General features: G+C 34.3%; 4 protein-coding genes and 1 pseudogene across 5 annotated transcripts; 4 read left to right on the top strand and 1 right to left on the bottom strand.

Annotated features, from left to right (window-relative positions):
* Window positions 1-16,754: 16,754 nt before the first annotated feature.
* On the bottom strand, window positions 16,755-18,488 carry LOC143628455 (2-methylpropanoate--CoA ligase CCL4 pseudogene; annotated as a pseudogene).
* Window positions 18,489-35,296: 16,808 nt separating this feature from the next.
* On the top strand, window positions 35,297-37,247 carry LOC143628417 (uncharacterized). The gene is made up of 6 exons (XM_077098024.1): window positions 35,297-35,700; window positions 36,239-36,329; window positions 36,398-36,609; window positions 36,707-36,734; window positions 36,812-36,920; window positions 37,002-37,247. The coding sequence occupies exons 1-6, from the start codon at window positions 35,410-35,412 to the stop codon at window positions 37,081-37,083; spliced, it is 813 nt and encodes a 270-aa protein (XP_076954139.1). The 5' UTR covers window positions 35,297-35,409; the 3' UTR covers window positions 37,084-37,247.
* A 1,593-nt stretch (window positions 37,248-38,840) lies between these two features.
* Window positions 38,841-41,941, top strand: LOC143628416 (uncharacterized). Of its 2 annotated transcripts, XR_013152738.1 has the most exons (4): window positions 38,841-39,073; window positions 39,176-39,700; window positions 40,364-41,545; window positions 41,692-41,941. XR_013152738.1 is itself a non-coding variant. In XM_077098023.1 (3 exons), exons 1-3 carry the CDS (start codon window positions 38,993-38,995, stop codon window positions 40,832-40,834), a joined length of 1,077 nt encoding a protein of 358 aa, XP_076954138.1. In that variant the 5' UTR covers window positions 38,841-38,992; the 3' UTR covers window positions 40,835-41,591. The 2 variants fall into 2 exon arrangements, 1 of the variants encoding a protein (XP_076954138.1); XM_077098023.1 differs by lacking the exon at window positions 41,692-41,941 and having other exon boundaries at window positions 40,364-41,591.
* On the top strand, window positions 40,850-42,226 carry LOC143628454 (uncharacterized). The gene is made up of 3 exons (XM_077098052.1): window positions 40,850-41,545; window positions 41,692-42,016; window positions 42,189-42,226. The coding sequence occupies exons 1-3, from the start codon at window positions 40,850-40,852 to the stop codon at window positions 42,224-42,226; spliced, it is 1,059 nt and encodes a 352-aa protein (XP_076954167.1).
* A 9,234-nt stretch (window positions 42,227-51,460) lies between these two features.
* LOC143628415 (uncharacterized) lies at window positions 51,461-53,524 on the top strand. Its single transcript, XM_077098022.1, has 4 exons — window positions 51,461-51,759; window positions 51,839-51,914; window positions 52,230-52,402; window positions 53,414-53,524. Exons 1-4 carry the CDS (start codon window positions 51,545-51,547, stop codon window positions 53,487-53,489), a joined length of 540 nt encoding a protein of 179 aa, XP_076954137.1. The 5' UTR covers window positions 51,461-51,544; the 3' UTR covers window positions 53,490-53,524.
* Window positions 53,525-72,089: the final 18,565 nt, after the last annotated feature.

Below are 72,089 nucleotides of genomic sequence, written 5' to 3'. Positions count from 1 at the left end.
TTACAGACTCCAACATGAACACGAAATCAATTATAAATATAATACGGATTAAATTCTAAGTTTTAAAATAATAGACAAAATTTCAAAATGTTACACGGGGCCGTGCTTATAAATCACGGGGCCGTGCTTCTACCTCCAGACAGTCTATAAATAGAGTCTCTTGTGGCATTTGAGAAGTGTGCTTGAAGAAGAATTCTAAATGATTTTCACTTATAAAAACACCCACGAACACTCATATTGAAGATCTTGTAAGGAGTTTGAAGGCTTGGAGGTTATCATCATCATCCATCATCATAAACACCATCATAATCCATCATCAAGAGAGGAGACTCATCCACATTTGGTTAGATTATTCTAAGTTTAATCATGTGTTTGTTATCATCTCTTCTTATGTTCATAACAATGCTCATTATGAGCTAAACTCCTATTACCATCTATAATTTATAAAGAAGCTTTGTTTTACTTGATGATTCTATGAAACATGTGGTTTAGTTTGGTATAGTACATGGCTATTTTGCAATTACCCATTGATGAAAAATGTTTTATCACTTAAATTCAATACCTCAAGGTTGATGATTTATAATCATTCATGGTAATTCATGTTCTTGGAAACTAGAAATGGTAAAAAGAATACTTTGATACTTTATTCAAGATAAAACATGGATCCTTATGTTGTACTTAGAAATGATGAGATATAAGCTATGATCTATTTCTCTAGTTTTGATAATTCTAAAATAACATTGTTAACACGATTGTTTAGGTTATCGTGCTAGTTAAAGAAATAATATGTCAATGGAATGTGTAATCATAATCTAATTAAATCAACCAAGTGGAGGTTGTGTGAGTTAACTACAATCACTCGAAGTTGTTAGGATTGGTATCTGAGAAATCGAAGTCAATCCTTGTCACACCCTGACCAAAGGCGGATATGCCGGGGTGCAACGGATTGCCCAAAACACAAGACACTATTAAAGTGGCAATATTTAATAAACTCATTTATTTCATAAATCAATAAACAATCACGTAACTTGTTCATACAAAACAAATTGAATACAAGTAAATAAATATATATATTGTTTGTTTTGCTAATATCCTATTAGTCTTGATAACTTTTTTCGTCAAGTTCTCGAGTCAACCAAAGTCAAACCTGTAACATTGCATAAAATAAAGTTTATCAACACAAAGATTGGTGGGCAATTCATAGTTTTGACAATATGTATATAATATGAAATTTTCACAACTTGTATACGAAACAATAAATAATAGCAATAATTTGGATAATATGAGATCATTAATAAGATTACATTAGTGACACCGTGCTATAACTGAATACCAGATAGTTCTTGGATTTATGAATGAGATCGTTAATAAGAATACATTAACGACACCGTGCTATAAGAGAATACCAGATAGTTCACGGATTTATAAATCAACCCTCCAAAAGCGGTAAACACATTAGCATATAAGAATGTAAGCATAGAACACCAAATCGAGCATTTATTTAAGTAAAGTATACAACAACATTTGTGGTGTAAGACTCAAGTATAAATTATTTAGTTTGAAATAAGTATGCAATATCACCCCCAAAACGAAAGATAGAAAACGGGGTATGAAAGTACTCACATTCAAGTAACAAACTTGATTCGGTAAAATGACGAGTAACCAGAAGGATGAGGTTTAACGAGAAAAGTCTAGGTGAAAGGAAGTCTTGTATTAGAAGGATTGTCTATGAAGTCTATAAATAAAATAATTGATAGGAAATGTAAACAATTCAAAGTTTAACGTTTAAAATGTAAATATTTAAGAAAAATATAATAATAGTCTTTTAAAAATATAAGTTTGCTTGAAACCGGGTTAAAGTATCTAGTTCTTAATATTTACTCAAACTATGTTAAGTAATAAGGTGGGTAAAAATGCAAGAATGCAAGCCCCTTTATAATATAGATACTAAAACGGGTTTTAACGAGTGTTTCGGGTCTTGATAATTGGTCAAACCCAAAGTCAACTTTCCAAAACAATTAATGTTATAAGATAACTCAATAAAATTTAATAAGACTTAACCAAGTATGTAGTTCTATTGTTTCAGAACTAACAACGTCCGTTAAGCGAGTGTTCGGTTTTGTCGGTCCAAACTTTGTTATGAGATCAAGTTTGATACAACATTTCCAATTACTTAAGAAAATAATTAAAATAAGTTTATAAAGTATTTTTAAAGATTTATACAAGTCTTGATAGCTGAAAACACACATGTGTGTCTTAAGCGAGTGAAAATCGGTTTAGTTCGGTTTTCATCTCACAATAAGTTCATATATTGTTTCCACATGCCCAAATATCAAAGAACTTGTATAATAATTTATAAATGAAGATACTTAAGTTTTACAACCAAAAAGCTAACAATAAAGTCTTTAAACGAAAGTTCGGTTTTCGGTCCGGCTCTTGTTTCGGGTTAAGACCGAGGTAAGATTCTACAAACCCATAACCATAGAACTTATAAAAATGATTTTAGAAACTTAAATCTAACAATAAGCATGTTTAAACAATTATTTAACAAAACTAGTAAACAAAGTTCGGTTTACGGTTTTGAGCTATTTACGGTTAAACCGAGGCTAGTCTCTTCAAACCCATAACCATGAAACTTAATAATTAAGCAAGATGAACATAAGTTAATCATGGTTAGTAAGCAATAATAAAGTTAGATGGTTAGATGCGGAAAATATATAACAAAGACCACGAAAGTCCTCCATGTAGCCTTGCCTTACGAGGCCCGAAACTTAACCAACCGAGACCAGAAAAGTGACCACCATAGGTAACAAGAAGTGTATATTATATATATGTTGTACCATAAGCTTAAGTAACAAAACAAAAATTAAAGAATGGTTCTTGTTATTAAGAAACCTTGAAGAGATGAAGATATAATCTTTGTTTGTGAGAGAAAAGAAGTGAATGAGCAAGAATAAAATGAGTGAAATACACTCATATTTATAGGCCAAAAGTGTAGAGAAAGGTTTAAGAGGGTGACAAAGTTCCACCAATAGAATTTCATGTAAAAATGTCCATTGGTTGCTTTTGAATTAAAGTAAAACCATTAATTAAAATTAAATAATTAAAATAAATCTGTAAATTATATTTGGTAAAAATATTTTTGGGATTAATTTTTGGCAACGTTGGTCCTTGAAGTTCGTTTTAGGTCGCTTTGAGCATGGAATAAGCGTTTTGAACACCGTTAAGGGCCTTAAAAGAAAACGACAAAGTTTGGAACATGATTATAACTTAAAATACACAATTTTATTATATCAAAGGATCCGGAAAGCAAAATGGGCCGGGTTTACAATACAATTACGAATACAAATCAAACCGAAAATGACAAATGTCACAATCCTAATCTTTCTACTATACCAAACTGCTTGTCTGCTTAAATTGACATTCTCGGGGTAGTATGCCATTAACCATAAGATGGACTTGAAAATATGCATACTATTTACCATTATGTCATAGAATATGTTCACTCAAAAATGAGGAACATAGTCTATCATATATTATTAGGACAAGTTTATCACATGTTTATTTAATAATCATTAAGGAACAATGGAGTGGATTCTTGATGATGGTAAACCTTCTTATAATTGAATTACTCAATTAGAATTTCTCTTCTTGTTACACACACACACACACACATATATATATTTCTATTTTATAAAAGTTTAAAAATCAACCTCAAAATGATTAAAACCTTTCGATTAAAGTAAGACGAAGATTTATTACTGGAAACATTTGTGTCCACGGATCGATACTTGGTTCTTACCAATACTATTCTACATATACGATAGATACACTTACCCATGTTGTGTATGTTTAGTCTTAGTAGAAATCACTTTTATAAATTTAAAACACGATCTTGTGCAAAAGCTGAATATTCAATCTCTATATATTTTTCCACCCACTAGTAGACGAACATCAGGCTACAACCCCCCCCCCCCCCCGGGCAAAATGTGGGGCGAGAACCTTTTGTCGCCTGGTTTGTTTAAGAAAATAATAATATTTAATTGTTTTGACTGTTGAACGGTCATAATTTAAAAATAAATAAATAAATAAAAACTTAATATACGATGTACACAAAAACAAACATTCTTTTCCCAGCATGATCGGGAGTATAGATTGTATGCATTGAGAATGGGGCAACTGTCCAACCGCATGGCGAGGTCAATACACTCGTGGTGACCATGGAGTGCCAACGGTTAGTCTTCAAGCCATTTGTTCACACGACCTCTGGATTTGGTCGGCCTACTTCGGCTCCGTCGGTTCCAAAAACGACATAAACATTCTCAACGCGTCCGCCGTTCTAGAGTATTACATCAACCGAAGCATACAGGTCTTACTGTTTTATGCCAACGACACCTTTTTCGTCACATTTACTATTTGGGAGATGAGATATATCCAGAGTACTCGATCATCGTCAAAACATTTCAAGACCCGATCGAAGAAAAACGAGAATACTTTAAGAAGAAGCAAGAGTCTACGCGAAAGGATATCGAGAGGTGTTTCGGGGTTCTAAAAAAACGTTGAATTTATGTGAAAAACCCATGTCTTGTATGGACGATGGCAAAAAGGAGCGGTGCCATGTATACGTGTGTCATATTGCATAATATGATATTAGAAGACACTGACAAAGCAATATGTCAACACTATATACCAGGAAGCGTTCCAGAACAGTTCCCTCAACCAACCGCAGAGCAACAAACGCAAAACCTTCACGAGCTCACATCAAGTGAGATACATAACCAACTTAAGACGGATTTGGTTCAACACGTATGGGATAATCGTCCCGTTGAAGTAGAGGACGAATACAAAGACGAGGGTGAGAACGAAGACGAAGATGAAGACGAGGACGAAGACGAAGATTAGTATTTTTATATGTATTTTTTATTTTATTTATGGTGTGTTTTTTTATTTTGATTATATTTTATATTTCTTTTATCTAGTTAATTTAATAAATTTTAATAACGTACATGGTTTTTGTTTATTTACTTTAATTACAAAAATAAAATAATAAAAAAGGTGACGTGGCACTGGAGGGGCTACAAAACCATTACACCACAAAAAAAATTCCTACCCTTTGTTAACTGAGCGACACGTGTCGCAATTCGCCCAATTTATAGCCTATACACTGCATATAGTATTACACAATATTAAAGCTGGGTGCTAAAGCAAAGAAATCTGATCAATTTAGGAAATGTTGGGGGAATTACTTTAGTAGCATTCAAGGGCTAATTCATTAAAAAAAATCTATGGTTTATAATATAAACCTTCACATATTTAAGCGACACCTGTGACGAACTTGATTTTGATTTATCTGAAGAACTGGTTCACCCGATTGGTAGAGATAAAGCAAAGGCTAAGCCTTGATCCTCATCATCAACCTTGACTACAATGATTCCCGAGATAATATCTCACGTGTAAATCTTGGATTCTAAATTCGACCTTTTACTCGAGTTTAGAGAGAAACAACAAATTGATATCGATCTTGCTTTTAAAAAAAAGACCTATCTCATTTACCACCCGAAGATCGTGCTATTTCGAGCAAAAGAAAAATGAAATTCGTGACAAATATCGTGTCAACGAGCAGTCTTTTATTTTTTTTTAAATGTTCTAGTATCGTTTTTATTTTATTTCAGGTATTCGTTGTCCTTTTTTTTCAGGTATCATTTTTTTTACTTCTAATTTCGAGTATCGCCTTTTTTATTTCGACGTGCTTATAACTTTTATTTTATTAAATGTTCTAGTAATTTTATCGTATGGTTTATTATTTAAGTTATTATGTTTATTGGATAACAAAATATTAAGTAAATAGAAAATGATTAAGTAATAAATGCAATTAGTTAAAACCACTGCATTTGATTTAAAACAAGTTTCAGTTAATTCATTTTTGCCTACATGGCATCTAAGTGTCATTTTAATTAAATAATTAATTAAAACCACTACAATCTATGACATGTGTAGTCATAAAGCTCCACTATCAGGCATTATACGTCACGTGGCGCCCAGTCAGAGTTATGGTTTTTTACAAAAACATGTTGTAGTCATAACTCTCCATCCCCATGCATTATGCGTCACGTGGCACCCAGTCATTATTAAGTTTATTTGTTTTTTTAAATACTAAATCATTTAAATAAATTAACATAAAATTAAAAAATACATTAAACTTCCAAATAAAAACTAAATTAAAAAAAATACATAAATAATACTAATAAAACTAAAACTTATTTATATTTTTCTAAAATTTTCGCTCGTCGAGTGGCTTTTAGAGATTGGACTATCGGGTCGTCTTCGGATAGCTCATTTGATAAAACCTCGATGTCTCGAACCGCCTACAGTCTCCGGGACGGGTTGTGTCTCCGGCACGAACTCGACCTCGGGTTGGGTCTCCGGGACGGGTTGGGAACCCGAAACGGCAAAAATGTTTGCCTTCGGGTTTTGGACACCGGGCACCGCATTTGGCATAGAGTTTTGTAAATATGCAATGTACGCGGCCATTTGCGGGTCATACATATGCGGGACTGGTACGGTTGACGTTGGGGCAGTAGATTGGTTCGGTTGTGGATTTTGGTTGCCTTGACCGGCATATTGACCGAAACCGAGAATATTTTGGTTGTTATTCGGAAACATGATGGTATAAATATTTGTGTAAAAGATATAATTGGTATAGAAGAGGAATGAATGTGTTAAAAAAATGAGTTTGGTTTGTTTATATAATATAAATATAATTAATATAAATTTTTTTAAAAAAAAAATCACAACGGCTACAAACGTAAACATGGCCCCAACGGTTCTTTTTTTTTGAATTGCGTGCCATTAATCCGCGTTTTACTTATAACGTAGCAAAAAAAAATTACAAAACGCAGTGGGGCGGTGTACCCCCCCCCCCCCCCCGCGTTATAGCTCACAATGCGGCACACAACGTACCAGTACGCTTGGTCTAACTACATCTATTTGAAAAAAAAATACTCATATTAACACTCTTTAAATATTATTTTTTTAAAGAAAAATTAGATAATTAATTTAGTTATATGTGTACTTAAATTATTCATTTAGTGATCAAATAGTCTTTTATGACGAGACATATTTAATTAGCTTTAATTGTAATTTAACAAAACACACTAGGTAATTAATCTTAGTTAAATAGTGTGTATCTAAAATCATTCATTTAATGATTCAATAGCATTTTTATGACATGACGTTTAACTAGTGGCCATTCAAAAAAATAAATACGTAACTAGGGAAAAAGATACAAATAATAAATCCATTTGTAGTCAAACGTAACAACGAATAAAAAACACTTGTTATATAAGAAAAATAACATTAAAAAAAACAAAGAGAAAACGAGGACTCTTCTTGATCTTTTCTTTCTGAAATAGTATACAGATAAAAAGTCATGTATAGCACATGTACGTTAAGATACTAATGGCTCCACGGTCCACAAAACCAATGTCGTGGATTTTGATTTCCACATCATGTCTACTTTTACAATTATATTTATCAACAATTATTTGTTACAATAAACTATCTCTAGAATTTGTACTATTAAAACAATAAAATATATTTAAAAGTTACATGTTTAACCATTATACAAATTAGACATTACATGAACTACATAGTGTTAACTTTAACTCAAATTAATATATATGTATATATACCTTTACAAATATTGAAAATATATATACCCATACAAAACTAAAAATATCAAATATACCACTCTAGTATATAATTAGATGCAATAAAAATTTTACAATGTAGACCATTTGATGCGATAAACCTTCTAATGATTTGCAATTTAAAGAAGTGACAAGAGACGATTTGGTTGTCGTGAAAGGTGAGAACTGTCGATTAAAATTAAAATAATAACATAGTGTATACACATATTATGTAATAGAAAGGGGTAGAATGGTCTATTCGTTAAAAATGGGTATATATGAATGTTAATTTTTTGGAAAATAACGGTAAATGATCATTTATTAAGTTATTATTAATGAATTGGGTGTAACTGTTCACGAGTCGAGCCCGAGTCAAGCAAATGGTGGTTTCGAGCTCAGGCTCGAAATTAAATGGGGCAACTCAACTAAAGCTCTAGCTCGATTTTACAGTTAAACGAGATTAAGATCGAGCCATGATCGTGCCGAGCCTGGGTCGATTTTGGCTCGGTTACAAAAATGAGTCAAGTCAGCTCAGGATGTGCCAAATCAAGTTTTTTTAGCTAGCTTTATTCGAGCTTTTATCGACTGAGCCACGAGCTTTTTGAACAACCCTCAATTGGGGTATATATGATATGTTACTTGTGTTTATAAGGACATATATGATATTTTAGTTACTTTGTAAGAATACATATTCTTTTTTAAGTTTTGTCTGAATATATATGATATTTATAAATATTTATAAGGGTATATATGATATTAATCAATATATAGATAAATTTGACCAAGTTTAATGTTTATTATAGCCTATAACTAAAGGGGCGCGTATGTAATAGCTAGGAGCCTAAGACAACCTTTTAATTATAAATACAACTTCATTTATGGGTTTTATTTAATTGTTTGTTAGAATGTATATGTCTTTCTCTGATTTTGCTTTGCATCTAACAAGCATCGTGAATCATTTGAAACGACGTTGCAGCATACTTTCTTGAAGAAGCTTATTATATTGAGTAAAATATGATATTATTATATTTGAAAATAATTAATTTTGTAATATAGGATGCTAAAACAAATTTCTTATTATATCTTTCTTTGAAGTCGTCCGCATATTTTAGAAAGATATTTTAAAATAATCAACTTTGATTTTCTTTAGTTTAAGAAAGATGGTTTTTAATTAAAAACTCAACTAAAATAATGGTTTTTAACTTTTTAAGATACAAAGAGGATGTTGATAACGAGGCATCTTGTGAATATTTTACATAATATATTGCCTCACAACATTGACTTCATGTAAGACCCCCTTCTTTAGGCTATGTGTAGTGGAGGGCTACAAATTAGGGCGTTTTACGTCATGTGACGTCCAGTCTGCAAAAGGTGAAAATTTGTTTTTGGGTGAATGGTGTAGGGGCTACAATATTAATATAATAATAATATATACATATATGAATATATAGCACACACACATATTAATATAATAATAATAATAATAATAATAATAATAATAATAATAATACTTTTTTCTTCTTCCTGGGCGACAACTTCTCCTCGTCCCGGCCCCATTTCGCCCAAATATCACCCAGGGGGCGGTGTGCTCCCCCTTTGTCGCCCTTTCTCGTCCAAACTCATGCCCCATTACGGATAGCCTTATGGGGCATCTAAAGGGGTGAAGGCGAGCGTCATTAGGCGCTGAACACCACCAAAGGGCGCCCTTGGTGGTGGGGCGTGGTGGTGCCCATGGTTAAAACGGCCGGCGCGGAAGAAGAAAATAAGTGGGGCCCCCTCTCCAACAACCCTCTCCATCTCTCACACACATACATTCATATGCATATATATATATATAGGCGCTATTGGGGCATTAAATCATAGAGAGACATTATTAGTTGGGGCTTCGATGCCCCAGTGCTTACGTGGTGCTGACGTGACACTGTGGAGGGCCGCCCCCCACCATAGATGATAACCTAACGGAAAAATTCTACCGAGCAGGTAAAACATAGATTTTACAAAACCACCATTTGGGTAGTTGGTAGATGCTTGCATTCCGATGAGAAGTCTCATGTTTAACCATTGACGTCTAGCTAAGTTAGAAAAAAAAAGGCGTAGTTTACTAGTTTAATAGTAGTGTAATTCGCTGATAAAAAAACTGACATTGCATAACCAAATATAGAGGTGGGTAAATCAGGTTTTTCATGAACCAGGAAGTAAGTAGGAATTGGTTTAGGGTTTGGTGAGCAAATACAACAACCGGGTCGGTAGGAACATGTTCCAGGTATTGTTGGGTTTTTGATTGGTAACCCGTCTTTTTATCTGGTTTTGGTTGGGTCAGATCCCTACTTTGACCGGGTAGAGGAGAAATCGGTTCCGGTTTGGTTTCTATAAGAAACTGAAACATGGTTTCCGGTTGGGTATACAGAGTAGAGGTGCATAAAAAACCCGACCAAAAAAAAACCCCGGAACAAGTTTATTTTATACTCGGCTTTTTCATACCTGCCCGTACCCGACCCTACCCGTATGGTACGGACAGGGTATGTATTTTAGTACCAAAACCCGTATCTGAATCAGACTCGATTTGTACCCGGTAATACCCGAAAACCGAAACCGGTTTCATACCCGGAATCGGGTTTTCAATACCCAAAACGAGGTTATACAAATACTCGATCTATACCCAAAATTACCTGAAAAATACCCGAAAATAGCCCCTAAAAAGAGCAACTCCTTAAAAAAATTCAATCTATACCCTAAAAATACCAAAAAAAAACCCGAAAATAGGTTTTTTTCAATACCCGAAAATAGGGTATTCAAATACCCGGTTCTATACCGACCCAAACCCGATACATAGGGAATGGTTTTTAGAGGCAATATCCGGACCCGAACCCAAACCCGACCCGAGTATTGCCAATACCCTATTTTCAAATACCCGGTCATTCCCGAACCCGATTCCAAATACCCGAAACCAAGTATTTGAAAAACCCGATTTATGCACCTCTAATACAGAGTCCGGTTTTGAAACCGGATTTTAAGTCCCCCTCTTAACTTGATCCTTAAATTGGGCCTGTCCTAATAATTTTGGGCCTGACACTTAGATCCCCATGAAAGTCATGTTTTCTTATCTCCTTCAATGATACATTTAATAAACTAGTAGAAACCCGCGCGATGCGACATGATCGATAATAATTTGCAACACGTTACTTCGCAGTATTGTTAAAGCTAGAAGCGTTGCGTAATTCGGGCATGTAGGAAAATGTTAGTAGTGTAGTAAGTGAACATCACCTGTTTATTACATTTGACCAATCAAAATATGAAGATCTAGATTTAAAGAAGGTTGATTTTAGTGTTTCATGTAGTAAAACTATTAGAGCATTTTTGTCTAATGTTAGGTCTAATAAAAACCCGCACGATGCGACAGTGACACTTCAGGACATTTTTTTATCACTTTTTTCCCATATGACTATATGAGTGTTCATGAGCCGAGTACAAAGCGAGCCATGGCAAGCTTGGCTCTGTTTTGAAATAAGCTAAAATTTTGAGCTCGAGCTAAGGTTCGTTTTAATTTCGAAACTAAGCTTGGTTGGGTTGGATTCATTAAAAAAAGAATATTCTATAAAAACATACCAACCAATCACAAAATAAGTCCATAGCATGTTCAACTTAATACACAATACATAACATGTACAACCGAACACAAAAAAAAAAGTATATAATTAATACATAGCAAGTTCAAATCAAGTTTAAACTAATACATAACATGTCCAAACTTATTTAAACATTTAATAACTTGTAAAATGCCAAAGAAATAACGCGTATAACAAGTTTTAAACTATCTCACTCCTAGCATGAGCGATTTACACAGTCGCAGTGGTTGCCTACATTGTTTCTGATTTCTTGTTTACCAGCGAATCTTTGGTTTTCACTCTGCATTACAACTCAACTGTTTTGCCAAAGCATCTCCATTATACTATATCTTCACCCCCTTACAAGATTTCATATCATCAAATTAAACCGTCAGATTCACATCTCACTTAACCAAATACAATGGGATTTCCAATTCAGTATATGATGGAATTAACATAATCTTGGTGACAAAAGCAGATTAACCTGAGCATAAACTTTGTCTTGCAAAGCATTGAACACTTGCAGAGAAAAATCCACAATGGTAATAGATATGTTAATTCCAAACGTCTATGCAGTTGCACGGATAATGATCCCCCTCACACCCTGTAACAACTAACAAAATACAATAAAAACCCTTTTACCTCTCAAACAACAAAAATAGAGCAAACAAATAAATGCAATTATGATATTACCTAAGAAGATATGAGGCAAATCTAAGATCTCATTAAAAGTTAACAAGTTATAATATTATCAATAAATAATTGGTAGCAGCTTTTTGAAAACAAATGCATCACATACCTGATGCGTGTGCACTGGCTTTCTGAATCAAAGGGTTTACCTTATCAGACTTCTATCTCATTTATATCCGGGTTCACGAATACAGTAGTGTAGTGAATCTATTTCCACCAGGGTGTCCAAATAGTGGCCGCCTTCGCTTGAAACACCCACATCATCAACCGGTGTAGTGAATCTATTTCCTCTGTGTTCTATCATCATACACACATATTCTAAACCCAGTTTGAGAGAACTTGGTTTCAACTAGACCCAAACCAAAGAATTGAAATTCATTTACACCAGTAATAGACACCAATATAATGACATACTTCTAATGTAACACACGTAGTCAATTGGGTGTGTTAAACACTTTTCTAATCCATTTTCATTACTATTATAAATAACTACCGCATAGATATGATTACAAAAACTTTTGAGTTGTGCCCGTAAAGATAAAGTGCATACCAATGGTGTCCTTCAATCCCAATCTTTCTTTTATGGGTCAGCTCCAACACGAATCAAGCATTTTCAACTGATACAAATCTCCATAAACGGCATCATTAAGTGTCAGCTCAGCTTAATGTTTGTCAATAATCAAATATTAGAATGTGACATCTGTCTCTAATTGTTTCAAAATGTAATTATGCAGCCATCATGCATAAGTTTAATTTTTTTAAACTGAATTTCATAAACTTAATTATTGAAGCTACAATAATACTTACCGCTGCATAGGACTATCGGCCCGATGAAGTTTACTAAGATCACAAAGTTTCTCCAAATCAGCGGTGAGATTTTCTCTTGTACCAAAAATATATAAAGTCTCTTCTGATCCATCTTCACATACACCAATTTTCTCCTGTACCAGATTTTATATCAATAATATAACATATAAAAGTATAATACTCATTTAATGAGAGCTTATATGCAGAGACTCATGTGCCCGCTTTCAAGCCCTTTGGCATGTTTTTTAATAGTACTATGGGTTCAACGGGTCGTTTTGGTAATCATATCTTCGTTTCGAGTTATTCATAATACTCTGCCATGTTTCGAGTTGTTCGCGTTATGCGAGCCCTAGATCGAACCAAAACGACCCGTTGAACCCATATTACTATTAGATAGCACTACAGGTTCAACGGGTCGTTTGGATTCGATCTAGGACTCGCATAACACGAACTATCAACACAAGTTAGTCAACTCAAATAGTACTATGGGTTCAACGGGTCGTTTTGGTTTGATCTAGGACTCGCATAACACGAACAACTCGAAACATGGCAGAGTATTATGAATATTTTTATACTTAAAAGTATAGAGCATGTAGCTGAGAATAGAAAATCATACTCTTAAACAAAGCAAGGTTAAATCAGATTCATATTTACAACATAATGTTTAGTTATGCTCCCTTTACAATTAACAATAAAAAAAATAAGCAACAATTCATGAGCATAAAACCATTGTAAGCCAAAGGAAAATCAAGCTGTACAAAGAACTTTGCAATCCTAGTTTTACAAAGCGTTGCCTTTAACCAGAAAGTCAAATATGCCATTTTGCACAATAGTTTTCTAGTTTTCTTCCGATTTTAAAAAATTATTTTATGCCCTTGGCATACACAATTTGCCTCTGCAAAAAATATATCTAAACATTTCCCATTTTTTTCTTGTTTCGGAATTTTCCCAGCCTTGTATAACCCCCGATCCTTATGTACAGCTCAATCACACATAATATGAAATAACTAATATGTACTTCTTGTCTTTAATCAAGCCCAAAATGTTTTTACACTTCTAAAGACTATATAACTTATAACCCAAATGTACAAACTGCTATTATGCATCCATGTAAAAAAAATGTAACTTACTCTGCAGATGATATAATGAGATCAACAAAGAACCGGTTGAGATGATTCCATGGATCACAGATAGGATCTTTTAACACCTTGGAAGTATTATAACAAGCCTGCCACATAAGCAGTAGCAAAATGTCAGCACCAGACTCCGCTTGGCTTCACGGCTGTTTAAACGGGTTGATCATGAAAAAATAAAATGGCTAAAGCAGTGCATTATAATTCTTTTTATTGAAAACAAAATATTTGTTGTAATAATTAGCAACACTATTGAATATTATTATAACATGTTGGACAACTGTGTTGTGGATCAATCAAAACCAAGGGTCCGACCCGTTTCGACTTTCGACCCATCCAACCTGCCAAAAAATGTGCTATTGTTTATGAACACATCATACAAACATAGATTGTAAGGTTTTAGGTTTTAAAATTTGATGTGAAAAGAATATTCTAACTTCTCATAACCTTAACCATGTATTCATAGTTAAGGTCACTTAAGGATGCTTCATGATCATTGCAACCCTAGACACAATTGCATTACTTGGTAAAAACAGTGTACTTTGAGTTTAAATTACCTTTGTACCCTTACTTCTTGGATGGCATGTCTCCAACCTCCCTTTTCTTTTTCAGTATTTGTTGACGCATCTGCACATAAAAATTTGATGCATCATCTTTGTTTTCATCAGCCGAGTCAGCAACTGAATTCTTGGGTAAGTTTTCCTTCCGGCTCGTTGCCTAGCAAAGGCTTTTAATCGGTGCCACTCCAAGATTCCTATATTTGTAATATGCGACAACGATTTAAAACATTTAAAAATATTATAAGTGGTGAATAAATGATTTCAGCGTTTGCCAAAAAGTCATGCCTTTTAAAAAAGTCTAATTTGCCAAAAGACCAACTTTAACATAAATAAAAAGTCAAAGTTCAGTATTTTGATTTTTGCTTATTTGTCCACTTTTCCCCAAGTGTAAGATTAAGTCAACCGTATAAAACAACTAATTTTTCTAATTTGGTCAACATTTTTCATATAATTACCATTCTGCCGTTATAACTTATTTTTGCTTATTTTGCTTTTTGGACTGTTTGACCAAATCTTATACGAAGTTTGAATATTCATCCAAATCAATGCTAATAATTACTTTATTAAATTTAAATCAATAACTAATGTTTAAAGCACAATCTAACAATGAAAGTGCAAATCAGTTTCATGCTATTTGGAATATACACAACATTTTCCGTTATATTTGAACATTACGCATATTAAGCATTAATCAATAAACATGTCTAATAAGAAAACTAAATAGTCCGTGTTTACCTTATCATACCGAGTCTTGGGTGATAACAAAATCCAACACTAATTTGACCCAAGTCAAACACTAATATCAAAGAACCCAAATACATACCACAGATTTAAATCCCTAAAATCGAAATTAAATTATTATTTCAATGCAATACCTGATTTTTGTCGTGTTCCTCCACACCATGGTACCAGCTACGAAAACGGCGGTGGCGCGGAGACGACTATAGAAAGCGGAAGAATTAGCACCAGAGCCCATTTTTAGATTCGTAACCAGTGATGAAACTGAATTCGTCATCACACGAGCTTTCTTTCCAACTGTAAATGGTAAGAAATCATGGACTCTTCTACAAAGAGTGAAGATGTAGAGAAAAAAAAATGAAATCAGCCAAATTAGGGTTTGAAATGTACCTAAACTGACGATGGTTGTGGTGTGGACGGAAAGATGAGAGCGATTTCCGGTGGTAGAATGTTCAACCGCTGCTCTGATTTTGATGATTTGAGACTGCCTGGTGTTTAATATGAGTTTTTATTGTTTCTTCAACTGCACACCATGTGCTCGATATATTGTCTCAAAGAAATTGATGTTTTTAATTGAACATTCATGTGCTTTTTGGAATCTAGACGGGCCTCCATCCATTTTAACTTAGATTTATTTTATGTTATTCATGTTGATTAGTAGTAAATAGATATTGACGCTTAACACATTATTTAATGGGCTAGTGTTATGTATTTACTATTTTAGGGTAATTATGTCATTTTACATGTTTTTAAATTCCAATTCCAGTAATAAATGTACCAACCAAACACATGAAGGATTCCCAAAAAAATCATTTCAAATTCCAATTCCTTGCAAAATATTCTGCGAACCAAACAGCCCCTAAATATTTGCAGATGGGAGGAATTCAAAATTTAACATGATTGTCAAATAAGAAATTTGGGTGGGATGTTGAAACTTTTCTCGGTTAAAATTTTATGCAATAAACACTTGTATTGTAAGCTTGAAAATGTTGTACCCGAGTTTTTATTGAAATTACCTTATTGTCCTTCCTAGTATAGATATGTGGTAGAGACATATATATACATCATACATGTGTATATCAATAATGATGATGGATTTATTACTAATTTCAGAGTGGGAGGGTTGTCAAGAGACTCCTTTATTTTATCATTTCTAACAACTTCTTTGTGGTTTGGTAGACTTGACAAGAGATGAAGACAAAATGTGGTGGTGAACTTGTGGTTTGGCAGATTTGACACGAGATAAAGACAAAATGTGATGGTTTCATCTTTTTAGTTTCCGTGGAGACATGAAGCTTCATCCTAGCGACCCTTTTAACGTATGTTATAGAAAAGTGAAGGCACGTCTTATGGATCAAAAAGATTCTTGTTTTAGCGTAACTAGAATACATTCGATAAATAGCGAATTTCGTTATTTTCCAAATTCTAATTTCCACCATACAACTAAATTCGCTACTATCGAAGCGAGTTGATGTCAATTCTTTATTCGTTATTATAAGGTGCATCATTTTCAGTCAAATTTTTGTTACTCCATATTTTGGTAGAATTTAGAAACCAAACTACAAAACAAGAAGATATTATTAATATTCTTAACAACCTAGACTTCACATTCGACTTTTTCCCAATGGACCCATTTTCTTGGCCATTTCACGAAGCACAAACTTTTGAATTTTACCCATTGATGTTTTCGGCAATTCTTCTTTAAACACCACCGTTTTCGGCACCATATAACCCGGCAACTTACCTCTACAATAATCCATCACCTCTTTTTCGCTCACTTTCCCAGCCATCTCTGCCTTCAAACTCAAAAACGCACACGGCGTTTCCCCCCAAAATTCATCCACCCTCGCCACCACAGCCGCCTCATTCACTGCAGGATGCGTGTACAAAACCGACTCCACCTCCACACTACTCAAATTCTCGCCCCCACTAATAATAACATCTTTCGACCGGTCCTTGATTTCCAAATACCCGTCCGGGTGCATCACTGCCACGTCACCCGTGTAAAACCACCCATTCTCTCTCATACTTTTCGCAGTCTCGACCGGATCCTTAAAATAACCCAACATAACACACCCGCCCCTTAACACCACCTCCCCGAGAGTTGACCCGTCCCGAGTCACACTAACTCCCGACTCGGGGTCCACAACATCCATCTCGGTAAACACAACCGTCCTCACCCCTTGCCTCGCTTTTAACCTAGCTCTCTCACTAGCCGGAAACCGGTCCCACTCCCGCTTCCACGCACACGTCACCACCAACCCACCCGTTTCAGTCAACCCATACCCATGACTTATAATAAACCCGATCGACTCCGCCCGGGCCAGCACGGCCGCGGGCGGCGGGGCTCCGGCCGTCATAATCTTAACCGGATTTGTCAACCGCTTCACACCCGGGGCGTTGGATAACATGTTAAGCACGACCGGAGCCCCGCACATGTGCGTGACACCGTGTTTATTAATCAAGTCATATATAACGCCCGCGTCAAATTTGCGTAGGCAGATATTAACGCCCCCCACCGCGGCCATGCCCCATGTGTAACTCCACCCGTTCGCGTGAAACATCGGCAGAGTCCATAAATACACGGGTTGTTTCGGGACAGACCATTCGATAAGTGAGTCAACGGCTATAACAAACATGCCTCGGTGGCAATGAACCACGCCTTTCGGAGACTACGTCGTACCGGAAGTATAATTCAACGTAATCGGATACCGGTCTAACCCAATTAAACCCCGGGTCACCGTTTTCCACCATAGTTTCATAACTACATTCAAACCCAACAACGGGCTTCATTAGAAGCCCGTTGTCGGTAATCAAAACCAGCATGGGTTTAGGCGTGTTCGGAGAAAACAAGGAAAGCGCGTCAAACACGACAGAAACCGATTGGTGATCGACAAACACGAGCTTGGACTCGCTGTGGGAGAGGATGACCGAAACGGTACGGGCATCGAGACGGGTATTAATGGAATTAAGAACGGCTCCCGCGAAGGGTATGGCGAAGTAGAGCTCATACATGGCGGGTATATTTGGTGCGATGACGGATACCACATCTTGTCTCTTGATTCCCATGTTGGTGATGGATGAAGCTACCCGAAGACATCTTTGTCGGGTTTGATTCCAAGTGTAGATGGTGTTGCCGTAGACGATCGATGGAGAGTCGCCGTAGACGGTGGCGCATCGGTCGAGGAAGGTGAGAGGAGTAAGAGGTGTGGAATTGGCTGGAACTGATCCATTTGAGTTTAGAAGAGAGGTTTTCCGGTGTGCATGTCAGAGAGAGACTTGGTTAAAATAGCAAAGAGATCACTGTCAAAAAAATAAAATAATAGGAGTTTAGAATATTTAAGACTCTGTTAGTTAAAATGATAATGAAATTGTATTTGACTTCTTTGCATGTAGATCGAGCATACAGCGTAGCCAATGGATATGGTAGGATCACGTGTCATTTTTGTCTATAAATGACTATAGTGAAAGCGTTGAGATATCCATACAATTTGTCATTAATAATTGGAGTGAGGGTACCACATGTATTGTTTAGATTGGTTTATCATCCACAAAGCAATTGGAAAGTCATCGCAAATATACTCAAAAAAAGTAGTCGCTTATTCCGTTTTTAGAGTATTCATATCCCATTTTTCATTCTTATCTCTATAATTATATTAAAAATACTATATTTCTCTCTTTTGTTTAATTAAATAATATTTTCTATACCTTTATCATTGCAGTTTCTCTCTCCTCTACTCACAATCAATCCAACAAATATTAAAAAAATAAATATGGGCAAACAATGTTCCTCAAATGTTTCCCCAAATTTACAAAAAATTATTACATTTCTCTCTTCACCCTATAATTTACACTCACAACCTCACTCCATAATTTACAAACTCCCCACACATAATTATAGGAGATGGGATGTGAATGCTCTTATAGAAGGGTGAAATATTTCGTACGGGCCTCCGGTGGTAAATAAGAGTGCAAATGTGTTGAGTTGAGCCCGAACTAAACTAGACTTGAGCTCGACTCATTTCGAGCTATATTTTGAAAGCTTAAGCTCGGCGCAGCTTGGCTCGTGAGTGGATTCAAACTAAAGCTCAGCTCATTTATTATTTATCAGTTATTTTTTATATAACCATAATTATTTTTATATATATTCTATTATAATTTTGTGTATAAAAACATATATTTTTTTAATAACATTATATATATATATATATAACTATTAAATATATATTTTAAAAAGTTTTAAAAAATTATATAATTGACAGGCTCGTTTAGGCTATGTGAGCCGGCTCGAGCTTGATAAGTGGAGCTTGATAAGTGAAGCGCGGGCTCGATTATTAAATAAGCTTATTTTTAGGCTCGATCAAGTTTTTTAACAAGCCGATTTCGAGTAGCTTGGAAGCAGCTCGGCTCGTTTGTACCCTTAGTTGTAAACGAATAAGGGCAGCTGTCCTTGAAAAAAAGAAAAAAAACTTGTGTTGTTAATACCTAAAAATGTTGATCAATGTCCAAATAAAATGTTGGTTAAGTCTTCTGATGGGCCCATATAAAGAGAAATTATTGATCCAACATGTTTATAAGGTCGGTGTGTGTTGTTTAAACTCATATTCCAAAACATCTAACCCTCTGACTATTGACTATTATTGACTATTGATCCGCCATGTTTGTTATTTAAACATGTTTATGTTGAGTTATAAGTTAGAAAGTTCCACTCGTGAGCACTTAAGATGAACAAATGATCCATTTTTATATAATTATATACTGATCAACTTTTATGCGCATATATGATATATCGATTCATTTAAAAACTCAATTAAATTGAATAACTAAATAAGTATGGTCTTGTATCCACAAGAAACATATTAATAGTGTTACACGTTTGTTTGATTATAAAATGTGAAACCCAAAGATCTCATTGATTTAAATTAAATTAATGCTAACCTAATTTGCAATTAAAGTAACAAATAGAACATACAAAGAAACGAGATAAAATAAACGAGACAAGAAACAAGCAATCATGTCCATGTTCGAGTTTGATAGCATCATGTATTGTACAACTTGATTAACTACACTAGTAAGGGTTTAACGTATTCGAATAATGGATAAACTATGGATGCTTCAACATAACAATAACTCTTCTAACAATTCAAGGCCGAATAGCTTATATTATGTGTAGAGACTTTCATCAATCATCATTTACTATATGACGAGATAGGGTCCCAAACCCCATGTGTGAGCTCAAGTAAGTCACAAGATGGTCTTGAATCGCGTCCACGGGTCTGACTTTATCACATCACAAGAAACCCGCGGGCAAAAGACCATTCACTCATGAAAGAGATAAACATTACACAACGGCAGGATCAAAAGCCAATCACAGTCCAAGATTCACCAATGGTGACAACCATGATAATAAGGAACCATGATTGCACGATGGAACAACAACCAGACGCCATCAATATTAGTGACGGATCCAAGAAATTTTTTCACAGGCTTCGGAAAACTTTTTAGTCGGTATTCAGTTGACCATCGCTACATAATTTTTTCCGATCCGGTTTGGCCGGCCGTGTCAAGTAATCGGTATATAACTTTTTTAGTCTGCTTGGGCCCCTCCGATCGGCTAGAATCGGGTCGGCTCGAGTAATATAGAAAAAAGATAATCAAACAAAAAAAAACGTGAAACTTCATTAGAAACGCATAAATAAACTGTCATATTTCTAAAATTGTTCGTTACGAAATTTCATTTTTAAAGCTTAACAAAAACATCATATATTACGCATGCCTTTTTCAATAAAACAAATGCAACTATCTTTTAAATTCTCATCAGCCATTTGATTACGCAAAATCAGACTTCACGTAAAAGTATTTTCAACGTTTGCGGTTGCGACGGGTAATCGATAGCTAGCCTCAATAAACGATAAACCAATACAAGTGAATGGTGAGCAAACCAACATATGTAGAAAGTTGAAACATTTTCTGTGAATATTAAAGCTCTTATAATCCGTTGAACTCACATAACAAATTATCCATAGTAAAATTTTTAATAAGTTAAATGTATATTGGGTTGAGAGTTTTGGGCTTGACTTAAAACTTAGGAATAGATTGATTGGGCATTTGGCCTTAAATTTGTTTCAATTAAACTCAAACTTAGTTATTTATCTACATATATATAATTATAAATGTAAATTTGTAAATTTATTTTTTATTATGGACGGTCTCAAAATTTCATGGGGGTCGTTCTCGAATTATCACAGGGTCTTTTTGTCGTTCTCGAAATTACACAGGGGTTGGTGTCAAAATTTCACAGGGGTCGGTCAAGATTTTAACACATATATACCACTAAAATTTTTTTTCTCACAGGGGTCGGCCGACCCCCCTACTCAAAGAGTAGGTACGCCCCTAATCACTATACCTCCCGCTAACGGCTATTCATGCGAGCCAGTTGTCACAGCCAATTAGAGGCCTCGTACATGCTCTCCCATGAAAATAGAATGTTCTTCTATATAGTGGCTGCCCGGCCAACCACCTCTCGACCTCTCCAGCTATAAATATGATGCTTTGACCAACGGTGTAAGGATCCTTTTCTCCATAGTCACTCATTATTCTCTACAATTAGCATTATTACTACACCAGATGGTAGTTACGAGAAGTACCCCGTATCACCTATTCTCGTAATGAGACTCATAGTGTTCTGGTTTTGCAGGTTGCAATAGGATAGATCTTGTGAAGATCAGATCGAACCCCCACCCAGTTGAGGCTTAGCCTTAATCCTTGGAGTTAGTCTGTGTTTCTTCACTATCCAACACTTACAATCAAAACACCTTGTTCTCTAAGAATAAAGGTCGCAAAATGAATGGAAAACATATTCATAACCAAATTGTGATCGCAGAAAACAAAAGTGCAAATATCAACGGTAAAAATATCCATACGAGTGGTCCCTACTCCATAGAGCATAAATGCTGCCCAGAACACTGCCTCTTGAAACACTATCAATATCCCTTTAATAATCGATTCCCCTTTTTATTGTGGGCGTTGTTGTAGTTTAGACCGGCTATAATATTTACTTCGGCCCAACTAGCTTAGTTAACCCAAATTAATTTTGTTTAGTCCACTTTAATTTAACTCCAATATAGCCATACAAGAACACCTTAAAAACTTGAGACCAGGTGTAATAATTTTAATTGGTTCCTGGCTTCTTGCTAGAGTGCCCAATGCCATCTTTTTTTTTCTACGTTTCGAATTCAAGTTAATTAATGGTTAGATAATAACAATCAAGTCCATAGTAGTTTACTTATATTAATCCATATAAATGTTAAATTAATTTACATCTTTTTTTCTCATTTAGCTACGTTATATTGGTTTAGTTCATGGTATAAAGACGCCGATTAATATACATTGTTTATTATTATTATTATTATTATTATTATTATTATTATTATTATTATTATATCAAGATGAATTGCAAAAAGTTTTTTCTAAATGCACAAACAAAGCATGTTCTTGTCAAATGTCCTCCATGCCGGCCACCCCTCACCCCATTATTGATATTGTAACTTAATAATGTTCCGTATTGTATTTTATAACCTCCCAATATATATTGAAATATAAAAGTCATTTTCCTTGGACTACGTTGTCACACCCCGATCAAAGGCGGCGGAACATGCCGGGGTGCAACGTGATTGGACAAATACACAAGACACTATTTAAAGTGACAATATTTAATCAACCCTTTTTATTCAACAAATCAATAAACAACACATTTCGTCCACACAAACAAATTGAATACAAGTAACATTTATATTGTTCGTTTTACTAATACCCTAATGGTCTTGGTAACGTTTTTCGTCAAGTCCTCAAGTCAACAAAAGTCAAACCTGTAACATTTCATAAAATAAAGTTTGTCAACACAAATGTTGGTGGACAATTCATAAGTTTGAGCATATAAATATATAGTAATAAGAAGCCACAACACTTGTATACAAAGCAATGAATAAAAGCACTAGAGTTGGATAAATTGACAATTTCTAAACACATTAGCACCACCTAGCTATCTAGGATTTTATGACAATTGCTAAACACATTAGCACCACCTAGCTATCTAGGATTTTATGACAATTGCTAAACACATTAGCACCACCTAGCTATTCTAGGATTTTATAGTTATCGTTAATTGAATTATGTTAACGACACCTTACCATGAGGGGTTGCCAAATGGTATAGGATTTATAGTTCCACCATCCAAAAGCGATAAACGCATAAGCATATAAGCATGTAAGCATAGGACACCAAATCAAGCAATTATTCAGGTAAAGTATACAATCACGTTTGTGGGTTTAAAGATTCAAGTAATTAAAGCATTTAGTTTAATAAGTATGAAATGTCACCCCAAAACGGAAGATGGAAAACGGGGTATGAAAGTACTCACCTTGATTGATGAACCAAGAAATAAATAGATAAATAAATGAAGCTCGAACGGTAAACGAACAGATCCGACTTGAAACGATAAACACCTTAGCTAAAATAAATAATGTAATATATATTAATGAACTTGAAACCATAACGAAACTATATTGGAAACATTGAACGAGAAGGTTCGGTTGTAAATCGGATTATCGGTTAATTTGTTAATGGTTAGGGACTCGTACTTAAATAACTAACCAATATTAAATATAAGCAAAACGGGTTTAAAACAAGAGTTCGGTTTTATGAATATGAATTTATAATGAAGCTTATAATAATATTATTTATGATGATAATAATGAAAATGATAATTTTAAAAAGAAATGTTTCATATATATATATAGATATGTAAGATAATGACGGTAAAAATAATAACCGTAATTATTATTAATAATACTAATAATAATAGTTAAAGAATAAGGATCTTAGTATTAATTAAAATGTTGTTGATAAAAATAATAATTATAATATATAATACTGATTGTAAATAATGATACTATACTCGATGTCGGTTAAACGAATTCATAAAATAGATATAATAATATTATTGCTAATAATAAATTATCCAATATAATTTTAATAAATAACAATAATATGATCTTTAAGAATAATATTAACAACTTTAATATTTATAATAACAATAACATTAACAATAATACTAATACTATAATAATAATAGTAATAGTAATATATAATAGTAACAATATGAATTAAACCTAAAATAATAATATAACATTTATATATAGTTATTTTTTTTAACATAACACCAAGACCGATTTTAAGTGGTTAGTAACCGGGTGTATTCCGTCTTAGCTAACCAAACCCGATGTTCATCTTATCCCCAATTCAAAACAACACCAATATTCATCCAACCCGTTTCAAAGTATTTAACCAAAAATTAACCGATGCTACCAAACCAATTATTAACAATTTGAATCCGATAAATATGTAAAAACTATTAATACCAAAAAAATCTCAAATTAATTTACCTATTAACTGTTCCCGAGCCGAAACTGCCAGAGACGAAGAAACGGAAGTCACCGAGGCCGATTCTGGCCACCTGAGGTGCGTCGGAAAACGACAGCAGAGAGAAAGAGAAGAGAGAGGAGAGAGATGACGAGAAAGAGAGAGAGATTGCGACTGAGAGATAGAGAGCCGAGAGAGAGATAGAGAGTGAGAGAGATGGCTGGAGTACCAGGGGCCACGGCGGCCTGCCACCGGAAACACGCCGGAAAGCCGAGAGAGAGAGAGAGCCGCGAGAGGAGTGGGCGGCGGCCGGTTTTCCAGTCGCCGGAAAACGAAGCCGAAGGAGAAAGGGGCTTCCGGAACGCGAGGGGAAATGAGGGGTGGTGGTGATGTCTGGGATGGTGGTGTTCGGTGGTGGTGTTGGCCGGCAAAGGTGGCAGCGGCAGCGGCCGGAACAGGGTCGCCGGAAAAAAGGGTGTCGCCGGAAAACGGCTAGGAGAGGGTGACGGCTGGGAATGATAAGTTAGGGTTAGGGTTAGGGTTTTTAGGAATATATAGGTGGTATTTAGATGTTTAACTTTGGCCCCTCAAGTTCTAAATGTTTTATGAAAAGGGTATACAACTTAAGAAATGTTAATATAGATTCGAAAATGACAAGTATTACCGCTTATGTTTTTCTTAACGACATTATAACATGACAAACATCAATTTATTGATGATCGAGGTATAATAATAATATTATATAATAATTAAATAAGGAAACAAAATGTTGAGTCAGGTTTGCATAATAAAAGTTTACAACACAAATACAAATCGAGATTTGAATTTTGACGAATGTCACAGTATCCCCAACTTTTTGAAAATTTCGTCCCGAAATTAAAATAAACTTAAAGAAAAAGTAATTATTAACGAATGTAGTCCTTTGTAAGATAGTTGCATGAACAAAGTTTTAAGCAAAGAATAACGTCAAATCCTAGCATAACTCGAAAAAATGCTACAAATGAGAAACATGATAAAAGCACTTATATATAGGATGTACCGGCGGCGTATCCACCACGCTTTTATCATTATTCACATTTCCATCATTTTTCTGCCATCATCCTCGGGGTTGAGTTATTGCACATAACTGTACTTACCATGGCTTCCATACGGGGATTTCGATAATTAAGTGTGCACCCATAATTATTTCGATCGTCGTATGGTCCACATGGATCGTCCCATTATGCGATTTAAAAGACATATTTATTTTGAAATCTTTAAATAATAGATGTGTAAATAAATTTGCTGAATTTTACCAATATTGACAAAACAGTACTAGCGGTTGAGAATTTCGGGATTGACCTTTTTTATAAGTAGGAAAATGGGATATATTAATGGAACAGTTTAAAATCTTAAAATACAAGCCAAGGCAAAAATAACAATTCGGCTTAATTTAAGTAAAGACGATCAAGTAAAAAAAATTTAGGAAAAAAAAAACAATATGAAATAAGACTCGAAATCAGAAGTCATCAAGGTAATTACCAAAGTCTATAAATCGAGGTACTAAATAAAACTGATAAGATGAAACCCGATAAATAAAAATGAAAAGTCTAATAAATTATCACATAAAGTTGAGGTAAACAATGATACAATTAATAATAACATCGTACGATGTGTTTCACACGTGAACAACTTGAGGTTAAAAGAAATTGAAAATTCGATTGCGTGAAATCACGAGAATGAGGTGAGTTTCTTTGGGGTGACGCATACATGTATCAACATAAATAAAATAGCATCTAGTTAACAACCAAAATCATCGATGAAATGTGATAAAACGTGAATACGGCCACTATTGTGAAACCATTTATATAATCGTCATTATAATAACGGTTTCTAATAGCGCCAAAACTTGTAGACAGCCACACATAGGCCGTTAATAGATTAGATAAAATGATATAGAATAATGTATAGAATCGTGTTTACATAAATGCTCAAATTTAAACAACATAGTCATGAAATTATCGTTTAAAAGATAAACGAGATTTTTGGCGAAGTTAAAGTTTTGAAGTATTACACAAATTGTTATTGAATAGCTTGGATTCGGTCAAATTAAAACACCAAAATGAAATCTCATGTGCATAAAGTTACCATTGAAACGTCTCATCAATGGGAAAGAAAATCGCAATAACAGTGAGACTCGAATAAATGACGAAATAGGTAAATCGCGTTTTATATGCTCATTGAAAATATAAGAATAACATCGAAAATGAAATCTCAAGTAAAGTCGTTTTATTGTTTCCAAGAAAACGAATATAATGATATCAATATATCGCGGTATCGCGTAGCTAAAGAAACGTTTTGATCATTATCAAATGTAAATCTTGTAAGTCCAATTTGTTAAAGGAGTTGGTATACATAGAGTTATTGTGATGAAAATAGATTATATAAAGTGATGATGTTTGCGATAATAAGAGGTAATAGTCGCGTAAATCGTTGTTGAGCAAAAAAATTTGTGTAACCATATAAAATATTTATAAACGTGTCGCAAAAGATTTGCAAGCCATGGTCATTTAGTTTATACAATATGGTGAAAGTTGTAATTTATTACTAAATAAATCCCGCATTCAACATTCAAAATGAAACCTTGTATTTAATAAAGTTCTTAAGAGACTTATCACTTTAGGTGACAATATTTAAAATTTTGAAATCATGCATATACTCGTTTAATAATTTTTGAAAACAATTCCTCATAATAAAATTTTGTTGTCATGACAATACCATATATATATGTATACATATTTTTAGAGTTTATAAATTAAAAGTGATTATTTGGATACATGAAGTTGTTATAAATACACTAGTTGTATGTAGGTATACATATATATATAAAAAAAAATTTTAAGGGTAAAAGAAACTTGCGTGTGTATGGAGAGGTTTTAGGCTTCGAATGGTGAATGGTTTGGAAATTCGGTGAAGAGTGAGTATGTTTCGGTTGGCTTGCGTAGTTGGGTTTTTCTTGAGTTGGATTTATGAGGTTTGTTGAGTTTGGGTCGTTTGAGTGGTTTAGGCTCGGATGTTTGTGTGAGTAGTGGTTGGGCTAATAGGTGAAGTTTGGCTTATTTGAGCTCGGGTAAATTGATGGGTTGGATAACTTGATTTTGGCTAGTTTGGGTTGAGATTCGGTATATACATGTTTTTAGTAAAGAGTGTTTGGGTTACTATTTTGATATCAAACTCTATGGTTGGATGGAAATGATGTGGCGATATGGTTTGTGACTCGACATAATATGGGTCGAAGGGTTTTAAGTCATAGTTGGGTAAGCTTTGGTTTGTATATGTTCAAGGCATTTGTGAGTGTGTTTGTCGGTGTCTTTAAAGTATTAGGATAGTGAGTTTGATAGGTTTTCGTGGCGTAGAAGTGTCGGTAGTTAGGGCATTTTGTTGGGTTGATTTTTTTTGTATATCTTGGACTTACGTGGGGTTGGAGTTGGTGAGGGTATAACTTTGGTATGTTAGGTTTCGTTCATATTGAGGAAAGATTTAAGTGCTCGGGAAAACTTTTGAAGTGAAAGGGTGGTTTGATTTAGGATGGTAGTTTGAGACGGGAATATGGGTGTTTGGGAACTTGTGGTTGCGTTCAGGGAGATTTTTCTTGACTAATAATAAGTATTAAATTAAAAATATCATAATTTATAATTAATGTTTGAAATGTCCAAAATTTTTTTTTTTGATAATTAAAATTACATGTTAATATATATATATATATATATATATATAACTATATATTATATAAATAGAATTTTTGAGATCCGAGCGTGTGAATCACACAATTTTTTTTACTAAGTTCATTATTTAATATCGTGTGACGAAAATACCATTGTAAGTTAAATGACCGGCATTGTAAATCGAGAATTCACAAGAAAACGATTTTTGGTCTTTGAAGTAAAATACCTATGAAGTTTTGCATGAGAGTTTCAAGAAGATTACAAGTTATAAGTTTGTGACTTTCTAGAAAGATCATGGCAAAACTATCATAAGAATTTTTAAAACGAGAAAAATCGTATGATGTAAATTCTTTTATTTGCGAAAATTTATAATGAACCAAAGATTGCATGATGAAAGTTGTCATGGAAATAAATTTGGGTAGTGAAAATTTTACCACATGCAATATATAATATAGTATAATTAAAATGTCATGCGATGTTTAAATAATTAAAATTTTTGAAGTGATCGTCCAAAATAAACGAAACAGTTATAAAAATAAAATTTTATAAAATTTTGTACGAGGACTTTAAAGACAATTTAAAGTTTATACAATAGGAAAATTCACTTGAAAAGTTGAGGTGGAATTTATCATAAAACCTTCTTAATATGATAAAATTTATATAATAAGATCTTTGTATGTAAATAGACTTAATAAGAATAAATGGCATATTAAAATCATTCCGAATAGATCAAACCAGCTATTATATACATACATATATTTTTAACTTATATCAAAGAGATCATAATGAACGAAACTTGTAATAAAATCATTGAGAAATCAAAATGAGAAAATTTGTGTAAAACTTTACCATATAAAATCGAGATATAAAAGAATCATTAACAATAAATAAAAAAAATTATAACATTTATAAATGAAGGCTTGTGATAAGGATTTATAACAAAATAAAGGGAAAATGGTTTAAATTCTCGAAATGTAATAATAATGTTTTAAGATTTAAAGGCGGAAAAATCGTGCATGAACCACAATGACTTGATATTCCAACACTTAAAACCTTTATTACAAAAATACCATGTTGGAGTCTAAACGTGTGCACGTATCACCGCGTCTTTTTCATGTCTTCGACTCAAATAACGATTGAGGCAAAAATAATAAATTAGAATACAACGTCATGTCAAAACACCAGTCCACGAAATCACCGTAGTTCTATTGTCTTAACACCGAAAATTAGGATGGTGGGCGGAACGCTCGCATTCGACTACTTAAAGTGGTTATCTCATATGAGACGATCTTTAAGAAGATTTGAAACAACGGGATCCAAGTTAAGCTCGTGATCCATAAAACACAATAAAAACTAATGTTTTTTGCGTTTTAAGGTAAGGATACCTTGGAGTACTATGAAAGTGTGTGTATGTGTATATTTATGCTTTGATATAATAAAAAAGTATATAAATAAACAAGGGTATTGAACAATCAAGTAGGGTAAACACGTATAGACAACACGTATAAGGACCCTAAAGTAAAGACTATTCTAGGTCGTTACGTCTAACCACCTATCTTATAGTCTTGTGGCTCTGATACCAATCTGTCACACCCCGACCAAAGGCGGCGGAACATGCCGGGGTGCAACGTGATTGGACAAATACACAAGACACTATTTAAAGTGACAATATTTAATCAACTCTTTTTATTTCAACATATCAATAAACAACACATTTCGTCCACACAAACAAATTGAATACAAGTAACATTTATATTGTTCGTTTTACTAATACCCTAATGGTCTTGGTAACGTTTTTCGTCAAGTCCTCAAGTCAACAAAAGTCAAACCTGTAACATTTCATAAAATAAAGTTTGTCAACACAAAGGTTGGTGAGCAATTCATAAGTTTGAGCATATAAATATATAGTAATAAGAAGCCACAACACTTGTATACAAAACAATGAATAAAAGCACTAGAGTTGGATAAATTGACAATTGCTAAACACATTAGCACCACCTAGCTATCTAGGATTTTATAACAATTGCTAAACACATTAGCACCACCTAGCTAATCTAGGATTTTATAGTTATCGTTAATTGAATTACGTTAACGACACCTTGCCATGAGGGGTTGCCAAATGGTATAGGATTTATAGTTCTACCATCCAAAAGTGATAAACGCATAAGCATATAAGCATGTAAACATAGGACACCAAATCAAGCAATTATTCAGGTAAAGTATACAATCACGTTTATGGGTTTAAAGATTCAAGTAATTAAAGCATTTAGTTTAATAAGTATGAAATGTCACCCCAAAACGGAAGATGGAAAACGGGGTATGAAAGTACTCACCTCGATTGATGAACCAAGAAATAAATAGATAAATAAATGAAGCTCGAACGGTAAACGAACAGATCCGACTTGAAACGATAAACACCTTAGCTAAAATAAATAATGTAATATATATTAATGAACTTGAAACCATAACGAAACTATATTGGAAACATTGAACGAGAAGGTTCGGTTGTAAATCGGATTATCGGTTAATTTGTTAATGGTTAGGGACTCGTACTTAAATGACAATTAAAATAAAATAATATTATTTTATTGGGCTTTTAAATAACTAACCAATATTAAATATAAGCAAGACGGGTTTAAAACAAGAGTTCGGTTTTATGAAAATGAATTTATAATGAAGCTTATAATAATATTATTTATGATGATAATAATGAAAATGATAATTTTAAAAATAAATGTTTCATATATATATATATAGATATGTAAGATAATGACGGTAAAAATAATAACCGTAATTATTATTAATAATACTAATAATAATAGTTAAAGAATAAGGATCTTAGTATTAATTAAAATGTTGTTGATAAAAATAATAATTATAATATATAATACTGATTGTAAATAATGATACTATACTCGATGTCGGTTAAACGAATTCATAAAATAGATATAATAATATTATTGCTAATAATAAATTATCCAATATAATTTTAATAAATAACAATAATATGATCTTTAAGAATAATATTAACAACTTTAATATTTATAATAACAATAACATTAACAATAATACTAATACTAATAATAATAATAATAGTAATAGTAATATATAATAGTAACAATATGAATTAAACCTAAAATAATAATATAACATTTATATATAGTTATTTTTTTTAACATAACACCAAGACCGATTTTAAGTGGTTAGTAACCGGGTGTATTCCGTCTTAGCTAACCAAAACCGTGTTCATCTTATCCCCAATTCAAAACAACACCAATATTCATCCAACCCGTTTCAAAGTATTTAACCAAAAATTAACCGATGCTACCAAACCAATTATTAACAATTTGAATCCGATAAATATGTAAAAACTATTAATACCAAAAAATCTCAAATTAATTTACCTATTAACTGTTCCCGAGCCGAAATTGCCAGAGACGAAGAAACGGAAGTCACCGAGGCCGATTCTGGTCACCTGAGGTGCGCCGGAAAACGACAGCAGAGAGAAAGAGAAGAGAGAGGAGAGAGATGACGAGAAAGAGAGAGAGAGAGAGCGACTGAGAGATAGAGAGCCGAGAGAGAGATGGCTGGAGTACCAGGGGCTACGGCGGCCGGCTACCGGAGACGCGCCGAAAAGCCGAGGGAGAGAGCCGCGAGAGGAGTGGGCGGCGGCCGGTTTTCCGGTCGCCGGAAAACGAAGCCGAAGGGGAAGAGGCTGCCGGAACGCGAGGGGAAAGGAGGGGTGGTGGTGATGTATGGGATGGTGGTGTTCAGTGGTGGTGTTGGCCGGCAAAGGTGGCTGCGGCAGCGGCCGGAATAGGGTCGGCGGAAAAAGGGTGTCGGTGGAAAAAGGCTGGGAGAGGGTGACGGCTGGGAATGATAAGTTAGGGTTAGGGTTAGGGTTAGGGTTTTTAGGAATATATAGGTGGTATTTAGATGTTTAACTTTGGCCCCTCAAGTTCTAAATGTTTTGTGAAAATGGTATAAAACTTAAGAAATGTTAATATAGATTCGAAAATGACAAGTATTTCCCCTTATGTTTTTCTTAACGACATTATAACATGACAAACATCGATTTATTTATGATCGAGGTATAATAATAATATTATATAATAATTAAATAAGGAAACAAAATGTTGAGTCGGGTTTGCATAATAAAAGTTTACAACACGAATACAAATCGAGATTTGAATTTTGACGAATGTCACATTCGTGTAGTGGCATAGCGCCCTTAGCCACATGACCGGGCAGGGCTACTAAACACCATCAAGCGGAGGTGAATATGGGGCGCCAAATGGCTCATGCACTATGCTAATGACTGTGTGAGGACTCCTTTGCTTTTGTGATTTAATTTTGTCACCCACTCACAAACATCTAAGTTAATGTTATTAAATACATTTTTTTAGAGAAAAGTTAGTTAGATTTCCCTTGCTCACGTGGCGTAATCGTAATGGTAACTTTTTTCTTACACATATATTTATCAGATATTGTATTAGGTTCTTTTGAACTGATAGAATTTTCTCATGTGTTGCGACGAGAATTTAATGTGGTAACCCACAAATAAAACATAAAATAATGTTTATAATAACATTAACTTAATCAAACAAAAGTTACAAAGTTGTGAGTTACCGCTTTGGCACCGACAATGAAAATAATTTACCAACATGGATTACCAAATTCAAACGTTTACTTATAACGGATTGATTAGACAAAAGTTCTCTTACATAACCAGTATGCATTCTCATTTCAAAAGTTCTCGAACTATAATATAGTTTTAAGGAGAAAATTATGATTTGCTTCCCTGTGCATTATGCTCGGGAGACCTTTGCAGGTCCAACTCTGAATTTTCAGGTATTGCACCCCCTGTCGTTTATGGGCGGGCTCACTTTGATCCCAACCGTCATTTGACCGTTAAAATAGTGCTGAAATGACCATTTTACCCTAAGCCTTCAATTCAGGTTAACAATATCTTCCAAAATATTGGAGAGACTAGGATTCGAACCACGGACCTCCGGTTTAACAACCCACAACACCTACCATGTGAATTAATAGGCCTGTAAACGAAACGAACGTTCGGTGAGCTGTTCGTGAATCGTTTGGCGGGAAGTTCGTTTATTAATTAAACGAACGAACACGAACAAAAAATTTGTGTTCGTTTATTTAAAAGAACGAACATGAACACATGTTTCGTTCGTTCATTTATGTTCGTTTATTTATGTTTGTTTATGTCTGTTTATTTATGTTCGTTTATGTATTAATAGAAAATAATTAATTATTATCTTGATGAGTTATCTAATTAAATGTTTTATATATTTTAATTTGTGTTCATTTTTAAGTGTTTTCATTTTTGTTCGTTTATGTTTGTTGTGTTCATTTACATTTGTTCATTTATCTTTGTTCAGTTATGTTCCCTTAGATTATAAACAAACGAAAATAAACGAACACAAATGTTTTTTTTTAATAAACGAAAGGGAACATAAATATTTGTTGGATTATAAACAAATGAATATGCCCTTGTTTGTGTTTTTTCGATTCGTTTACAGGCTTTCATTATTCACATTGATGAATACATCGGTCTCAATATTTAGGTTTTGCTGATTTTATTTGTGTTCGTTTGTGTTCGTGAACACATTCATTTCCTTAATGAACAAACATGAACATAAAATCGTGTACAGTAAATGTTCGTGAATCGTTGGTGAACACATCATTTCCTTAACGAACGAATACGAACAAGGCCTCGCTCGGTTCGTTTACAGCCTTATGAATTAAGTCGATGTTTGGTATAGCTATACAATATGAAATATGTATTACAACTTTCATCACTTCATATTCCGCAATTTCAATTAGGGTTTCTTGAGTCTCAAATCCAAACCATTTTCATCATCATCATCATCATCATCATCAGCTACTCCTAGACCTTACATTGATCTCGTTTTTCCTTCCCAAACACCCTCGCCACCGACGAAACCTCCGTCCTCATCAATTTAATAACATGGGATTATTCCTAATGAATAACACGACGACAACCCTCGTTAGAGACATGAGGGTGAGGTTATCGGTTCACACATAACTCTAGCAGTCATAGTACTCCGCCGGAAATCGAGTTTCCTTGAACTCTGTCTTCAGGCGTTGCGAATGCCGAATGAGAAGCTGCTATGAACAACCGTTGTGAACGCCGGAGGCGTCGTCGGCGTTCATGGCTTCCTTGCTCTCTCGCTCTCTCTCTCTCAAATCCATGTTTCAATGGCAATGGAAGAAAAAAACACATGGGTATTGTTCTTCTCGAAAATCACTCAAGATCCATGTAAAATTTCTTAGATTTGACTGTTATTGAGAGAAATATGGTAAAGAGAATATGGTGTTCTTGAAGAAAAATAAAGAGTGTTCTTGAGAGCTTAGATGATGATTGAACTGTTATCATTATTACTATTATTATTATTATTATGGATTACCAAAATGCCCTTGCCATCCATCAGTCAATATGCATGGTCAGCTAACGGCTGGAGTCAGAGTGAGTCCGCCCATAAACGACATGGTGGCAATACCCGAAAATTCGGAGTTAGACCTGCAAAGGTCTCCCTAGCATAATACACAGGGAGGCAAAGCATAATTTTCTCTATTTTAAGACTCAAACCCATAATCTAAAATATATACAGAGCATGTTTCTGATTAAGTTTGAAAACACCTTATTGGTTGAAGTCAATAATTTAATGGTCTTTGACAATCATAAAAATTCCTTTTATTTTAGTTTTCTAAGACGGTTAAAGAGCAGTTTGTTTTTTGAATACCTCAAATCATATTTTTTTTAAATAACTTTTTGAAAAAAATAATAAGACAATAAACGGTTTTCAAACGCAATCTCAAACATGACGATAGTTTGAAGACAATACGTCAACTTTACAAAAAAACAAGGGGTTAGTTACAAAAATTGTATATTCCGTTTGTGAAAAGCAATCGTGTTATCCAAATTCCCCCAAATTGTGTTCTCTCTTGCCCTAAAAACCCTAGTTGTTCCTTCCTGCAAATTCAACCAACCAAATTAGCCTTCAATAATAATAATAATAATGGGGCGAATATCTGTAGAGTCAGCGAAGACGGTGTTGGAGGTGGCGGAAGTGGCTTTTCAAGCGGTCGAGTTCTCTCACAACCATCCGTTCCACTACAAGAACGGACATAAAGACAATTCCGATCATAATAATAATAAGGAAAGAACAAAACCGTTGGAGGCTAAAGAGAAGGAGTTAGAGGCGTTACGATTGGAGAATCAACGGCTTCGAGATCTGCTGGAACAGAATTTAAAACTTCTTCAGAACATATCGGAGTCACCTTGCTTATTGGAGGATTGTCCTCCTGATGTATGTCTATTATTTATAGATGCACAGTTGCACATGAACTGCTTAATATACCTTATTATTATAGTTGTTTGTGGATTAGCTTAGAATTGCGATTAAAGTGATCATTAGTATTTACTATTTGTTTAGTTTATATTGTGCTGGTTATTTTCAGTAGGTTTTTATTCGTTAATCGTTTAGGAATCGTAACCGGTTATTGGCAATAACTGGTTTGACTTTTTGATTAATAACCAGTTAGTAATCGATATTCCAAAAACCTGTGTTTGCATCTCTACTTAGATATAGATACAAAATTGCACATGAACTGCTTAATTTTTCTGATATTTGTTTGTTGATTATGTTGGAATTGCGCATATTTATAATCGAGTTTAGATGGAATTGTGGCTAAAGTGATAACTAGTATTACTTGATTATCTCCAAACTTTTGTATTACTGTTTTAGGTCAAAATTGTGCTGGTTGAATTTCAAACTGATATCGATGCTTTGTCATTTAGGCAAATTTGGTGGTTTTTAAGTAATCTGACAGTGGATTTTATTGCAGCTGCATACTCGCATTATAGATACTGTTGAATCTCCAAAGTTCTTGAGTCAACTTAAGACACTCCATAAAGATTCGGTCGATGGAATACCTGGTAAGTTCATATTCTTGTGTGGTTTAAATCTTCTTTCAGTTTTCTTAAGTGGACTCTTCTGTTTTTAGGAATTGATCTTCAAGTGGATGAAATCTTGATCAATGTTGGTATTGAAGAACCAAGCTTGTGGATATGGGTCTCGGATGAGATGGTGCATGGTAATACTGAAGAGAAAAGTGGGATTGATAATGAGAATTATATAGTTATTAACCAAGAACAAGTGGTTGACGGCATTGCCAATTTTATGGCAAGATGCATTCTTTTAAACCCGAAAGCTAAGGTACAAAACATCCAAACGTTTGATCGTGTTTAAAGTTTTAATTAAAAGAGAAGTTTTCATAGGTCTCATATTGTTTTAATCTTTTCTTGAAATGCAGAATTTGACACCAGAGGAGATGCAAAAGAGTAAGTTTGTGAATTAATGTTTAATACATGAAATTGTGTGTACTTTTTTATTTAAGTTTTTGAATTTGAATTTGCAGAGCTGACTAAGGCATTAGGTGGCATGAGCAAGTTTGAGAAGTTATTAGAAATATGGCATTGTGGCCAGATTTTCTATTTGATGGCTACTTGGGGACTTGCTTTAGCAGGGTGAGTTTTTTTTTTAATATATTTCAAGTAAAATAAACGATTATGAACTGTTTTCAGCTTAAAATGTGTTCGCTTTAACAGGTTGTACCAAAGTCGAGCAGTGTTACGGGTTGCTGCAAAGGGAGTCCATGCAACAAGCAAGCTTGCTATGAGGGCACTTTAAGTTGTGTATTCAGGATTCATAAGAAGTGTAAATAATGATGTTTACTTGGAATTTGTATAAATGGTTGTTATCATGGTTCTTATATATATTCTGTTTGTAAGATTGGATTGCTTTTAACATTAAATTTGTCATTGTAAATATATCATTGGCTAGTGTGTGTGTCACCTTGGGTTTCTTACTTCCTTTCACTTCTATTTTCTGCTTTGAAAAATCAAAATCTAAGGTGTTTTGAGTTTGTTTTTTTTTCATGTGCATCGTTTGCGTTTGTACATTTATTATTAAAGCTTTGTGTATAATATTGTAAAGTTTTTATGAAGGTTTGATGGTAAGGTTGGAATGAGATGCACACGTCTAAAATTTGGTAAACAGAACAAAAAAAAGAGATGACTAGCAAGTGGCAAGCCGTCCGAACATACAAAGAAAGGAAAATACAACCAATGTCACATGTAACCGTTTAATGCGTTGTTATTAAAACTCTAGTAAACGTGCACATCAATTGTACAATACACATTGAATTCATTTTGATGTAATGATACAAACATGAAACATGTGAACGTGTTAGGTCCAGAGAACTTATAGATGGTTACCATTTTCACAGAAAACAAAAATGAATAAATTTTCATGTTAATAATATGCATGTAGACTAGTCAAATGGGATCAATACAATCGTTACAACTTAAAAAATCAGCTTAGAATATCCTTGATTTTATGACGCGCTCAAATTCAAGTATGAACAAATATTAATATATATTTTTATTTTCTTGTTTGCATGGTTAATTTCATACGCTAGCTACCTAACAATGAAAGATGGGTGAAGAAACCAAAGACACACATAGCTTGCTGGTGAAGGATTGATTTCACTTTTGTCCAATCATTGGACTCCATTTACAAAATTTATGAATTAAGGAAGGGCATAAAATTCGTAAATTACAGCTTAACTTAACGTACATAGAAATTGTAGATTTCATATATGACATGGATATCTTTCTGAATCATGTGATCACTTTCAAATTAAAGTATTTAACTTTTCATGAAATCAATTACCAAATAAAACAATTTTTTTTCAAAGAATGAGAAATTATGATATGTGAAGGTCTATATCTCAAATTGCTACTATCATGAGTTTGACAAAAGAAGTAGGATCTTCTTCATCGTCATCGAGGCTCGGCCAAAAAAAACCAGAAATGGTGATTATTCTTTTCAAGGGTAGCGGTATTATAATTAAATTTCTATGAAAATATTATGTGACTTGTAAGAATTATGTTAAACAGTTAAACCAAGCGTATTATAAGTTGGTATGTTTGTATTTATATGGTCAACGACTCAATGGTGATGTACCTAATGTGTTAAATTTATGTGGCTAGTTCTAATTTTAAAGTGTTAATGCTTAATCCAAGTGACTTCAACATAAACCGAGCCAAGTTTCTATGTCGTTTCTCCAACTGTAATTGAATAATCAAAGACAAACATCAAGGATAAGTTCTATATTTTCAAATTAAAGCTTAAGCGTGCATGATAACAAACGTAAAGATTTATACTAAAGTTTTTAGCAGATGTTTTGTACCAAGTTTAACTTTCACCTTTACGTCGAACAACATAAATGTTGATTAAACAAATTTGCATGGTATAATATTACGTGGGCGGCAAACATGAGGAAGTTTCAGGTAAGTTTACATTTAAATGAGACTGTTGATTTGGAAGAAACAGTGGTTCTTTTGGAAATTAGATTACTTTATATTTCTCTTATTGACTAGGAGTCAACTTGGTATCTTCTTTCCTTAGCAGCCTCATCTTACTTTAATTTGTACCTTTTAATGATTAATTACTCTTTGGAGCTTTTGTAGATATAAGGCTTAGTCTGGTGCCTATTAAGATACCAAAAATTAAACTTGATCTGTTTTATAAGGAAATGAAGAATCAAGAGTTGATCGATGTGGTTTTTACGTGGTCGGTTAATGATGTACTCAACAAAGATCTAAACAGGAACAAGGTTAGATGTTTTATGTGCATCAAAATATATATACTTTGGTTTAACAAATAAGAAGTAATAGTTTTGGTCTATATCCAAATCTAAATTATAATCTATCAACAGGTGACAAAAATCCCACAACAATTTTCATCCTCAACTGATTACACCAGCTCGTTTATCCAACCACTACTCGAAGAAACCCGTGCTCAGTTAATGTCCGGTATGAACATAATCTCTCGAGCATCTACTCGTGGGATTCGGGTTAGAATGGAAACAAAAGATATTAAGTTCCCTAATTACCACTCGTATAGCATATCTTTGGAAAAGAAGACTAGAAATGAAAATTATGAGCCTGAGGTTGGAGATCTCATTGTGTTGACAAATGTAAAGCCAAGATGCATTAATAATCTCAACCCCTATGTCATTGCTTCGGTCCAAAGGGTCAAGAATGAAGATCATGGCACAATGCAAGTTATATCAACAACGCCCATACCGTTTCCCGGGATATTACAAGGAAGGGAATCCATGTTGTTTGCGGTTCATCTTATGAACTTGACAACAAATACGCGTATCTGGCAAGCTTTGCACCCTAGTTTGGATGGGAAGAACATGAAAATGATCAATAAAGTGCTTCAAAGTGACTCGATGGTAAGAATGCTAGTGATTTTAGTGTAATTGGGGATTAACTTGTTGATCAAGTTCATTGTAATATGAATCTAAATAAGTCGGGTGCGGGGTGCACACTTATTTGATCTTATTATAATTTATAATCTTGTTGGTACTTAGAGCGAAGCCCCTAAGTTATGGGGGTTCCAAGGGGGCAACGCCCCTGGTAGCAGGGTCCAAGGGGCAGAGCCCCTGGCTGGGGTCGAGCTTGAATTTTTTTTTTATTTTGGACATATGTTGTTTCATTAAAATCGTATCAAAAATTTAATTTACTTAAATTTGTTATAATTTTAATGAAAACAACAGGAGCGTCATTTGTTGTTTTGAAATTCAAAACATGCGTGTTTGACCCAACCGTAATATCATTCATCTTGATCATTCGGAATTGTTCTCTGGTTCATTGTTCTCACCAAAAGTTATATTCGAATCTTGCTCTCAATTTATGGGTTTTATCCGATGAATTCATTTGTGAACCACATATAGTTTTGATCTGAAAGTGTGATCACGACTCTCAGAAATTGAAGATACTCGTTTTTAGAAAATTCCCCAACAAAGAATTTCTTTTCACATACTTGATTTCATATGAGACTTTTGAATTATGAATTCACAAGACTAATATCATGGAGTGTTTATTTCAATTTTCAGAGTAACAAAAGATGTTCAGTATGTTCGATTAAAGATACTAAAAAGTCTATTTCACCGAACTTGCAAAAAGCCATGCACACTTTTAATTTGAATTCATCCCAAGAAGCCGCAATTTGGAGTTGCATTACTGCTAGAGAATGCGATCACCAAGAAACTATAAACCTGATATGGGGTCCTCCAGGGACCGGAAAAACAAAGACAGTCGGTTGTCTTTTATTCGCTCTATGGAAAATGAAATGTTGCACACTAACGTGTGCTCCTACAAACAACGCGGTGTTAGAAGTTGCAAATCGTTTTTTGAGTCTTGTAACAAGTTCACTTGAGTATGATACTTATGGTTTTGGAGACATAGTCGTGTTCGGGAATGGTAAGAGAATGAAAATTGATGATTTTCAAGAACTTGGTCAAGTGTTTCTTGAAAATCGCATATCTGTTCTTGCTACTTGTTTGTCCCCAACTTTCGGTTGGTGAAGCAAGGCGGAATGAATGATACGTTTGCTAAAATTCCCAAATAGTGAATACAGTTTGCACGTAGGCGGTGAAAGAAAGGTGGATGACGATGAAGAAAATGATGATCAGAAGTTTGACACGTACGGAAGAAACATATTTTTGAAGGAAACGTTGGCGAAAAACATGAAAACCAATTATAATAAGTTATCTATTAGAGAGTTTATCACAAAAAGATTCGAAGTTCTAGCAGAAAAACTGATAGCTATGCCTAGAAACTTGTACACTCACATGCCAACTTCTTTTGTTAGTTTACAACTGGCAAAGAAAATAATGAGAGTAATCGGTTTGGTTCAATCGATAGGTATTTCAGTTATCCAACCGTTTGGCATTTCTAAAGAAACGGTGAAAACATTCACCTTCACCGAGTTTCTGGTCACGAAGGAGTTTCTTCAAACAATCGAGGAAGTCCTTTATGAAACCGTTTCTTTCCCTAGATTCACAGATGATCAAGAAACTGGAAATTTTTGTTTGAGAAATTCATGTCTGGTCTTTTGCACTGCCTCGAGCTCGAGTAGATTGCAGACCCTTGAGACTAATATTGAATTACTGGTAGTTGATGAAGCAGGTCAACTTAAAGAATGCGAATCTATTATCCCTTTGCAACTCTCTGGTCTTTGTGATGTTATACTCATTGGAGATGAAAAACAACTCCCTGCCACGGTTACAAGCAAGGTACGAGCGGGTTGGATAACAGTTCAAAACATTTTTATGTGTTAAAATGAATCATTTTTATGGGTTGAAACAAGTAAGATCGGATTGACACGCAAACAATTTTTACAAAATTTTGTGAATATTTCATCATAATCTGGACTTTGTAGATATGTGAGAAGGCTGAGTTTGGAAGAAGTTTATTTGAGAGATTAGTGTCGATAAAACACGCAACACACTTGCTAAATGTCCAGTACAGAATGCATCCCGATATAAGCTTGTTTCCAAACAAAAAGTTCTATGGAAATAAGCTACTTAACGGTCCAAATGTACAAGAAAAAAGTTACAAAAAACAGTTTCTTGATGGAGACATGTTTGGATCATACTCTTTTATTCATAAAGCCCATGGGAAAGTTGAGTCTGACCAAACAAATAGTAAACGAAACATGGTCGAAGTAGTTGTGGTAGCTGAGATGGTTGCAAAACTTCATAAAGGTACCACGTTTTTATTATTGCAAAACTCATACGTCATACGCTCTCTAACTTTACTACTAAATTACACATTTTTTACTATCATGAAACTTAAACCCTCACAATTTGAAAATACAAAGTTTTATCCAACACATTGATACTGCTATCCTAAATGCCCTTTGGTTGATTGTATAAGATATTGAAGAATGGAATGAAAAGTATATTATTGATTAAGAAATACATGGCTTATATAAGCCGATTACAACCAAGAATACAAACGGAAAATGAGTAATACAAGGCTATAATTACGATGGTCAGTAACCACTTTGATCATATCTAAATATAACTTGATTCTATCTAAATATACATATGAGTCTTAAATAGAAATAATTATTTTGCATTATTAATATTATCCTTGATATGCCCCCGCAAGATGGAGGATCCGTCGGAGACTCCAATCTTGGATCTTAGTCGTTGAAATGGTCCCCGACCAAGAGGTTTGGTAAGAACATCAGCGAGTTGATCTGCAGAGTGAATATGTTGAACTTGTAATGAACCATCTGCTATTTTTTCACGAACAAAATGATAATCTAGTGCGACGTGTTTCATACGTGAATGATAGATCGGATTTGCACACAAATAGGTAGCACCCACATTGTCACAGAAAAGTATAGGGGATTTAGGCATGGATAAACCAAGTTCCAACAGTAGATTCTGGACCCATGAAAGTTCAGCTGCACCATTTGCTAATGCCTTATACTCAGCTTCGGTTGAGGATCGAGAGACCGATTTTTGACGCATTGAGCGCCATGAGATGATATTGGACCCAAGATAGATGATATAAGCAGTTGTGGAACGCCCCCCATTAGCGATGCCACCCCAATCAGAATCGGTAAAGGCGCGGAGTTGGAGAGGAGATCCCCTGTTAAGAAATAACCCGTGATGAATGGTGCCTTTTAGATACCGAAGAACTCGTTTTTAACGTTTGCCAGTGAAAATGAGTTGGTGCATGCATGTATTGAGATAACTTGTTGACATCAAAGGAAACATCGGGTCGAGTAAAAGAAAGATACTGGAGGGAGCCAACAAGTTGGCGATATGGTGTAGGATCAATTTTAGGTGAGCCATCAACAAGTGAGAGTGTTTCGGTGGAGCTAAGAGGCGTAGCAACAGATTTAGCACCGTCCATCTTGAACTTGGTGAGCAAGTTTTGTACATATGCATGTTGGGATAAAAAGAGGCCATTAACTGTTGAAATGACTTCTATCCCAAGAAAGTGATGAAGCATGCCAAGATCTTTTATTGAAAACTTTTCAGATAAAGCTTGAATAACTTGTTGCACAAAGGAATTGTTGTTGCCGGTTAAAACGATATCATCAACATAAACCAAGAAATATGAAACGACACCACTCCGATTGTAGATAAACAAGGATGGATCTGCTAAGGATTTGTGAAAACCGAGTTCTAAAAGAAACTTGGTAAGTTCCAAATACCAAGCACGGGGTGCTTGTTTGAGCCCGTAAAGCGACTTCCGAAGTCGACAAAGATAATTAGGTAGATCCGAATTAACATACCCCGGAGATTGTGACATGTAAACGTCTTCATGCAAGGTGCCATGCAAGAAGGCGTTATTAACATATAGTTGCCGAATTGACCAATTTCAGGACAATGCAATAGCAAGTACGGTGCGAATAGTTACGGGTTTAGTGACCGGACTAAATGTTTCAAAATAATCTTTACCATGTTCTTGAAGAAACCCCTTCGCGACCAAACGAGCTTTGTATTTTTCAATTGATCCATCCGGACGACGTTTAATACGGAAAATCCACTTGCAACCGATTGCTTTGTGTTTAGACGGAGGAACAAGTTCCCATGTGGAGTTTTTAAGGAGAGCATTGAATTCGTTATCCATCGCCTTACGCCACTCGGGATCTTTCATTGCTTGAGTATGGGTGGGTAGTTGGCTCAACAGTGAGAGGGATTGGATGAAGTGTGGTGTGGTTAACAAACTTAGAGTTGAAATATTTAGGATTGGGTTTGCGTTTACGCGTAGGTAGAGATGTAGGTAAAGTATTTGAAGCGGTTGTTTGAGGTGTGGGATTGGATTCACTCGTAGAAGAAGTGTGAATAGAAGTTGGGGATGTGGATGCGTCAGATTGAACTGACGAGGGAGAGGGTGGGTATGAGTCATAAGGGTGTATGTGTTGGGGTGTGAAATTGGGTTGAGGATGTGATTGTGGGTCCACAGATTCGGAGGAAGGAGTATAGTGGGCGGAGGTTTGGTGTGGAGTGTGGTTTTGGTTATTAGAGGTAGCATTATTTTCTGTGGAATGAGTTGATTAGTTGTTGGGTGTAGGATGGGATTGATTGGTGGGTGGGTGTGTGGTGTTTGGATATGGAGACTTTTGGGAATGAGGTTACGAAGTGGAGTGGTCCACTGAGATGTCTAGAAACTTTTCTACGGTGGGAATAATAGTGGATGGGTTTGGTTGTGAATGCAATGGGAAGTTATTTTCAACAAACTCTACATGCCGTGAGTGATATAAACGTCGATTTTTCGGATTATAACATTTGTAGGCGGATTTAGATGGTGAATAACCCAAGAAAATACATTTTTCTGAGCGTGGGTGAAGTTTGGATTTTGCGTATGGACGAAGCCACGGGTAACACAAACAACCAAATGGTTTGAGTTTGTTATAAGTTGGGTTTTTGTGGTATAGAATGGAATACGGGCTTTTGAAGTCAAGTATTGGAGTGGGTAAACGGTTTATTGGGTAGACAGCGGTTTGAAGTGCATGTGTCCAAAATGAGAGTGGAAGACGAGCATAGTGGAGAAGTGATAAACCGGTTTCCACAATATGGCGATGACGCCGTTCGGCAACACCGTTTTGTTCCGGGGTATGTGGTGGGGGTGGTGAAGTGAGAAATACCTTGAGATTGAAGATAGGCGGTAAGACCAATATATTCTCCACCGTTGTCGGTGAAAAAAGATATTAAAGGTGTTTGAAAAAATTTTTCTACTAGCAATTTGAATTGTGGAAATAAGGTAGAGACATCGGATTTGTGTTTCATTGGGTATAGCCAAATGTACTTTGTGTGAAAGTCAACAAAAATCACATGATAGGTAAAACCATCAATAGATTTTTCTACCGGTCCCCAAACATCGGAATATATTAATTGTAATGGTTTTGTGGTAGTAAATGAGTTCATGCCAAAAGAATCCTTGTGACTTTTATTGACGGAACACGAAATACAATGAAAATTGAGTAGATTAAAATGTAAACCTAAGCATTTGGCTATTTTCTTGAGAATCCGAGTAGAAGGATGCCCGAGTTTGTGATGCCAATCAAGAGGTGATGTGGTAGAGACCGCATTTATTTGAGGTAGTGATGGAAGATTTGCATAGTAGATATCAAGGTAATTCTCACCCCGCATTAGACGTGCCCCCGTTCGAAGATCCTTGACAAAAAAATGAGTGGGAAAAAATTCCACAGAAACATGGTTAGTTTTACACAATTTTGCAACTGATATGAGTTTATATTTGAAATAGGGAACACACAAAACGTCTTTTAAGGAAAGTGAACCATTTGACGTATGAAGGTGTGTTTGACCAATATGAGTGATAGAGAGAGTGTTACCATTTCCAAGAACGATCTCATCCGGGCCACCATACTCGGATATAGAGTGGAATGACGCACGATCGTGATCAACATGATGAGAGGCACCAGAGTCAAACATATAAGAGGAGGTAGTGACATTAGCAGTCGGTGAAGCCTTGCTTTGGGTCATTGAAGTTCCTGTTGTAACGTGATTTTCACGAAGAAACCGGGCGAGTTTTCGGCATTCTTTTGCTTCGTGTCCTGCAAAGTTACAAAATTGACAATAGATCGTGTTTCGGTTTTCACTTTTACCGTTATTGAGGTTAGAGCCACTGGACCAGTTATTGCGAGATGGCTTGTTATTGAAGTTGCCATGGTGGTTACGACGGTCCGTTGCAGATCTGGAACCAGACCTTGCTTGTCGTTGGGCGTAGTTAGCTGTGGCCATGAGTGGTGACGAAACTGGGGTGTGATTGCAGCTCCCTTTCAAAGTCAACTAGCTTCTCAAATAATTCTGGAAATGTGATGCTGGAATAAAAGAGACGAATGGATGTTGCAAAATTTTTGAAGTCATCACCTAATTGACAGAGTATATGAACCATGAGATTTTCATCTTTCACGGGGTCTTGAACTAGTGCTAGTTCGTCTGCTATCGACTTCATGTCTCGTAAGTATTCAGTGACGGTGCGGGTACCTTTTGGGTTGGATGCAAGTCTGGATTTTAGATGTATAATTCTAGACCGAGATGTGCTCGCAAAATTGGTTACCAACCGTTCCCAAGCGTCACGGGAGGTGTCGGCAGAGGCAATCATCGTTTGGATGGTGGGTGCGCAACTGCCAAGAAGAGCAGCCAGAATGATTTGATCCTGACGATACCATGTATAGAATTCTGGATTTGGTTTTGTGGCTTCGGTATCTAAAAATTTCACCGGAGCCGGTTTGGTTCCGGTGACGAAGTCAACAAGATCCATGCCGATTAGGGTTGAGTACACGTATTTACGCCATACCGAAAATTGTCATCGGTGAGAGGAACATTGAAGTGTGTGGAGGCTGTGAGTTGAACCACCGTGGTTGACGCCATGGATGGTGATTGGAGTGAATATTGATAAGATGAAAAAAAAAAAAAATTACAGGTGGGATCGTAACTCGTTTGAGTGGAATGCTCTTGATACCATATAAGATCTTGAAGAATGGAATGAAAAGTATATTATTGATTAAGAAATACATGGCTTATATAAGCCGATTACAACCAAGAATACAAACGAAAAATGAGTAATACAAGGCTATAATTACGATGGTCAGTAACCACTTTGATCCTATCTAAATATAACTTGATTCTACCTAAATATATATATGAGTTTTAAATAGAAATAATTATTTTGCATTATTAATATTATCCTTGATAGATTGATGGTGTAGTTAATGTTATATCTATGTCAAGAATTGTTTTCGTTATAAAGTGTTAATACTTTACTTGGTGACTTCAACATTAGACCGGTCAAAAGGTGGTGGCATCATGCGGTGATGGCGGGTGGTGTCATTGGTGGAATAGTGGCAATAAACAATAGTCATGGACTCATGGGTGATATTGATCTATTTTAAGTTAGCATGTTTGATAAGAATGACTAACATGTATTGTTTGAATAAACACAAATTAACATGTTGTATAACTTGAGTTGAGCTAGATAATCCCTTATATAAAAAAGAATGTAACCTAGGGCTAGGATTCTCACTGAAATCCTGATTTGATCCTTTGAAAATAACCCAAATGTCTTTTTGTTTTTACAAAGTACCGTAACCTAAGATTCTCACTTATTTACTTTAAAACAAGATTTAGTTTTTCTTTCTCTTATAACTTGTAGTTTATAACATATAATAAAAATCCTATATATATCATGTGTTGTTTACTTTGTTGGAGACAACTATTTTTAAATAGGAAAATTCTCAAAATGTTCATTTTTCGAGAGAGGGATTCGAGTTTTGTTCCAAAAATAACGAATTCCAGAATTGTCCTCTACAATCTCGTCGGCACGATGAGTTTTGTGTTCCAATAAGAAGATGACACTTGTCACTAAAACAGGACGACCGAACCAATAAGTTAAAAAGTTTATGTGGACTAACCAAATATTTGAAAATTTATACCGTTCGACCAAATATTTGGAAATTTTATGTGGACCGACCAAATATTTGAAAATTTTATGTAGCCTGATCAAATATGGGACAAATACCTGAATTTATGGGAGCAAAAATGTATTCAGCCCGGCCAAATATTTGGCAAATTATCATATTACATTGAGCCGACTTCTTTGTTGACAGATGTTGTCTTATAGTTGGACAAAAAAATCATCCTCCCGTCTAAAAGACACGTCGCAAACCACGAGTTTTGAGGCAACATGTGTGGAATGTCATTTTATTGGGAGACAAAATGTGAATGTCTCTCTAAAAAACTGACATTTTACAAAATTTCATTTTTTAATATTTTAACTGAAATATAACAACTAAACGAAAACCCTATCTTAAATTTTTTATTATATGATTGAAATTACAAGAATAAAATTAATAAGTTTGAAATGAATATAGAAAACAAAATTAATGAAAGGAAATTATTATATTTACGCATGTAACTTATGGACACTGTTCTCAAAATGTGTATGTGTTCATACCACTCACTAGTTGTTAAGGACGGACCTACAATAAAAGAAAAAGAGGGGCCGCTGTCGAAAGAAGGGAAAAAAAACTTGTATATATACGTTTAAATTCCGATTGTCCTCATAAAATTTTAGTTAGACCTCCAGATTGCCGTTCGCTCATTCGCTTCCCATGGCAGATTTACAAAGGCCCTAGGGTTACATTTCTGATAACATCCTGATAACTTTTGAAATATTCAAGAATCAAGATTGTAAAGTTGTAAACTATTGACAATAAGAGCATGAACTTTAATCTTCTAACCCATAAACGTAAGTAAGCCCAGCTAGCAACAGTGATATTCTAGTCTATTATTCCAAAGCCCAAAAACAATTATTAGCATTAGTACAAGTCTCATAACTCATAAGCCACCTGCAACACTAATCACATTAATTTTTTATTTTAAATTACAAATAAAACTTTATACTTTGACTTGAATTTTAATCGACCCAAAAATAGAGTTGACGAGTCCACGTACAAGCTAGATAGAAGTAGAATAACAAAACTGAGAGTGGGCGAGGGCATCTGATATTTTTAACAGAAAACAATTAAAAAAAGATTCTTTATATATATTTTCATAAAAGTACCTCTTGAGTTTCGGACTATATTCGTCTAAATTTGTGTATTATCTTATTGCACAAAATGTTATCTTATTCATAAATAAAGTTAAAGCATCACATCCCTGAGAATCAACCATGGAAATAGAGATGACTTTGATATCGTACCGGTATCAAAAATAAGTAAAAAAACAAACCGAATACCCTTATGATTGTCGTAGTATGGTATTGGTTCATAAATTTTAGTGAAAATATACTAAAATACTTAACCAAAAGGCGTAACAATAAATACCGCTACTGGTACTGGTGTTGTTTAGTTGGTGTGCTTATTACGGGACCGATATGAAATTGAGTAAAAACACAAACCGCATACCTTACACATTATGGACGTACGGTACCAAGTTGAACCTTGTAGTGAAAAATACCATGATCTACACATATAGAAACCGGAAACATTAAAAATGATTATTAGTACCATACCGAAATTTTTCGGTCAGTATTAATTTGGCACAATATTGATACAAAAAATACTCATCCTAACAAGGAAATATCCATCACTCACACTCACGAATTCCTCTATTTGATGTCGATTCACCCACACTTCCATTCCTTGAAGCTGGGACACAAGCCCAAGGCATGGATCTGGTTCGAGAAAGGGTGGACGAAGACTTGGTTGAGCCTGAACCCGGTCCTTTGAATCATTTTTTTGTATCTTAAATACAAATAATACTGATACTTTAAAGCAATTTCGTGGTCGTTAAATAGTTGAAGCGTGCACTTATATTCCGTCTAAGTTACCAATGCAAGCACGTGCGAAAGACGTTTACGAAACAAAAAAAATGCTTTATTGTGAACACAATGTCATTTTAAAAATATCGTATCAAAACTTTGACAAAAACTAAATCAACTTAAAATTGTGTATTTAAAATTTTTATAGTTGTTACAAACAAAAGTTATTAAAAAAAGTAAATAAAACGATAAATAGAATATAAAAAAGAAAATCCCCCAAAATTGTAAATTGTATTTATTGACTTTGTTATAAAAGTGACAGGTTTATTTGGCATTTGAACTCGGCGACATGTGTGAAATCATTTATACAATTTGATAAAATTCGTGTGGAATGTGTTCTAGAAAATCTTCCTTGTCGTTCAAAAAAAAAAGATTGTGTTCTAGAAAACGTGTACAAAGTTGTTAAACATATACTGAATTTGATTGGTTTTTTCATTATTCATGATTTATAGAATAAAATAATGCATGTCGGTGGTCAACTCGAATTTGGCAAATGGTGAGAAAGCGGAGAAAGAGGTAAAGCGGTAAAGTGCAGGAAGCCACCGAGCTAAAGAAAGCAACCCACATCAATCCCTGAAGTTTAAGTATATTGCATTTCAAGTCCTCTCAATTTTAAACGACAATAACACGGGTTTTCAAGAAATATACGGAGTCTATAATCAAATGTATTTATAACCGGACTTGTTATTAAACCGATTGTTCAATTGGTTTGCCGTTCGCTTGGAAATATACGATTAACTTAACACGGAGACAATAAGTATTTCCATGTAAATATAACTTTTTTAAAAATTATAATGTATGAATTTGTGTTGTTTTAAACCATTTTTTTTTATTTTAAATTGTTTTCTACAGTTTTATAACAAGTTACAACTCTTCAAAGTTTCTATAAAAGTAAAAAATAAAATAAAATAAAATAAAATAAAAATCACTAATTTTTTTTAATTGCAATTTGAAACCATACTACTAATCTATTAAAAGACTTAACGGACATTAAGAGTCAATGGAATCTGGAGAGATAATCCCAAATGAGTACATAAAATAAAAATACGTTTATGAAAAATATCTAGTTAGTTTTATTTAACATTATTTACACAGTTACACGACAATATACGTATATTAAATTTTCAACTTAACGCACTGTTTATATTTTACGTAATATTTATATATAATTTAAGCTAATGATATGATGAAATTTGGTTTTTGAATCCGGTTCAACCCATTTAATTGGTCCCAAACTTGGTACATAGTTAAGATGGACTTCTCTATGTGGTCGGGAACTCGTGGCCCAAAAAACGTGGATGATTGATTACGAGCTCTATACGATGTGAACATAATGAGAGAAAAGGAGAACCACCAAGAGTTTTAAATGCCACCCATACTGTACCAAAAGCGACTCATATTAATATCTGAGGTTTAAGTTAACAGCATTATTGGTCCCTCAAATTTAGAACGTGTACAAGAGTTTAAATAATATTAGATTTATAAATACAATAAAATAAACAAGAAAATGAAATGAACATGTAGATAAACAATTGGAAAATAGGATGTCATGCAAATGAACGTGGGTGTGATGTCTTCTGCACGTATCAATGTGTTTTTCTTAATTAAGTTGATTTAAATTAAAGTTTTTAATCTAAAAGTATCTTATAATTATGAACCTGTATTATTTAAACAATTTTCTATATGTATTTACAACAGTTTTATAATTAATTACAAAAATATATTTCTAGAAAATATTTCACTTACAATACCGATACACTTTCTGATTTATGATTGTCTAGAATGTTCATCACCATCATCAAAATGATGACACACTAACCCAAACATAGCATAAGGGTTATACTTTCTCATTTTTAAAAGCCAAAGGGCATGTTTGAAACAAATCCAAACTACACCACCTTTTCAGCAATTAACCCAAACTCATGCTACAAATAGTTGCCATCCCACATCAACCTCCCAATATATTAATGGTTATCAGCCCAAGCCCATCATCCAGTTTCTTCAGATCACAGTCAGAGAAAATGACCGGAATAGTTGACCTTTTGCCGAAAGAGTATGGTTACATCATTCTCACCCTTGCAGCCTACTACTTCCTCAACTTCTATATGGGCTTTCAAGTTGGCAGGGCTCGAAAGAGGTAATCAATCTCCTATTCATTTAAATTTAATATCCAATTCCTATAGTTTTTATATGTTAATAATTTGTTTTTAATAAAGGTTTAACGTTGCTTACCCTGCACTCTATGCCACCGAAGCCGATACCAAGGATTACAAACTGTTCAATTGTGTTCAGGTTTGTACGGATTATTTAAGTGTAACTGAATTGACTTGTTGTAGCAAATCATAATATACATCGAACAAGACAGTTTGTTTGTGTTTTTATTTTATTTTAACCATTTAGAATATTTTTTATTTTATTCTTGAAATATTCTGTATGCGTCTTGTCCATTTGAGAAATTCATGAGTACTATCAAATTGTTTCAGTATGAAAGTGAAACACGATTCCTAGATAAATTAAGTGCAAATTTTTCTAGAAAATTAACAACAATACTTGAATATTGATTATTTTGGTATGTTTGATAATGGAGAATTTTGGATATATATGCAGAGGGGGCATCAGAACTCGCTGGAGACGTTGCCGATATTCTTTGTTATGATGGTGGTCGGAGGGCTTAAACACCCGCTTATTTGCACTGGTTTGGGAGTAAGTTACACCGTCACTCGGTACTTCTATTTCACAGGTTACTCGTCCGGTGATCCTAATGGCCGTCTTCCAATTGGGTATGTTGATTTTGTTTTTGAGTACTTTTGTTTTGTGTTTAAGATTTCTAGTCTGCTTTGATTTGTTGTTGAAATTGAGATCTTAAAGTTTGGTCAATGGTGACTTTTTGTTGCACACATGGTGTGAATTGATGGTGGCCTACCATGAAACGACTAAAATAATGTATTCATTTGAGACTGGGCTAGTCTACCTATTTTTAACGGTTAGACAGTTAATTCGTGCAGGCCATTTATTAAGTCTTTGGAGATGTACACATCATTTGACCTATTCAAACACCCCATCATACGAGCCGTATCAGACCTACACGACTCGTACGATGGGTGTGTCATGTGTGATAACATGAAAAGTGCTGATGACACACACAAAGGGTGTAAGAATATAATATCTTTTTATTAAATGTTTAAAAACGACAACCCTTAAAATTGTGTTGTGTTACAAATGGTTTTACACATGTGGTAGATCAAAACTTAGACAAAGTAAATCAAACAAAAATTCCGTAGTATGGATTATTTTCATGTTGAATTCGTGTCGGGTTCCGGGTCGTGTAAAGAAATACCACCTATGCAGTCGATATCACCGATATATCGGTTATCGGTCCCTTGGGATATATAAATCGGAATATCGGTACCGATAATATCAGCGATATTGACCAATATTTGACCGATATTGGACTAATATTTGACCGATATATCACCGATAATCTCGATATCATTGTTTTAAGTCTTAATTATCAACTTTTAGTATTCAACGTTAGTGTTTTAAGTCTTAATCAATTCTTACTTGCTAAGATTGTTAGTGTTTTTGCAATTTGCAAAAGGTTACTTTGTTAATGGTAGGAGACTATACTGAATTATTAGTGTTAAATTGTTATATATAAGGATTTTACATGATATTAAAATTACCGATATCCCACCGAGATCTCACTGCGATAACCGATGACCGATATCCGATATTTTTCCGCATTAACTTCTTAGATTACCACTTCATCACTCACTAGGTTTTGTTTGCAGGGGATTCAATAATTTGGCACTATTGGGATTAGTGGTCGTCAATATATGGTTCGGGGTGACTCTTGTGAAGGCATAAATCAGAAGCATTGTGAAGAATTATGTGATTTGGTGATAGTTCAGACCATTTTGTTCTTGTGTTGTTTATTGAGAGTTAGTGTTTTGGAATGATTGTTCCAGACACCTTCTAATTACAATCGTTTGATTTTTCATTAATCACACTTTTCCTTTTCTTAATAATTTAATATTATTAAATGCACCCCAAAAAAAATCAAGAATCTAAAGGGATGATTTAGGGTTGAATGGGTGTTAAGTAGGGGTGAACAAATAACCGAATCGCAACCAAATTAACTAGATTAACCCGTTATTGTGGTTTGGTTATGGTTTTGGTGTGTGGTATAACTAGTTAACTGATAACTAAGCTAACTATAAGTTTAAGATGAATGTGTTAATTGGTACATGAAGCCTTGCGATGCTATGTACCAATGTTAGGTTCTAACAACTTATCAAAGACTGGTCCTTTATTTATATGACTTCACATTGTTGACTTATTCTTGTTTCACTTGAACTTTACACAAAAACATTTTCTTTAGTTGAATTATTATGTTGTAAAGCAAAAGCTACGTATGAAGTGCAAGAGATTATATCGACACAAAAGACATAATTTCATGTATTCCTTAATTTGTTATTTCTAACAAGTTCATACACTATCATTATCCGCAACTAATCTTTAGTTTTTAACATCATTTTTTTTGTCACCCATATTTTATTTGCACTTATTGCATACAGTTGGAATTAGTTTTGAACACCTAATTAGTTGCCGACATCTATCTAGGTTGGTTGCTTTCAGTTGGAGTTATACTTATCAGTTTTTAATTTGATGATTCCCTTTGTTTAAAGTTGAAATTACTAGTCCCACATCCGCTCCACCTTAATATATTTGGATAAACCTACATCTATAAATTGGCAAACCCTTAGTTTGGTTGTTTTGGAGGGGAGTTAAACACCAAGTTAAAGCGCTACGTAACTGCTATGTAAGCAGTGGAGACTTGTAAACCCTTAGTTTGGTAAACCCTTACTTTAACTTAAAGTCTTAATCATTTGAATCAGTAAGAGGACATTAATCGATATTGATTAACTTTTTGTCTATTATTCTTCATAATTAGAGGTGAACAACCCTATAACTTATATGACTAGGAGTCGATAGAAAAGACATGAAGTTTGAATAAATACTAAAGTTTTGTACACAAAACAGTTTTTTTTATTTTTACCGGTTGGTTGGTCAACAAAAATCAAAACCGGGTTCGGGTCTGGAACCATTTTTTAAATTGGAAAAGGGTCGGTAGTTCGGTGTGGGTTGATTCAGTTTTAGCTCGTTTCAACTAAAGAGTTCTCAAACCAATATCAAACTGACGGTTCATCAAATCGGTTTTGGTAGGGATTTGAAACCGATTTTTACTTCACCTCCACGAAAAGATGGAAAATTGGAAACACTACTTTCCATTCAAAAGACTTCACTCAATGGAGTTAAAAAAATATTGGAATTGATCCAACTATCTGACCTAAAGCGAGTCGCTTGGTTTGGGTTGTTGAGATCTAAACGAGTCGATTTACTTTGGAAGTTAACGGTTTGGTCTAGCCTAAACTGGAGCCGGCCCGTGTAAATTGTACAAGATGTTTAACCTTCATTATTTTTATATTTTTCATTTTTATAGTATGTATTTACGTTTATGTATCACCCTCTTTATCAGTTTTAAAAACTCTATGCAAACTAATGTTTATATAAAGAGTTAAAAGAACCCCTCATCAAACCATTAAGATGAAACCATTAAAACACGTGGTCGGGGTGTTCGGTCGACCAAAAGATATAACTAAACAGTTTGATTTTTCACTTCTCAAATCGTAGTATGTGGTTCAGCCTATAATTTTAATCAAAACTGGCTACACTGAATATAAACAGTGGTGGTGGTGGTTTTGCGTAATTAAAAGCAAGTGGGTCCTATAAAATATTTGTTATTTTAATTTATGTTGTTTTAAAAATTAAAATGATATTTTAGTTTTTCATAATTTTTTTAGTAGAAAAGGTTAGCCTCTATCAATGTTAGGTGATGTAGTGCGTGCGCGTGTAGAGCATTTAAAGATTGTAAAAAGTAGTTTGGATTATAGCTTTCATATAAGATTGTGTTTAAATTTATAAAAGTGATTGTTACTAAGATTAAACACACATAAAATAGGCAAGTGTACTTATCGTATATGTAAAATAGTATTGGTAAGAATCAAGTATCGATCCGTGGACACAAATGTTTCTAATAATAAATCTTCGGTTTACTTTAATCAGAGAGTTTAATCATTTTGGGGTTGATTTTCAAACTTTTATAGAAATACTGGTATATAATATATGGGTCAAGTTATTCTACAAAAGGTAACAAAAATGAGAAGTGTGAGAAGCCATAAATAATTGACATGTGTCAAGTGAGGACCAAAAGAAAAAAATAATATATAGGTAATTGTACACATTTTCTCTCTCCACATGCAAGACACATGTTAATACCCCCATCATTTTAGAACGTCTATAACTTTTTCGTATGATATTTTTTTATAAAAAAAACCATCATAATAACGAGCGTTTTTTTTATCTTTAATATGAATATGATTTTTGTTATATAAAAATTAAAAAAAAATTACGTCATTGTGTCTTTTCGCACACCATTGTGTCTTTTCATTTATCATTGTGTCTTTTTTCGTCATTGTGTCTTTCAATTCATCATTATGTTTTTTTTAAATACTAATAACACCGTTGTGTAATAATAATATGTAAAAATAATGATAAAATAATAACAAATTATCTAATACATAAAACACAATGATTTACACAAACACTTGAAACCTAAAACACAATGGTGAATACGTATAACACAATGACCTAAAACGTAAGACACAATGGTGAATACGTATAACACAATGACCTAAAACGTAAGACACAATGGTGAATACGTATAACACAATGGCCTAAAACGTAAGACACAATGGTGAATATATATATATAACACAATGACTTGAAACGTAAAACACAATGGAAACAACATATTATACAATGACTTGAACGCAATATACAATGAACGCAATACTATTTTTCTCAAATTAAATGAATTTGTCATATGTCAATCCGAATAAAAGAAAATGAACGTATTACACAATGACTAAAACTTAATGACAAACAAAACGACACAATGACGTAATCTTTGTTTTAATTTTTGTCTTTAATATGAGTACCAATTGAAAAATATAATGATCAAAATCTATAATACAATTCATATGAAAACTCAACTAAAAGACACAATGAATAACAAAAAAACACAATTAAAAACTCATTATTTTTTTATTTTATATAACAATATGATACTAATATTAAAGATAAAAAACACTTATTATTTTGGTGCTTTTTTTAAAATGTCGTATGAAAAAGTTATGGACATTTTAAAATGATGGGGGAATTGACATGTGCCTTGTATGTGGAGAGAGAAAGTCAACAAAGGTGAGTTATTACATTCATGTCATTTCCATCAATTTTTATTTATTAAATTAATCTCAACCATTCAAATATAAGATCAATGAACTGGATTCTTTCTCTCCTTTCTCATTTTTATTGTCCTTTGTATTTTAACTTTACCCTATAATATATAGGTGACAAGAAAGGAAATTCTAAGTGATTAAATCAATTATATGAAGGTTACCATCTAAGATCAAGAATCCACTCCATTCTTCCTTGATGATTAAGATGTAAATATGTGATAAACTTGCCCTAATAATATATGATAGTATAGTCCCTCATTTCTAAGTGAACATATTTTATGACATAAAAAAAGTAGCATGCATATTTTCAAGTCCACCTTGCTTAATCTCATGCTACCACGAGAATATCAATTTAAGTAGGCAAGTAGTTTAGTAAAGTAGAAAGATTAGGATTGAGTTCGATTTCTCAAATACCAATTCTAACAACTTTGGATGGTTATAGTTTAGTCACACAACCTCTCCTTGGTTGATTTAATTAGGTAATAATTACACATTCCTTTAACATATGATTTCTTTAACTAGCATGATAACCTAAGCAATCGTGTTAACGATGTTATTTCAGAATTACCAACACTAGAGAAATAAATCATAGCTTATATCTCATCATTCTTAAGTACAATATAAGGATCCATGTTTTATCTTGAATTATTTATCAAGGTATTCTTTTTACCATTTCTAGTCTTCAAGAACATGAGTGAATCATGAATGATTGTTAATCATCAACCTTGATTTGTTGAGTTAAAGTGATAAAACATTTTTCATCAAAGGATAATTGCATAATAACCATGTACTTTACTAAACTAAATCACATATTTAATATAATCATCAAGTAAAACAAAGCTTCTTCATAGAAATTAGATGGTAAATGGAGTTTAGCTTATATGAGCATGGTTATGAACATTAAAAGAGATGAAGATAACAAACACATGATAAAACTAGAACAATCAAACCAAATTTGGATGAATCTTCCTTCTTCAATGGTGATGGATGATGATGATAATGATGATGATGATGATAGCCTCCAAGCCTTCAAACTCTCCACAAGATCTTCAATATGAGTGAAATGTGGGTGTTTTAATAAGAGAAACCCGTAGAGAAGTTTTCTTCAAGCACACTTGTTGAATGCAACATTCTCCACTATTTATAGGTTGTTTGGAAGACCAGGCACGCCCCTGTGTCCGTCTGTCCACTCGCATTTAATGCTCTGTCAGATCGTACATAGTGACTCACCATGAGGGGTGTGCTTCATGAGGCACAATCCCGTGTTTTTGGTGTCTTGTTATATTCTATTTTGTCTTTTATGAAAAGTGACCACGACCCATGCTTTCAGAGGCACGACCCAGTGTCCAACTGTCAATATTTTGTCTTTTCTTGCAGATTTTGGTCTTTACCTGCTCAAGAAAGCATGGGGGTGAGTTTCATGAGGCATGGGGGCGTGTTTCACTGTTTTCTTGGGGTTTCTTTGATTTTTCTCTGATTTTTTTGGCTTTTCAATTGTTTCTTTGTTTGAGGCTTAAATTTACCTGAAAATACATTTTAACATGATAAGTAACTATTTGAAATATATTTATCTGATAGAAGTTGCAGTTTTTAGAGATTATTTGACGCTAAAATATGTATATTTTTATATAAATCAAACATCCCCATACTTGAATCTTACTTGTCCTCAAGCAAGCTACTTATAAATATTCTCTAAAAATAACAAGTTATGACCATAGCTAAAACATCCCCAACATAGTTTCAAGAAATTGGGAACAAAATAACCAACCTTAAATCATAAGAATATATGTAGTGATATATATAAATCGATTTGTTTTTATAAGCTTCTGTTTATGCAAAACTTCACGTTCTCACAATGTTCACAATGTTCACTCTTAGCCATAATGTGACATGTGATAAATAATCTTGTAACAAGTTCAAATCCCCACATTTATGAAGGGTTGCATAGATCAGAAGGTAATACGGGTTCGTTTTGTGAGAGTAGGGATTTGGTGTTTTGTGGTGGTTCAAGGGTTTAGGTTAATGAGGATGAGAATGGTAAATACAACTTCTGCTGATTGTCGGGAGTCTTAAGATGTCTTCAATGGTTAGCTCCTTTCTTCCGATTGATGATTTTTTTATAATCATACCTGGTCACTCTTTTAAGGTCAGATTGTCAAGATCAGTTTTGTCGAGGATGTGAATTAGTTATACCTCAATCCTGTTCTAAACATAACTCCCAACTCTAAAGGATCGTTAGGCTTTGAGCCTAATAGCCCCACCCTCATTAGTTCGGTATATTCTTGCTGAGACTGAGTTTGACTTTTTCTACATCTTCCTTTGTGAGACCAGTTTCCACATCCTAAACATCGTTCGTATCTTTTTGCTATTCTTTTTATTGCGCTTTTGAAAACTCCACAAAATGGTGGCCTTTGTTCGTCTTGACGCCACTTTTTCCTCACCTCATTGCTAAAGAGAAAGATTATCTCCTTAAGTTCTGGAGGCAACCTAGGTTTTACGAAATGTATACAACAAAGGAAATTAAAATCGAAAGAATGCATTTCCAGTTATTTAGGGTCTGCCGGTAAAATACCAGTGTTGTATTTTACCGGTGAGAGGGATAAAGTGGTGAGGTTTTTGGATACGATTTTTGGGTTTTGTAATGCGAAAATGTCAGGGCGTTAGCTGATTGTTCACAACTCTAAAGGTACTATCATGCAATAAATAAAAGTGACAATATCTATTAACTTTAATTAATTTTTTAAATAAATCCAAACAACCACGTACATAAAATTAAAAATAAAGCAACAAGATAATTGATAATTCAAAATCTAAAACTAAGTCTTGATTCATTGTATTGATAATATATCTTCTAACATAAACAATACTAAATCTTCACCAATCATGAATCGATTCAAACAATCACCTGCATATGCGTATAAATTAAAATAGTTTTGTCAACACAAGATTGAGTGAGTAAAACACCAGTTAATTTAAGATACAATATTATATAAAAATTCAAAAGTGTTCATGTGAGATAGACAATTACGCCAATGAGAAAATAATGAGTTTCGGTAAAACCGTTTCCTTGCGAAGTGGACATTGGCTAATACAACGGTCGTATGATCATAATATTCCTGTGATTATGATGGACCTCTCCGAATGCGGACAATTAAGCAAATAAACATATTGCAAGTTAGGAAAATAATTGATATGCACACAAGGATTAAATAGTTTGCAAGTGTGAATACTAAATAATAGATAAATATAATACGATAAGCATATGTTCCTAAAACGTTTATAATAATTTAAAAGGGGAATACTCACCTTATCAAATAAGCAAAGCGGAAATGATTTGATAAGAAAACAGATAGAGCAGGCTATTCGGGAATTACTGACAAGAAATCCTAAGTAACAATAATTGGGGAAATAAATATGAATTGAATAACGAATCCAAAACTAGATAGAGATTCGGGACTTTGATGATCTAATATTCTTACGAAAGTTAAATATTACTTAGATTTGTTATTACCTTATTATTTTGTATTACTACCTTTATTAATCAAGTTTTTAACAAATGGTATATTATTAATTATATAAACTTATATTATAAAATATTTAAACAAATAAATATTTATAATTTTTTGATAAATTATATAAAGAGATTTGTTTTAAATATTTATTTTAAACTAAAAATACCTTTAATGTATTTATATATATTTTTACTTGTTTAAAATATCTAATATGTTATACATATATACATATAATTATAAATACATATGCAGATATATATATATATATAGGTCTAAGTTCATGAGAGAAATGATCTTAATGCGAGAAATGCGAGAAGTCCTTTTCAACCAATCATATAATTTTCTTTTTAGTTTTTGTTTAATTAATTAGATGGGCACATTAGTAAATGACCATGCTTTGTATTTTTGGTAACTAATGGATATGTTAGGAAGCTTCAAATCCTAACTTTTATTAAATTATTTATATTTGATTGATCTTAATATAATTTATTTTCTTTTTATCTTGGATATGTGACTTGGTTTTTAGCAACCTAAATCATTTTTCCCAACTTCTAGTTGGTTTTTCTTCTTTTTTTTTCTCGTTGGACGATGTCTAAAATATATTTAAATACACTTAAAATAAAAGGTCATATTCAACTTTGTTATTTTGATTTAATGGTAATAAAAACTAAATACACACATTTACACACAAGATAATACATGAACATACAAAAAAATCACATTTTAATTAATAAAAAAAACACACGCACTTAATCTGAATCAACCTACACAATAATCATTTTTTTATCATCATATTTATATGTAGCTAAAAGATTGTAACATGTACAACACATACTCATATTAACATGTCCCTACACAACAAATGCATCCCTACACATCTCAACACAACCATTAAACAACATATCTCAACATAACCAACATACACCTACATAAATTTTTAACAACTTATAAGTATTTTGAGAATGAACTTAATATATACCTACACAAACTTATAACAACCTACATAATTAATTCAGATTCCTACACAAATTTTTAACAACCTACACATCTATACGTTTTTTGAGAACCAAATCCATATATGTTCGAAATAACCTACACAAAAATAAATTTTAACAACCTACATAAAATTATTAAACAAGCAGACACACACTTAAACCGAACCAAATTAATATATATCTACACAAATTTTTAATAGTTTATAAATATTTAAAGAACCAAATTAACAAATGCCTACACATAGTAAATGTATAATCATAACCAGATGTGTATAAAAAAAACTAAATATCCATGTGCATATAATAATTCTTACTAAAACAAGTTTGTGTAGGTATATTTTGAATTGGGTAAATTACTTCAGCTCAAAACTAAATCCAAAGTGTTAAAAGTCAACGTCAGTTATTTACACAAACAATAAAAAAGGAAACAAAGATAAAAAAGAAAGAGGAAATGATCCATCTGGCAACGAAAATCATATTGATATATTAACTTCCAAAACCAATGAATGAATATTAAGAGGGATGATCATGTGAGTGACGATGATTATATTTGGCACGTTTGACAATTAAAGATGATGGTGGCTAATTATTTGGGATTCAATTATGATAATGATATTTCAAACCTAGTTTCTATAAAACAAAATACGAAAATACCCTTTTATCTTAAAATCCATTAAAATGAGGAAGCTAAAAATTACAATATTGCCATGTTAATTTTAGACCATAAATCAAACATAATCAAGGGTTATAATTTACTTCTTACACTTCTCGCAATAAAACCACTTCTCTCCTGAACCATCCCATAGATATATATATATATATATATATATATATATATATATATATATATATATATATATATAAAAGAAATGAGGCAAGATGACAATTTAAAGATGTCGGTTTAATAAAATAAAGTTTATTTACCTTTTTATATCGATAATATTAGTTAATTATTAATCAAACACCAAAAACCCAAAAATATACTAAAAAGACGGGCTGGGGGACTCTAACTTGCGCCCCAGCCGTCTTAACCATAGGTGCACCAGCCATCTGGGCTGGTGACTAACTCGTTGCCCACACAATCTGTTCAAAATGCCCCAAATCACAAATACCCTAACTATGTCAATCGATTAATCAAGTTATTGTTCAACCAACTAAACATAGTGTTTATGTTTAGGGATAAAAAAACGAACCAGAAACAATCATTAATTACCTTACACGATGTTAATTTGAGGGTTAATTGGCCGTTAAAGCCGACAACAACGAACATATCAAGAACATGCATCAAGCTGCAAAATTAATATAATCGGTTATAGGGGTTTGATAGGCGATTCTTGTCAGATGGTGTGGGCAAGATTAAATGTGTTATAACAATCTCTAAGGTATATTAGTAACTTAGGTTAAGGACGGTTAGTATAATATGCTAATTCGTATAATATTGATCCTAGTTTCCTAATCAAATGTGTCAGTGAGGCCGATTAAGGCAAGAAGAATAATATACATTGATCAATTTCTAAGTTAACATCGAAAATTACAGCTCAAGACATCAATTTAGGTATATGAGTTACGGGTTTGGATCATGGATACGGGTTGGGTAAAAGGGTAAATAGGTTAAGAGGTTATAATATTTAGATTTTGCAAATTGGTCCTTGTAGTATGAATATGGAAACAAAAGGGGATTAAAGTATAACTTAGGGTATAAATTGTATATGTTTCAAAGTTATTATATATATATATATTAAATAAATATAATAACAAATAATAATAAATTGATAAACACGATATTTTATTGATAAAATTTCCTGAACATAAAAACGGGTCGGGTAACGGATAAAATATTAAATGAGAAAAATCCGAATTGTTACATGCTATATAGGCGGGAACACTCTGCTGATCCAATAATTGAGTGACGTGTGCTATTGTATTTTTAATGTGGGCACAAATGGCCCTTCTGTCAGTTGATCGTGTGTTGACTTTGTGAAATTACTATCATGTCCTTTAATAATAAGATGAAGTTACCATCATGCCCTTTAATAATAATAATAATAATAGGTAATCAACACATCATTTTGCTCGTTTTTATCTCCTAAATAAAAGCCCTTAGTTGTTAATTGCAATAATGGTGGCGTTCGATTGGTTTCTAGAGGCGTTGGTTTCTGCTCGTATTTTCGGCGACGGTGCCAAACTTCGATTTGACGAGGAAGAAGATTTAACTTCTTTTCTAGTTCTTGATTCATCACTGTTGAGCGCCAAGGATTCTCGTCGTCTGTGTGCCGGGGAATCTGGCTAGCTTTTGTACATCATCCCGGCAGTGACGGATCTAGGAAATTTTTTCACAGGGGTCGGAATTTTTTTGGTTTATTACACACATATATATTTTTCTTTCTCGGTCCGGATTGACCGTTCCGATCGGGTGGAATCAGTTCGGGTATAAAAATAAAGGGAATTAAACGAAATACCAATACAAATGCAAAATTAATATACAATATATTTATAATTGTTCTTTACTGGTTTCAGTTTTTGAAATCTAATTAAAATATCATTTACTTTGGCATTCCTAAACAAGTATTTATCAATGAAACAAATTTAGTTATTGTTTAAATTTTGATCACCAATCGAATTCGTTAACATTACTTTAGTTGATTTTAAATTCTTTATACACCAAAAAATATTATATAAGTATTAGAACAAAAACAATGGTTAATGTATTAAATTAACGGACAAAAAAATAATTTAAAAATATAATAAAAGAACAAAAGGGTCCGCTCAAAATATGTATAACCCAAAAATGATAATTTGTTAATACTTCAATAAATGTTTTTGGGCCTTGAAATATGCGTTTATGGCCCAATACATAACTAATATTAGGGTTTATTGACTACTTCTTCCTCGCTTCCTCTTTTCCATAAGTTTTATTGTTCTGAAGATAAGATGACCGGAAAAACGTGGCAAAGTTTCACTGATGGATTCGCATATGCTCATCAATCATCACCCATCTGATTTTGAAATTCTACAGGGGCCAGTGTCAAAATTTCACAGGGATCGGTTGAGATTTTAACACTCTAATAGCACTAAAAATGAAATTTTCACAGGGGTCAACCCCCCTCCCATAACAGTAGGTCCGCCCCTATATCACAGAAATGGGTTATACACCGATATTTGTTACGATGGGTGGTTATACACTTGAGATTTGTTGAGAGCCATCGACGACATATGAAATTGAAAGGGTTTTGTAATTGGGGGTTTGGAAATGGTGTGAGATAATTTATGAATTTGTTTCAAGTGGTGATATTTGGTGCCATTGAACAAACACACACAAAAACACTCTAGATCTATATGTATGTATTTATATGAGTGTGCACATAATATATTTGGTTGCGTTGAAGAGGTATGGTAAAAGGATGATATTGCCCTTGATGTGGATGGAAACTTTAATTTTCAACACACGATCAATAGATGATAGGAGCAATAGTGTGCCCACCAAAAAACTACGATGACACACATCACTTAATTTAAGAATGAGACTTGTATAGAGCTCTCGCCCATATTGTACAGGGACAAATCATAGTTTTCTCAATAGAGTAACTAAATATGTAATTTTTGTTGAAGGGTGATGTCCTAGGTGTCTAAGTTGATTAAAGCAGTGTGCAAGGTCACTTTCTAGTTGCTTGAAGAATGAAAAGTGAGAATTGGATTCATTTGACATGCAGACATGATGTCAAAGAAGTCTATTTTAATAATAGTTATGACAATTAACATGTAAAAAAAATACATTTTAGGCATGACTCATAATATGTTTTCGACTGCAACAAACTATTATGATGTTACATGCTACTTACAAGATTCATATTTATCAGTCAGTGTTTATGATGTATATAAGATCATGTTTTATTCTGTTCATGTCCCTTGGTTTGAGATTATTTGTGGACCGTAACCAAAACCAAAACCAAAACAACTCGATTTTAGATCAAAGTAAATTGAAAATGAATTCAAATTTTAGTTCATTATTTGCTAGAAACCTAATAATGTGAATTTGAAACACGTATGTATCATGCATTATGTGTTTTTCTCCATAACGTTTTTGTCACACCCTATCTATGTCGGAATATGCTAGGACACGACTGATTGCTCTGTAGCTCACGAGACCCTAATAAAAATATAGTCGCAACAACTAATTATTTAATTTAATATAATCAAATTACATCATGAAATCCAAAACATATATAATCCAAACAACATTCAAACAAAACATTAAAATAAACGGTTTCATTCGTTGATATCCTAAAGTCCAAAATTACTTGATTTATCTTCAATCATAACATGTATTAAAATACATATATTTGATCAACACAAGGTTAGTGAGCAAAATCACAGGTTTGATACATATATTAATAAGAATTCAATTCCTATGCGGATGCGTAATCACAACAACTAATCTAAACAATAACAAATAAAATCCGTTCATTATGACACTAAGTCAACTACTAAGACGGGTGCAAGATCATACTAATGATGATGAGGATGGGGCCATCAACAATAAAGCAATAAACAATTATTCATATGGCAATATATCGAGCAGTACACGTAAATGCATATATTAGAATTATGGTTGAGGATTATAAATAATAATAGTGATGTTTGTGTTATACATGTTGCCCACCCCCCCAATAAAAATAAAATGGGGTTTGAATTACTCACCTAGAAAATAGGCAAGCTAAGAAGGCATTGTTTTGGTAAAAAATCGGTTAAGGATAATGTAACCAAATTAGTTAGGTGAGGTCTAGTGCTAATTCGATGACAACAATAATGAAATGATTGCAAACATGAACACGAGGATTTGTTGCGAGGAAAAGCCTTTGATCTTGTTCGGATCGCCGACACAAAAACCCCGGGTGATGACAAATCGTCTATCACCATTTTTTTAATGTGAAAATCGGGTTACAAATGTGGAGTTTATGATCAACGAATACAAAGAATCTAAGTGTGTGTGTTACTGTTTACAGAGAATTCTGAGCTGGTGTTTACGAATGTGTGCTAGTGAGTGTGTATAAACCTAGTTGATTATAACTCGTTTTATAAAAATAACAACTAACTATATGTCCTATAATCACGCCACTCTTCCCACTAGTCGTCCATCTCTTTGACCACGTGCGGGAGTCGTCCAGTAGCACAAAAATAGGAGGACCAAGTTGTCAAACAGTTACATCTAACACATACACCACCATTCAAACACAATCATTAGTAAACATATAATACCAAGAATCCTTAATTCTTTGCAATTTGGAACATATCTCAAGGATATTCTATCCATAAGTTACTCAAGGATAAAGGATCCTTAGCAGAAATTCCATGCCCTAACAATTGCCCCCAAAATGACGGGTGTTTATGCAATACAGCTGTCATTTCGAAATTTGAAATCCCTGCAAAGATAAAACGATTAGACGGTTGTCAGCGATAATTATTATCATTAAACTCAAGGTTATCCGCCGCATATATATGTTATTTTCTACAACCCTTTTATAACCACGTGATCCAGCATCCATTCAAGTATCCTTCTCTCTCTCTCATTTTTCTTATAATATTCTTAAAAGATGTCTGTCGCTTCTTCATCTTCTTCTCCCTCTAAACATTCTGACCAGTCTGATCGTTCCGAGTTATCGGAGATGCAACCACAGAACCTTATCACCAATCCGTCCTTGGAAATCTGTAAGTTTACCGACCCTGAGATTCTTGAATTCCGGCCACTATTCCCATTGGAAATCGTTTTCCGACCATACGACTCTCTACTCCGATGTGACGTCTATTCAAAGACTTGGGTGTGCTTTCCTGCCTGTCATTTTCTTATTGGCTATACGTATCTGTTCCTTTCTTTTACCCAGAGTTTCTTCGAATCCACCGGGATGTATTATATCCAGACTATGCCCATGATTTGGAGGGTTTTAGGCACTATCGAAAGAATCATAGAGGAGGAGAAGATTGATTTCGCCGTTCAAGAGTTATCACATCTCTATACCCTAACTACCCATGGCTCGAACCGATTTGTGTTGAAGTCTAAACCTAGACAGCCTAATCCGATTTCGAAAGCAACTCAGAACGATTCATTCTGGAGGAATCAGTTTCTCTTTGTGAATCGGAGCTCCATACCTGGTGGGGCTGATTTACATATAACTTGGGTTAAAAAGGGTAGGATCCAAGATCATTGACAGAGGAATAATTTAGGATAATTGATCTAACTTTTAACCTTCCTCTTTGTTTTCCATTTTGTGTAGTTGATAACTTCGCTTATTTGGCTAAGCTACCTGGAACAGAAGAAAAAGCAAAAAGTTTCTTGCCCTGAATCCCGAAGTCAAGACTTTCGAAGCCAGATTTGTTGAGACTTTTTGCGAAATTTCTTCGGATTCCAACATGTCAAGTAAGATTCGTATTTGTATAATAAATAGAACAAAATAGAATACTTATCTATTTCTTGGTTTCTGCAGGTGCTCAGTGTTGGTACATGTGTGTCAGTAGTTCATAGTCTAGCATTTGTAATCGAGTCTGTAATGTAATTATGTTTTGAATTTGATTATTTATGTAAAGCGCGAAGTTGTCAACAAGTTCACTATGGCGAACTTGTTGAATCAGCGAAGTTATTGACAACTTCGCCTGTGGCGAAGTTGTCGTGTTTATATACTGTTCAGCGAACAGTTTACGTAGTTGGTCATTTTAGGGTTTGTTTCAGTTGTTTAGTGAACTTGTTCGTGTCATAGTCTGTAACAGTGACCTCGGGTCACGTGGTTGTTATTAATATAACGTGGTTGGTTTATTGCTTTCGTGTTCGATCTCTACATACTCTACACTCGTATCTACCCACGCAGGGATTCCGCACCTGCGTTGTTAGCGACGTCCCGTGTACGATCCGTCCAGGAGCCTACAATTGGTATCAGAGCCATCGGCTCGATTGTGAGGTTCGGGATTTCACGCGGGTGTAGAAACGTCTCGTTTGACCTTTTCGCGGGACGTGTTTTTGTTGGGATTGTGTTTTGCTCGTGCTTGACAGTCATTTTCAAGCCATTGCATTGATCGGAAACTGCTGGATTGACGAAATCAGATCTGAACAGTTTCCTTGTTCATCGGGCGAAGTTATCGTTCTTCGGGCGAAGTTACCATTCTTCAGGCGAAGTTGCCGTCACTGGAATTAGGGTTTTCGGCGAAGATATAAGGATTAGCGAAGTTAACCACAACTTCGCTTACCTCATAAGTTCGCCTTAGCGAAGTTATCCGCAACTTCGCTTCCCACCCAAGTTCGCTTAACCCCTAAGTTCGCTCATTCTAAGCGAAGTTATTTTTAACTTCGCCAGGTCAAGCGAATTTGAGGCTCAACGAAGTTCTCTTTTCAGCGAAGTTAACTTTCAAGCGAAGTTATTCTTAACTTCGCCTACTGAGCTGTTTTAATATTTTTTTATTATTTTCAGGTTTTTCAGGTTTTCGCAAGGATGTCGTCGATTAACATCTCCGATTTGGTCAAGATGGAAGTAGAAGCGGGGTCTGCCACTAAGGCCCCGAGGCTGATGAAAGGAACTGACTTCGTGGCATGGAAGGACAGATTCATCCAATACATCAAATACCAGGATGCCAAAATGTGGGTGTGCATCCAGGATGGATATATCCCTCCAACTATGCAATACGAAGGACGTGATGTGGTTAAGAAGTATAGCAAAATGGAGGACGAAGAAAAGAAAATGTATGAGGCTGAGAGTAAGGCCCATGCAGCTATAACAATGGCACTTCCTCAAGAGGTTCTCCATACGTTCCGAAAGTACACTTCTGCGCGAGAGCTTTGGGATGCTCTTGAAAATAGATTCGAGGGGAATGTGGGTATCCGTGCATCGAAGGTAAAACTTTTGAAGACCCAGTTCTCCGTCTTCAAATTTTTGAAGAACGAATCACTGGATGATATTATCACCAGATACTATCATCTAATGACAGAGCTTAGCAATTATTCGATTGCTTACCGAGAAGAAGAGATCGTTGAAAAGCTTCTCGATGCTCTCCCACCGAAGTGGGAAATGTACACCGTTCTTATGAGGGAAGACAGAGACTTTCCAAATTATGATCTTGAAACGGCAGTAAACAAGCTCAGAACTTATGAGCTTAATATGGTTCGAAAGGAAACACCTACAGATCAGATACAAGACCCTGGTATGTATGGTGCAAAGGTTAACTCAGGCTCAAGTTCGAGGCCTGAATCTGCTGCTTATTACTCTAAAGGGGAGTCAGGTTCTGACTCGTCTCATGAAGGAAACGTTTCTGTAAACTCGAATGGTGATGTATGTTTCGTTGCTGGAGGATCAAGTACTTCAAAGCCTCAAGCATCCACAAGTAGTTTTTCTGCTAATGCCTCAAGCAATAATTATTCCAAGATGCCTATGAGTGTAAAATCTGCTGAAGAGCAGTTTGCAGTCTATGCATCATTTATTGCTTCCTACGAAAACTACATCCAGGGGAAGATTGTGGACCCTGCTGTACTAGATGAGGATTACGACCAGATCGATGCTGATGATCTGGAGGAGATGGATTTGCAATGGCAAATGGCAATGATTGTGAGGCGTGTGAAACGGTTTATGAACAAAACTGGGAGAAAGTTTGTTGGTGGTCGGTCCGGGTTCGACAAATCCAAGGTAAGGTGCTATAATTGTCAACAGTACGGGCACTTTGCCAAGGAATGCAGAAATGAGAGGGTTGAACGAGGACAAGGTCGGCCTACACAACATTCTGGAGTTAACAGAGAGATTAACGCCATGTTGACCAGAGAAGCAGGTGAGTACAACTGGAACCTGCATTCAAGTGGTTCTGGTGAGCAAGCAAACATGGCTGAGGCTGAAGTTAAAGAATGTGAGAAGGTTGATGGAACTTAGAAAGCTACTGAAGAAGAAACAGCTTTCATGGCAAATGACAAGGACACTCGCTCCGAGGTAAGTAATAAGAATATTTGTACTAATTGTGAAAATTTGTCTGAGCAACTAACAACTATGACTGATCAGTACGTCCGTTTAGATGCTGACTTTAAAACTATTAAAGAAGATCACCATTTTACAAAAGCAAGAGAAACAAGTTATAAAATTAAAATAAAAGCATGTGAAAAAGACATTCAAAGCTTAAAGCTTAAACTTGCTGAGAAAATTGAAATAATTGATCTTAGTTATGAAGTTTTGGAGGAAAAAACTAAAGTGATTGCTGATCGGGATAAACAGATTGCTGACCACCAGGTAAAGGTGGTGGAACTGAACCGCAAACTTGAGCAGTTCAGGAATTCCTCGGCAATCCTTGATCACCTCGTGAGTGATCAAGGTACCTCTGCAAAGAGGGGAGGAATCGGTTATCACGAAGTTCCACCACCCTTTAACCACAACTATACTTATAATCCAAGTGTTCAGAAATCTGTTGATTTCGAGGTTCCTCAGACAACTCCTATCAAGATTACAAGTGTAGAACCAAGTGTTAGCTGTGGCGAAACGAGTTCGCCTGTTTCTAGTGTGAATATTTCTGTTTCAAGTCCTGTCTCATCGGATTCGGATAAGTTGTCCGAATCTGGTCAGACAAAAGAGAAGGTAGGTTTACCCACCGATGGAGATAAAAATAAAGTTTCTAAAAAGAGTTCTCCACTCAATCCATACGTCCCACCTTATGTGAGACAAACGGCTGGTAACACTGCCTCTACATCCAAACCAACATTTGACAAGAAAATGGAGAGTCGATGTTGCTTTAGATGTAACAAGTTAGGACATCTAGTTGCAGATTGCCCTTTGAAACCGAGATTTAGAGATGTGAAGCAAAATAAAACTGAGTATAAGCGTCATTTTGCTACTGATAAAAATGAAAACTTTAAAAAATGCCAAAATGTAACGAATTCAAGTTTTCATAAAAACAAACCTCAGTTTTACAACCAAACCACAAGATATAACACTTTCATTTCTCAAAGGTTTGGAAGACATTACACGCAATCTGCAGGGAGATTCCCTAACAGGACTTACAGAAATTATCCTGACGCTAACTTGAGAAAGCCAGGGTACGGGACGTATCGATCCAAGACCAATTGGTCTTGGGTCCCAAGATTCTAACTCTTTGTTTTATTGTGCAGGAACAGTTGAACAGGGCTGCCAACAATCTTTGGATTGTAGATAGCGGCTGTTCCAGGCACATGACAGGCAACAAACACTTGTTGCAAGACTTAAAACCTGTTCAGGGAGCTAGAGTTAGTTTTGCTGGTGAAAGCGGTGGAAGGATTACCGGTAGAGGAACTGTGTCGAATGGGAGAATGACACTTGAAAATGTAAACTTTGTGGAGGAATTAAAGCACAATCTGCTGAGTGTGTCGCAGATTTGTGATAAAGATTACACTGTCCATTTCACGAAGAATGAAGCGATCGTATTGAAGCCTGGTTTTCAAATACCAGAAGAATGGATAGTAATGAAAGCTCCACGTGAAACGAATACATACGTGATGGATATGAGGTCTACTGAAATGGCCACCAGAGAATCTTGTTTAATGACAAAAGCAAGCGAATCAGAATCAGAATTGTGGCACAGGAGAATGGGACATATTCATCTTCGCAAGAT

This window comes from Bidens hawaiensis, unplaced genomic scaffold, assembly GCF_021521415.1.
Source record: "Bidens hawaiensis isolate Kalapana, Puna unplaced genomic scaffold, B.hawaiensis_p1.1 tig00004973_1, whole genome shotgun sequence".
NCBI classification, from domain to species: domain Eukaryota; kingdom Viridiplantae; phylum Streptophyta; class Magnoliopsida; order Asterales; family Asteraceae; genus Bidens; species Bidens hawaiensis.
The sequence above is the reverse complement of the archived record's forward strand: the minus strand, read 5'-3'. Positions and strand labels throughout refer to the sequence as shown.

Coding starts and splice junctions, on each gene's coding strand:
- LOC143628416 (XM_077098023.1), top strand. CDS start 38,993: ATGAAGAATCAAGAGTTGATCGATGTGGTTTTTACGTGGTCGGTTAAT. Junction 39,074..39,175: donor AAGATCTAAACAGGAACAAG/GTTAGATGTTTT, acceptor ATCTATCAACAG/GTGACAAAAATCCCACAACA. Junction 39,701..40,363: donor TGCTTCAAAGTGACTCGATG/GTAAGAATGCTA, acceptor TTCAATTTTCAG/AGTAACAAAAGATGTTCAGT.
- LOC143628417 (XM_077098024.1), top strand. CDS start 35,410: ATGGGGCGAATATCTGTAGAGTCAGCGAAGACGGTGTTGGAGGTGGCG. Junction 36,330..36,397: donor TTCGGTCGATGGAATACCTG/GTAAGTTCATAT, acceptor TTCTGTTTTTAG/GAATTGATCTTCAAGTGGAT. Junction 36,921..37,001: donor TGGGGACTTGCTTTAGCAGG/GTGAGTTTTTTT, acceptor TCGCTTTAACAG/GTTGTACCAAAGTCGAGCAG.
- LOC143628415 (XM_077098022.1), top strand. CDS start 51,545: ATGCTACAAATAGTTGCCATCCCACATCAACCTCCCAATATATTAATG. Junction 51,915..52,229: donor AACTGTTCAATTGTGTTCAG/GTTTGTACGGAT, acceptor ATATATATGCAG/AGGGGGCATCAGAACTCGCT. Junction 52,403..53,413: donor AATGGCCGTCTTCCAATTGG/GTATGTTGATTT, acceptor TTTTGTTTGCAG/GGGATTCAATAATTTGGCAC.
- LOC143628454 (XM_077098052.1), top strand. CDS start 40,850: ATGATACGTTTGCTAAAATTCCCAAATAGTGAATACAGTTTGCACGTA. Junction 41,546..41,691: donor CTGCCACGGTTACAAGCAAG/GTACGAGCGGGT, acceptor TGGACTTTGTAG/ATATGTGAGAAGGCTGAGTT. Junction 42,017..42,188: donor GGTTGCAAAACTTCATAAAG/GTACCACGTTTT, acceptor TGATTGTATAAG/ATATTGAAGAATGGAATGAA.